At 44.0% G+C, this 72089-nt stretch overlaps 1 protein-coding gene across 1 annotated transcript; it reads right to left on the minus strand.

Moving 5' to 3' along the window:
* Positions 1–8876: 8876 nt before the first annotated feature.
* midn (midnolin) lies at positions 8877–40318 on the minus strand. Its single transcript, XM_070859721.1, has 8 exons — positions 39838–40318; positions 37589–38201; positions 37250–37337; positions 37074–37136; positions 24138–24524; positions 22396–22513; positions 21264–21539; positions 8877–12046 (listed from the first exon to the last, which is right to left on the minus strand). The coding sequence occupies exons 2-8, from the start codon at positions 37798–37800 to the stop codon at positions 11784–11786; spliced, it is 1407 nt and encodes a 468-aa protein (XP_070715822.1). The 5' UTR covers positions 37801–38201; positions 39838–40318; the 3' UTR covers positions 8877–11783.
* Between the last annotated feature and the right edge of the window lie 31771 nt (positions 40319–72089).

Consider the following 72089-nt stretch of genomic DNA (forward strand, 5'->3'; position numbering starts at 1 on the left):
GGGACGTCTCACCCGTGCTAATCGCCGGCACGAGGCCCATTTTTTTTTTTGCGATTTTCCACTCGACCTTACCCCGGCGATGTCAAATGAGCGAGCTGATTTTTCAGCGATCTCACGATTGCCCAAAGTAAGCGGAAGTCAAACGGAAGTCATAGAAAAAAAAAGCTTCCCTAGCAACGCTATTGTGCATATGTGTGGGATTTTTCTTTTGTTGATTTTTTTTGCCGTGTTTGGAGAGGTCATAGGTCATCGGACATGCTCAGAGGCACAGGGAGGGTCAGAGAGCGCAGGAGAAAGAGAAGGAGAGAGGACTGTTCATTTGCTCTGTGAAATATTTGACTTATCTAGAATCTAGTATCTAGCATCTAGTATATAGTATATAGTATCTTAAAGTATCTTAAAGCAATGTCGATGCAGCTAGAATAGGAAAGGGAGAGTGCAAGGAGAAGGGCCAAAGCCTTTAGCGAGGAGGCCAACGAGGCCCTTGTAAATGTAGTGATTAATAGGTGGGAGGACTTGACACGGAGTGGACATGGGAAACCTCCAACCTGAACATATCACAGACGATGGGTGGAGATTGCCGATGTTGTGACATCTGCATCTAATGAGGTGCGGACTGCTGACCAGTGCCACAAGAGATGGAACAACCTGCTGGCAGCAGCCAGAGTAAGTTGCATTTTATATTCTATATTTAAAACATATTTAAAAGTCATATTTAAAATCATACATATGTATTATTTACTTGATGTTTATAAATTGGAATTAGAATCTTCAAAGTCATTTATTTATAATATAAAATAATTAAATTATAAATAAATGTATTCACCCTAACACTAAGTTGAATCTTATAGTATTAAACATTAGTCATATGCCCTGCAATGTTAAGTAACAATTGAACATTTAAATCTGTCAGTCTTAAATGTTTATTGTCAAGTCCAGTAGCTTATGCCGTGCAATGTTATCTTATCATTTACAGAAAAAGATAACTATCAACCGTGCGGAGCAAAAGAGGGCAGGTGGCAGCTCCGCAATATCCACGTGCTAACACAATACGAGGAGCTTGCGGTGGCGTTGGTGGGGCCTGAAAGCCGCTCAGTCATGACCTGTGGTGTGGCCGAGCCCACCCTTCAGTCTCGTGAGTAATGGGAACTGTGCAATGTGTCAAACATTACTAAATAGATACTAAACCTATCGTAATTACGCATGTAATGTTATGCAATTATAATTCAATAATTTTGATGTACTCTTGATCTACAAATGAGGTCATGTTACTCCTGGTGAACCCTTGTGCATATGGGGTTTTGAAAAGTATTGCAATGTTTTGGGTTATTGAAATATTGATATTGATATTGAAATATTGATATATATTGATATGTATTGTTATAAATTGTTTAGAAATTTCATTCATCTTTCTAAGGTCAAGTGTCCATTGAGCCAGGTGATTTAGAGGAGACATCTGCAAATATCGACCCCTCCAACAGTTCACAGGAGGAAGAGACGGAGGAGGAGAATGTTAACACTCAATCCATAACTCAATTTGAGCCGGAGCAAGAGGAGGAGGAGGATGAGATTGTTTTTGTGGGGGTAAACAACCTGCAGCTATCTCAATTGAGATGGAAGAGGCACCGGGACCATGCGGTGTGCAGGTGGCGACGCCAAGGCGCATAATTTTTCAAACACCGACCCCACGGAGGTCTGGTCAGCGGGGTGAGCAATCACCTATCATGGACAGCCAGACTGAGAGCTTATTATCTCTGTGCAGGGAGATGGTTGCGATCGGTTGCGACCTTATCCAAGGTTTCGCGGGATTCTCTGCCAACTGGAGCCAGTTCTCCACGAACTGGAGCCAGTTTCCAGCAACCTGGAGCGAGTTCTGCATGAACTTCTTCAACTGGTTTTCCGAGCAAGCACAGACTGCAAGGGAGGCGTTGGAGGCCATTCGGCAGCAGACAGGGTTCAACCAATGCCCTACGTCATGTGTTGCTGGCCGGACACGGCGCTGCACCCCAAGGTGTCGTGTCTGCTCGTAGCGAGACCCTGAGCACGCAAGTGAGTACGGAGGACACAATTCCTCCTGACTCCAAAGTGGAGCTTCAGGCTTCCGCTTCCGCTCTATCACCTCCACCACGGCAGGAAGTCTTGCCGTCCCACTCTGCACAACATCTTGGTGTTGGTCTGCGTAGACCAAAACGGGTGGATGGGATACGAACACGGGGTGGGACTGGACCTGGATGGAAACGTGGCCGCAGGTAGGGAGGGGAGAGTGCTTCCAAAAGTTTATTCGTTCAGTGTTCACTTGTTCAATTGATCTTGTTTTGTTAATTGTTAATTGTTAAGATTTTGCGTATTTGAGGGAAGGGTGGCTTGGTGCGGGGATGGGGGGCTGGAGGGATAGTTTATTACAGTTTTTTAAAATATTTAAATATTTGTGTGCGTCTTCTCTCTTAGTTACATTAGTTATCATCTGTACAGTTGTTAATCCATATTTGTTTATTCTTTTATTATACAAGTACTTTACTTACACTAAACTTTATATTTAAAATAAGCATAAATTCTGATGATAGGCCAGTGCAGACAAGACAACAAGGAAACTCCACGCAATTGAAATTTTTGATTAACCCTAACTGTAAATCAACATCTGAATGTCCACATTTAGCGAGCGGAACCCCTTTCTGTTACGAAAGACCTCCGCTTTCTTTAAGGGTGCTTTGAGAGCAATGTGCGTACCTTGGTAGCTCCCTATGGCTCAGTGGGTAATACGCCATGTTATCAGCTGCTAAGCCTAACAGAGCAGCAGGTTCGAGTTTTGATTCCTGGTCTGTGCTGATCTATCATCCCGCAGCTGACATTCACTGTCTGAGCTCATGCATGAAGCATGGTCACTTGGGCAACCAGCTGAACCGTTCCCCAGCAGCAGTCAGTGCCTTTGTAGACTAGGAGCAACCATCATCATAGGCAGTCCCTCGGAATCGAGGAAGACTTGCTTCCACTCTAAAAATTAGTCCTTAGGTGGCTGAACAGTCCAATACGAGAACCACAGTCTCTGTCACAGGTGGGACAGACAGTTGTTGAGGGAAGGGGTGGGTGGGGCTGGTTTTCAGCACGCTCTTTCTGCTGTCTGCGCTTGATTTCTGCATACTCTCGGCGATGAGACTCGAGGTGCTCAGCACCCTCCCGGATGCACTTCCTCCACTTAGGGCGATTTTTGGCTAGTGGGGATGTTGCACTTTATCAGGGAGGCTTTGAGGGTGTCCTTGTAACGTTTCCTCTGCCCACCTTTGGCTCGTTTGCCATGAAGGAGTTCCGAGTAGAGCGTTTGCTTTGGAGGCTCGTGTCTGGCATGCGAACAATGTGGCCTGCCCAGCGGAGCTGATCAAGTGTGGTCAGTGCTTCAATGCTGGGGATGTTGGCCTGGTCGAGGAGGCTAACATGGAGCAATGACGACCAACCTTATACCATTTAAACTGCTGTGGATCATGGTGGGTGCACCATCACCCTACAGGTATGTCTGGTTCCTAGAAATCACACATACTCATTCATATTGCATAAACATGAGTATTATTTTGATATGCCCATTGAATTACAGAGAAATTGCAACACGGAAACAAACCATTTGGCACACCCAGTCCACGTTGGTGTTTATCCTTCACCAGAGATTAACTCCATGTGCTACTCTGTTCCTATTATTTCCCTTTTCCTTCATCCACCTATCTAACCTATTTTTAAATGTTGACATGATTTGTGTTTCAATCACTAACTCCAGTAATGCATTCCACAGCCTCACACACTATGTAAAATAGTTTCTCCTGCTCTCTGTCCTAAAGCTCTAAAGTTAATTCTTATATTTATTTCCCCTGGTTCTTAAAGCCCTCAATCACTTCAAATAATTTGCTCTGTCCCATGCCGTCATCATTTTAAACACCTCTATCAAATCACTCCTTAATCTCCTTTGTTCTAATAAAAATAACCACAATTTTTTCAAGTCTTTCGTTGTATTTTTTGTTAACAAGGCAGCATCTTAGTGAATCGCTGCAAAATCTTTCCTGTCGTGTGGAGCCCAAAACTACACACAATGGGCTCAAGTTTCGGCTCGAGTTGCTCCTATTTTTTTGGATGGTTTAGTATGGAGTATCTTAGAAATTGCAATTCTTGGCATTTAGTTTGCTCCAATTCTAGTGAGTTAGAATAGTTTTGTTTTAGAACTGTTTTTTTTTCAAAAGGGGGCGTTACCAGCCACTTATGCCTGTTTTGCAAGTTTAGGCAGCAAAAACTTACTCCAAACTAACTTAGAATGGAGTAAGTGTAGATTTTTGTACGCTCAGAAAAACCTTGCATACGTTTTAGGAATTAGGCGCAGATAGCGAGTGATGGGGGGGGGAAGGGAAGTTAGGAGATTTTACAAAGCATTAAACAGTTCACTTTTACCAATAAAGAGCCGTCATCAATAATAAATGATAAATAAATCAATAAATCAACCAATAAATCAATCAAAAAAAAAAAAAAAATAATAATAAATCAATCAATAAATAAAAAATGAAAAGATTCTACTCACCTACTACAGCACCGGGAGCCCTCCAACAGCCTGCTGAAGAGCCCTTGGGCGGGGCCCGCCCCAGAGGAGATGCCGGTCGGACGGGCCCTGCCACCGACGAGGAGTTCGGGCGGGGCCCGCCTCCAGGAGATGCTGGGCGGGCCCGCCGCGGAAGAGGTAAGGGCAGTCAGGCCACTCGGCCCGGGATAGGGGCGACGTCCCTTCGGCCAGGGATAGGGTCATCGCCCGGAGATAGGGCGCGCTGGGAGGGCCCGGAGCTACTGCGCACACGCGCAGCCTCCACTGCGCACTCGCGCAGCTGCCGGCACTCTTTTTGGTGCAGGGCTGTAGCTCCGCCCCCAGCAGCTCCTGAGTTGGAAACGGGCCGACATCTATCAGAGAATCGCGAGGTAAGCATTCGGCGCAATTTCTGTTCCAAAAATTAGGCGGGCCTCTCCAATGTGCGCCGTTCTAGCGGGGGATCCGAAATTTGAGCCCAATACGCTGACTGTGGGCTTACTAAAGTTTTATACTGATTCTCCATTACATTTGAACTTTTGTATTCTACAACTCTTGCAATAAAGTCCAGTATTCTATTAGCTTCTTCATGGCCTTATCCAGTTGAGGTGCTACTTTTAAAAGTCTCGTGAACCTGAATGCGACAGAGGTTGCGACGGTCTTGGATCCGGCCTGGAGATGACGAAGGTTGAACAGATTCCCACTGGTTCTGTAGTTTAGTTCCACTCCAGCAGGGAGCTTGTTGAGTGTGAGGTGGATCATTGCAGTGAGGAAAATAGAGAAGAGGGTTAGCACGATGACGCAGCCCTGCTTGACACCGGTGCGGACGTGGATTGGGTCTGTGATGGATCCGTTGGTCAGGATCACAGCTTCCATGTCGTTGTGGAGCAGGCGGAGGATGGCGACAAACTTTTGGGGGCAGTCAAAACGGAGGAGGACGCTCCAGATTCCCTCGCGGTTGACAGTGTCAAAGGCCATTGTAAGGTCAAAGGCTGGTGCTGTTCCCTGCATTTTTCTTGCAGTTGTCGCGCCGTAAAGATCATGTCCATTGTACCCCGTAATGGACGAAATCCCACTGTGACTCCAGGAGGAGCTCCTCAGCCGCAGGAAGAAGACGGTTGAGGAGGATTCTAGCGATTACTTTCCCAGTGGCTGATAACAGGGAGGTTCCTCTGTAGTTGCTGCAGTCGGACTTGTCCCCTTTTTTAAAGATGGTCATGATTACTGCATCTGTGAGATCTCTCGGCATGCTCTCCTCCTTCCTGATGAGAGAGATGAGGGCATGCATTCGTGCCTATAGTGCCTCTCCGCCATACTTTAGTGCGTCAGTGGGGATTCCATCCGCTCCCATTGCCTTGTTGTTCTCCAGCGGAAATCGCTGGAGAAATACCACCAACGATGTCTCTGCAAGATCCAGCAAATCCCCTGGGAGGACAGACGCACCAACATTAGCGTCCTCGATCAGGCCAACATCCCCAGCATCGAAGCACTGACCACACTTGACCAGCTCCATTGGGCAGGCCACATTGTTCACATGCCTGACACAAGACTCCCAAAGCAAGCGCTCTACTCGGAACTCCTACACGGCAAGCGAGCCCCAGGTGGGCAGAGGAAACATTTCAAGGACACCCTCAAAGCCTTCTTGATAAAATACAACATCCCCACCGACACCTGGGAGTCCCTCGCCAAAGTCTGCCCTAAGTGGAGGAAGAGCATCCGGGAGGGAGCTGAGCACCTCGAGTCTCGTCACCAGGAGCATACAGAAATCAAGCGCAGGCAGCGGAAGGAGCGCGCAGCAAACCAGACTCCCCCACCCACCCTTTCCTTCAACGACTGTCTGTCCCACCTGTGACAAAGACTGTAATTCCCGCATTGGACTGTTCAGTCACCTAAGAACTCACTTTTAGAGTGGAAGCAAGACTTCCTCGATTTCGAGGGACTGCCTTTGACGATGAACCTAAACGCCCAAATCCCTCTGGTCTTCCACTTCACTCAGCTTTTTCCCATTTATAGTATAATTACTACAGTCTTTATCAAAATGCAACACCTCAAATAAACTGTCCTTGAATTCCATCTTTTACCCATTCCACCATCTTAACAATATCCCCCTTCCAGCTTTCTTTGGTCCTTAAAATTATTTGCTGTGCCTCCTATTTTAGTATCACTGCAAATTTGGACATCAGCCTCACTATCCCTATATCCAAATCATTAATGACCAGAAATAGTCCCAGAACGGAGCCCTGTGGGACACCTCTATCTACTTCCAACCACATTGAGAAACTGACCGTCACTCCTCCTCTCTGTCTGTTCCCTCTAACTTATTTTTAATGCTCCACTTTTTTATGCTCCATAGTTTTTAATCTTTTCCAATCATCTCCTGTGTGGCTCCTTGTCAAAGGTGTTCAGAAAGTCCATATACACCACATCCACTGCATTTCCCTGAGTGAATTCCGGTGCATTGGGCTGGGTGACGAGTGTGAAATGCACTCATTAGGTTTCCAGTCTAGGTACTTTAACTCCCAGACCTCACTTAAACTCTGTCAGTCCACTTCCCATCCGGGAGGGAATAGGGTGCAGGTCGGCTGCCAGTCGGGGACATTTTGGGCAGCCAAAGGCAATCCACCAGCTTCCAGATTAAGGAGCACTCCTCCTCCTGGCCCCTACCAGGCAAGAGTGATTACACTTCAAAAGTACTTCATTGGCTGTGAAGGAGGTGAAAAGAAATGTATAAACACAAACACACCACTGATTACAGACATTACACATTAACAAAGATATAGCAACATAGGCAGCATCAATTTCAATCTTATCTTATTAAACTGATACGTTTTTAATCATTACTTTCCAAGATTGGGATTGTAAAACCAATCATGACCCATAAGTAATCTGGGATCTGGAGCATGGTTGTAATAGTTGACCACTAACATGTCTTGTATATTTTTAAAAGTCACTTACTAGGCAAATTAAGATTGTAGTAGTTACTTAGAAACTGAGAGGCCAGTTGTAACTGCTTGTAATGTTTTGGCTCCAGTACAATGACTGGAGTTCCAGTTGCTTAAGATTGTTTTGCAGTGCTAACAAAGTATAGCAATTGGTGTGAGGCAGATAGATGCCTGCGTGATGCAAAGGGGACAAAATGCCAATGGGTCCACTTTGCTGGTGGAAGTGAGGCGGAGCGCAATGTATGGCCACCATTGAAGGATTCTAACCCCATCCCAAATTGCAGGAATGGGATCATTCGCATATCTAGGATAGGTAGCCAGTGCTTGTAAGGACGTATCAGAGATGTCCACGCACCACTATCCCTGCTAGATGCAGCAGCACCCAGCCTGCCCCAAGGCTCTTCTGCTACTAGATTGTGTTCCCAGCCCCAAAGAGAAACCATCACTGAAAGATCTTCGGTTCCAATGATAGCCATAAATCTAGCAGCATGAGGTGATCAATTCCCTTACTTCTAGCAAGGCCTGGAGCATGAATCTGAAGGGTTTCAAGGATTTAAAGAGTAGAATTCCCAGGAGAGCATGAGATCACCCCAGACACTTCCCCCATTGATGTGGAGAGGTCAGATGGAACATCTGCCCAGGGTTCCCCTATTGGTAAATGATTGGACCAAACTCCAGACGCAATTTGGTTTGCCCCATTTTCCGTTAAGGTGTAGGTGTGTGCCTGGTTAAGTCTGAGAGGTGCAATTGTTCTGCGTTCTTGAGATCAATGGTTTGGTCAGTTAAAGGTCAGCCTGGCATTCTTTTGTTAAGTGTTGGAAGATCACAACATCAAACAGAGATAAATCAAAGCTTAATTATCAGGGCATTTTGTGAAGTGGAAGGTGCTCCTCACTTCAGGTGCAGTCAGCCTTGCCTCCAAGATTGTTTTGCATTTGTTACACAAGTGTGTGAGATCAAGGTACAATAAGTAATGATCACTGCACTTTGGGGGTTATAAAGTAAAGCACCTAGATAATAGACATTAGTTTGTAAATGCATCATCCAGTTTGAAACTGAGCAGGGAGCTCCCAGATTTGTGCTCAGTTATCCATTCGCAGCCAATATAGGGCATAGAATATGTAACCCACATTCTCATTTCCATTTGCCGTCCAATGACTCTTATTGGAAAGTAAGTATGTATATCAGATGAAGAGACTGAGCTCTGATGCAAAACATGATAATACAGTACCAGCCTCCCCAACACTATCTCGGCTCATAATGAAAAAAACTATTTGGATGGCCACGAGGGAGTCAATATCTTCAGGCAGAGGAGAAAAAAAAAAGAGAATAAATGCGCAATACAAAATACACAAAACAAGGAACAAGGCATATGTTTATCACCAACATTTGGTCTTTTATTATTTATACCTGCGGAGTCGTTTTTTTTTCCAATGCTATACAAAAACCTAATACAAGTTTGTACATGTTCAGATTACCACATAACAACCAATTACTGTATGTCCCACAAACCATTGTCAAGTCCTAATGATACATGCATGTAAGTTTATCTACATACCAATACATTATAATTTACTGTTTTCTGCTTCATTCCAATGCTTAGGATGACAGTGCGTCACCCCTCTTGTCTTGCCAAGGGTGTAAGGCAGAGGTAAATGCAAAATCCCAAGTGACAGTAATTGTTTGGTTACATTGAACCAACCCCATCCCAAATGAACTACAAGGCCTGTTCCAAGTCACCATGAAATGTATTGCTTAGATTAATGGAAACTGCTGCAGATTCCATGGAGGAGATTGCATCAACCCTGGCTGTGTTCAAGCTGTGACGTCGTTTTCCCCCTAACTTTCAAATGCACAAATAAATACCTAGTTCACAGTCACCATTTTGGTTTATAAATTAATACAGTCACATTTGTGCTACACCAGCCTAGCTAGAACATTGTATTTTTTTTTTTTAAATTGGCTACAAGAATACAGAATATTTAAATGAGGTGTTCATACATTTAATCCCCACCAACAAATTGGTGAATTAATGCTTCTTTACGTTTTTCTTTTAAAACCAGGATAGGGGCACAACGGATAGCACACAGTACAAAGTCAGTTAAATATATATATGTATATATATAAAAAACCTACAGTAAATACGAGCAGGAAGTTCACAAACAGAAGTGGGATGTTACAAAGTGTGCCTAGTCACAACGGTACAGGACATGACAGGGGTCCAGACGGCACACCTTGATACACCACAATGGCCTTGCAGGGGCTTAGTTGCACAGGTAATGGAGGCACAGCCTAGGACATCTGGATGAAAGAACGGAGTTAGCTTGGCGAAGAGAGTGTTCCGACATTTGTTTTGTACAGTAGCGAGCGTAAACAGGTGACAATTCTATGACAAAGACAGGGAACGTTGGAACAATAGGAAGACGCAGAAAAACAAAGTGGGAGGGGGCAGCACTGGCCTTTCCATAGACTGCAATTAAGAGCATAGGTGGAAGAAGAGGTGGGGGTGGGGGGGGGGGGAATTCTCCCAGCTGATATGCCAGGGACACAGAAGTAGACTTGGGAACAAAAAGGCACTTGTGTTACTGACACTGGTGAGGAAGAGATTGGGTTGTGTAATATTGTGACATCACAGTATTGCAATGGTAGGACCTTGGGTACCTCATGTACTGATTTCAGTTGCAGTCATGGCTACAGTGCCAGATAAGCATGGAACCAATTCTTTCTACACTTTTAGGAACACACCCCACACACTCCGCATCGCGCCTTGTGTTTAGCAATTGCCACATATTTAAAATTCATTTCAAAATGGGCCCCACTAAGGATCACCGAGCTAACCCTCGCAGTTTTGAAGATGTTGGGCTGTTTGGCCACAAACAATATCTTTAAGTACTGAATTTATAAAGAGTATGCAGGCTTATGCAGCAAATTTTGATTTAACCCCATCCCTCCCCCCACCCCAGCCACACACACACACACACACACACACACACACACCAAAATGTAAATGTTATTTTTTTTTTAATTGTTGGGAAACTGCCAATTTCCTCAGAAAATGAAAAATTGTACCATTAGACTAAATAGATAACACTTGTATAGTGTAGAACAAACAAGTACGAAGTTGTGTGCCAACCCCAAGGTCTGCATTATAAGAATTACCTTCGCTCCCAGGCCTAGTTCAATGCCCATTGCCTGAACTGCACGGCACTGAAAGCAGAACCAATATGGCCTCCGTCTACTGGTAAGCCAAGACGTGGTATGCAAAATGCAAGAGATAACTTGAAACGATGGATCTCGCAACTTATCTACAGTCTACACTAGCTAGTACTGTACCACAAGTGTACCTCTAAATGATCTGGCTCAGTTATGTCGGAAAAATGACAACAGAGGCGTTTAATCAGCCTCACCATGTATAGATTTCCACCCCCTCCCACCCCCAAAACAGTAGGGTAAAATGACTGAAAAAAAAAACATCACTTTCCCCAGAACAGTTCTGCTCGTGCCAACAATTTCAACCTTTCCCATGTGACACAGGCCATCATAAATATGATGCAGAGCAAAACCCACTATTCTCGTTTCCAAAATCTACAGCTTCACCAGGGCTGACAGACACCCGTCACCATGGACACATGCAGTCACCATTAGAGAAACCTACTTGAATGAAAGCTACCTGTTGTCACGCTGTTTAAAAATTGTGCAAAATTTCAGTAACTGAATGCTTTTGAGAGTGTCGGTGAACAATGCTACATACAGTATATATATATTTTTTTTTAAAAGACTTCATTTTTATTTTCCTGTCCGATAAAAGCATCGTGCCCCCATTGACCTTCAATGAAGCAAAGGAGACTTTTTGCAATTGCAGCTCTCCTGCTGCTTTCGCGTGAAGAACAGTGCAACCATGGCAACAAGCAGCTTCATTGTGCGGCTTTTTATCACCAAGAGGAAAGGCCTGCTCATGTCCGGACACGCCAAGACTTCTCCGATCTCCGTCATAATTGACCATTTTGTAAGGCAGCCATTTGTTGTTACTGCAGACACACCGACTGCTGTTTGTTAGATCCACTTAAATCATGTGACTTCTTTCCATCTTGAACTACAGACAGCATTCTTTTTTTTGTGGGAATTAAAAGTTTTTCAGATGTACAGTCCTGATTTCAGGAGACCTTGCTTTCTCTCTCTGTCTCTCTAACTTTCGTATACTCCATCTGCAACCTCTGGAAGCTTGCTCAGAGTACATTTGGTCGCTGAAATCAAAAGTGAAGTCCTGCTTTTTACCCCCTCGCCAGGTAGGTCTATGCCACAACAAACTCAGACTTCATGTCAGCTTTGACCTCGGGCTTCCACACAGAGTCCTCAAAGTCCAAGTCTAGGCTGCCGTCACTAGATACGCTGCTGTTGCTATTTGTCCGGCTGGACTTGCGGTTGGGCAGCCACTGGTATGGTGCTCTGGCATCTCGCCGGGCCTTCCTGCGCATCCTCTTCTGCTGCATCAACAGCTGCAGGCGCTCTACTTTGCAGCGGGTCGCACGGTTTTCTGTCTGTCTCAGTCGGTCGCCTACAATGAAAGAAGAAAAAAAAAGGTTAGAGAATTCAAATTTTCACACCGGGATAAAATCGGTCATCTTACTGTATATAAGTGAATGGGGAACTTCTTATCGTACCATTATATTCAAATCGATCAAGACTGGTTTTGTTTCATGGGGTTGATCGAAGAAATGAGGGTCTTTTCGTTGCCCCACTTAACATGCTTCAATCTTAATTGTTGTAAAGTGGATCAGCCTGGCCACTTAGTAATACCGCTACAGGCTGGGGTACGCCTATTAATCTACAATGAAGTTCTAGCGGATAAAGTTGCTGTACTTGATTTTTCAATCATTAGCACATCAACCGTATATTCTGGACCATGACAAAAATCAGTTTGATTTTTTACATTTTGGTCATTGGTTCATAGCCCAGAGTCCTTTGCGAGTTCCTTTCTGAATCTGCTCACCGTTGCCTTTAATTCCTTATTGATTGGGTTGTTTTTCCAATATTGGCCTTTAATCTCAATGGCCTATCATGGGCCTAACTGGCTTGGAATGGGTTAAAAAGCCAGCCTGTAATTGAGGGTGCATTAGTCACCGCAGACCAAGTCGTTTCAAAGCTCCTGCTACACACCACTGAATGGAATTAAATAATGCTAGTACATTAGAGGAGATCAATCCTGCATTAGACGCTATTGGGAATTGTATTGATTAAACATCAGTGCTCGTGCATTCATTCATTACCATAGCAACAGAGAGGTAAAGGTTATCCCTATGGCTCCTATAGATCTTTCTTTGACAGAATACGTAAGCTAATGGAAATTCAAGGAACCAACTAGGACCCCAATGTCTCAACTCTACTTGACGTGTTTTAGTTTGAGTGGAGATGCGAGGTGGAAGGATCCAGAAGCACACCAATAGCCATTTCCAATTGGTTAGAATTTTCCAAGTGTGCAAATGGTGTGCTATGGAAACAATTAGGAAGTCAATTGCATAGTTGGGAATGCAACCTGTCTTCAATTAACTTTGAGGGCAAGGGATAGATTAAGACGCTGATGGCATTTTTGCACTTGGAAAGCCTTTTCTGTTTTACAAACAATGCATTGACCCTTTTTGTGGAATTATTTCCATGCCTCCTCCAATGCCTCAGCTAGTTTATTCAGATTGTTGCTGAACCTTACAGGGCAGGGACACAGGACCATCCCAAGTGTAATTCCCAATCGGTTTTGAGCGCTACAATCGGCGGCCATTCCCGACTAAGAGAAAGGAAGACCAACCAGTGTCCCTGCTCTTGAACAAGACCCAGCGACTGGTTCTGAAAGGCCGCATTTGTGGTTGTTACGCGAGGCCAGAATTGAGCCCAGCTGTGATGCTAACCAATGCTTATTGAACAATCTGCTGAGACATTTCGTCAAGGCTCGCACGTGTACAATAGCCAGTTGAACGAGATGCTGAAAAGAGGGTTATCGTGGAGACACCGAGATGCGTCACTCGCCCACAGTGCGGCCAGTCTTCATGTGAACATGCGGAAATCATGCGCAGACAGCGGAAGGAGCGTGCGGCAAACCAGACTCCCCACCCACCCTTTCCTTCAATCACTGTCTGTCCCACCTGTGACAGAGACTGTAATTCTCATATTGGACTGTACAGCCACCTGAGAACTCATTTTTAGAGTGGAAGCAAGTCTTCCTCGATTTCGAGGGACTGCCTATGATGATGAGCCAAAGACAAAGTAGATTACAATAAATGGATTTTGCTCTTCGAAAGAGATGGCGCAGACCCGATGGGCCGAATGGCCCCCTTCGGTGCTGTACTATTCTGTGATATTGTTCACGCACGGACTGGCTATGACTTTTTGGCCATCCAGCATGCATGAAGTACTGACGACATGATGCCACTTCATAGCATCACTACCACGAAACGCCACGCACATCTACATACCTACGTCACTACAAGGGGCTTGCAAAATCTTTACTGGGCACATGAACTCCAATGGCAATCGGAAAGATCTAGCAACAGGTCTTCCTAAGCAATGTCCTTAAAAAAAAAATCTGCTGCCACCGACTGCTCAAAACGTGCCACCGTGAGGCAGCAGCAAAAGTATATAAAAAGCAGCTGAAGCCCTCGCATTGGAGAGGGGGGAAAAAATTGGCAAAATTCTAACATCACCTACTGTTCAGTCTGCATATTGTCTTGCAAGTCCCTTTTAGTGCTCAGCAAAGTACTCGTTTTAAAACTGTTATTCAAATTTTAACTGCGACAGTTTACCGTAAATGCCAGTTGGGCAGAAAAGGTTTCCAAAGATTAAATTCAAGGAGCTAATGAAAACACTCATTTTCCTTTGTATCGGAGCACATGCTATAAAACAAGCTTTTGTTCCTCCTATTCATGACTGCACTTTAGAATCTCACTAGGCAAGACTTTGTTGAAAGTTTTTTTTAAATAAAGAGGAAGCCATTTCCTGTTGCAAGCTTGGTCTTATTTCTGTTACTATGGCAACTGTCTCATCATCTATTATTTTTATTTCTTGTCCAGTGTTTACAGAAGGCCCAATTTACCTCACCAAATGGGCCATTCTTCATGCATGAGCCAAATGGCAGTGAGTGTTACCACGCTGTTGTCAGAAAAGGAAAGAACTTGCATTTATATAGCACCTGATCACATCCTCAGGATGACCCAAAACACTTTACACTCAGTGGATTATCTTTGTGACGTGCAGTCATTGTTGTTATGGAGGAAAATGCGGCAATAATTTGTGCACAGCAAGATCCAATAAAACAACACATGAGTGACCAGACTATCCAATTTTTCTTTTTGTTGGTGGTGCAAGTTAAGGGAGTAATGTTGGCCAAGACACCAGTGAAGTTCTGTGTGTTTCACGAGATCTCTTACATTCACCGGAGCAGGCAGATGGGCTCTTGGCTTAACCTCCAAAATTCAGTTACTGCGAGTAATGTTATCTTGTGTTGTGTCACTGGACACATAAACCAGGGTCAAATTTCTGGTCTGTACTGTATTGGCTGATCTCAGCCATTGTGAGGATGATGCTTTTTCTGAGCCATTGGGAAAGTTACTACACAGACAGCTTTAAATAAAAAGTGTTCATCAGACAAACATCTAAATAGTGGAGCATCGGACACTAAATCACTACTAAGGTCCCACATAAGAGATTAGTGTGCAACACTAAAGCACATGGTATTGGGGGTAATGTATTAACGTGGAGAGAGAACTGGTTGGCAGACAGTAAGCAGAGAGTAGGGATAAACGGGTCATTCTCAGAATGGCAGGCAGTGACGAGTGGAGTGCCACAGGGCTCAGTGCTGGGACCCCAGCTATTTACAATATACATCAATGATTTAGATGACGGAATTGAGTGCAATATCTCCAAGTTTGCAGATGATACTAAGCTGGGTGGCGGTGTGAGCTGTGAGGAGGATGCTAAGTGGCTGTAGGGTGACTTGGACAGGTTAGGTGAGTGGGCAAATGCATGGCAGATGCAATATAATGTGGATAAATGAGAGATTATCCACTTTAGTGGCAAAAGCATGAAGGCAGAATATTATCTGAATGGCGGCAGATTAGGAAAAGGGGAGGTGCAACGAGACCTGGGTGCCATGGTACATCAGTCATTGAAAGTTGGCATGCAGGTACAGCAGGCAGTGAAGAAGGCAAATGGCATGTTGGCCTTCATAGCTAGGGGATTTGAGTATAGGAGCAGGGAGGTCTTAATGCAGTTGTACAGGGCCTTGATGAGGCCTCACCTGGAATATTGTGTTCAGTTTTGGTCTCCTAATCTGAGGAAGAACATTCTTGCTATTGAGGGAGTGCAGCGAAGGTTCACCAGACTGATTCCCAGGATAGCCGGACTGACGTATGAGGAGACACTGGATCGACTGGGCCTGTATTCACTGGAGTTTAGAAGAATGAGAGGGGATCTCATAGAAACATATAAAACTCTGACGGGATTGGACAGGTTAGATGCAGGAAGAATGTTCCCGATATTGGGGAAGTCTAAAACCAGAGGTCACAGTCTAAGGATAAGGTAAGATAGGTCATATAGGACCGAGATGAGGAGAAATTTATTCACTTAGAGAGTTGTTAACCTGTGGAATTCTCTACCGCAGAGAGTTGTTGATGCCAGTTCATTGGATATATTCAAGAGGGAGTTAGATATGGCCCTGATGGCTAAAGGGATCAAGGGGTATGGTGAGAAAGCAGGAAAGGGGTACTGAGGTGAATGATCAGCCATGATCTTACTGAATGGTGGTGCAGGCTCGAAGGGCCGACTCCTGCACCTATTTTCTATGTACCTTCCATCGGAGGCTACGAGAAGCTGTTTTTATTCTTACTGATACATTATGGCAGTATCTCTACAGTTGCAAACCACTACAGTTGCTGCAGCTCCCTCCATAGCAGAAAGCATCAATTAAACCCAGCACTAGCATTCAGCTGTTGCTAAAAAAAAAAGCGATTTCCTGTTTGGCTGCCGCAGGTTTAAAAATACCTGGCAGCGTCGGGTAGTGCGTAATTGAGCCAACACCTGGCAACGACAAAAAAAAAGACCTCCTACCAATCAAGAATCCAAGGAGGGATGAAATATTCCTCAGTATTGCCCAACAAGCTAGTCAAACTAATCTTCAACTACGATTCATTTTCTGCAGTTGGATGTGTAAAATAAATAGGTCTGGGCTCCGCAGTTAATGCACATGGCCTAATGTGCTTGTTAATGAATATATGAATGGCGGTGGGAAGGGCAAAGGGAAGGAAGTTGTTACCTGCGTTTGTGCATTTATTACACTTTTGTCCTCTGCCAAGTACATTTGTGCTCAAGCAAGAAATAACCAAGGGTTTTCGGTGCGGATTGACAGTTACGTTGTGACTGGTGGAAGCTAACCGCTTTCAACGTTAAAACACAATGGTATTCTTTGGAACAAAAACGTGAGCTGGAAACCACAGGGTATAGCACAGCTAAACCAAACTGTGCTCTCCTACGTCTTCCTGTCCCAACAGCCCTCCTCCTCCTCCCCCCCCACTTCCCCCCCGCCCTCCCCAACCCCCCCCCACCCCCGTCTGCGTAAACCATCACCTTTCTATGCAACTGCTACTGTCTACAGTGTGGGCGGATTGAATGCAAATACCGAGAAGCTATTCCCTGCAGGCTCCCCACATCTGCCAAAAACAAAAGTGAAGAAAACTCTTCATTGTCCCCCCCCCTTCGTTTATAATTCCCATCGAGGCGAGACTTTGGCGCGCACACAGAAAGATTCTCCGCTGGCATGAGAAATGCAAATCAGGGCCTAAATTGGTTGCATTTCAAAATACACGCAACTACCTTTTTGCTGTGCGCATTTTAGGCAAATTATCGAGGCAAGGAACATACATTTTTTTTGTTGCAAAGGAGCTACTTTCTCTTCCTTATTCTATTATTACAGCTTTGCAAATGTGAGCAAAGATAAAGAAGCGTTTGCGCTTTCCAAAAAACTACTATCAGCTCACAACAGTACCCATAGATCTGAGGCATTCAATTGCTTTTGTTAAAGGGTGCTACATTGGTACAGCACCCCCAACTGTGTAAAAATTAAGAAAATGACTAACATGTTAAGAAGGCAACTAGCTTTGGCATAGTATTGAGCTGCACGGTCGAAGACAGTTTAAGGATGCATATTTTTTTCAGTATCTTAAATGTCAGTACAGCCTCAATTCCCACTTCAACCTGGGACTATAGCATGTACACTGCAGAGGTCTGTAGCATGGGCACATTGCTCCTCACCATTACACAGTGTGAATCACTGCCATCTGCTGTGCTCAATTCACACACAGTCTCAAGGTCTATCATCGCAGGCAGTTGCTGCAAATGACCTTTCGTGAGGTGGGAGCTGGGTTCTTTTGTGTTTTTTCATGGGGTTGAAAGGCCCCACTGTTCGTGCAGTTTGCAACTTCTGCTGCCAAGTGCAGCAAGAAAGGTCAGAAAGGATCTCCTGTTATTGGAGCTGATTCATTTACGTGCTGTAAGGGTGTGGACTCCGGCACCATTGTAATCTATTTCAATAACCTTCCTCGCGTCTCCTCAACCGTCCAAAAACTGAGCAAGCACCAAAGGGCTTTTGTTCTGTTGAAGAAAATAGGTTAAAAAAAAGCCATGGCTCATTGTACAGGACACCAACAAGATTGAAAAAAGTGACAGAGAAAAAAAGTTAGATCAGGAAGTAGTTAGGTGACAGACTAAGCTTGGGTAAGAGTTTCTACTAAAGGGTTATTTCTTTTAAAAGGCCAAAGAATGTAGAAATGAAAACTAAGGAAGGTCAAATGTGCCAGAGTTTTGAGGTCATAAGGAATGAGTCAGAGTGAGACATTGTGGAATAGTCTTAAATTCAATATAGCTGGAGCGTAGGGAAGAGGAAGTACATGTTAGAATTCAGAAGGTGCATTGATCACAGCCGTTTTGCTAAAACATAGCAAGACCAGTCAAGTTGCAAAGAGAGAGGAGTTGGAGGCGGGAGAGTGGAGTCCTGTATCAGATGACAAGCTTTTACTTGTAACCAGTCCAAGAGTGCAAGAGATGTCCTGCAAGACATGCCAGCAACGTTCAATTCCTGGACAAACTGGAGCTTCCTAGACAGTGATGAGTTGCTGCCCAGAGGAAAAAATAGTGTTGGGTACAAACGAAAAGACCCAGTTTTCTGGAGGTAGCTTTAGTAACGATGGAAATATTTCCATTTGAGATCAGAGTGGGTGGAGAAGCCAAGAACACTGATTGATGCAGAAGGATTACAGGGGCTGCAATCAAAATTAAGAAATGGTATCATGCAAGCGCCTCCAGCTGTACCATATGCAAACAATTCAGGCAACAATTCAGGCTTAAGACTTAGCATTAATAGAAAGTGGGATGGGGGCGAGCGCGTGACCTTATTTTAGACAGTGGAGAATAACCAATGAATACTCTTTGAGACCAAGAAACAATTAGGCTCAGAATTCTTTCTATAAATACAGAAAAAAAAACTGTGCGGTTGTGACTATGCAGCAACTTTGACTGTAAAAGCGGCATTGTAAAATCTTTGAAGAGGGTTTAAATTATTCATGGCTGTATGTGTTGCAGTCAATGGCCTTTCCTGCAATTTCCTCATTCCGTTCCAAGCTGCTGACCTCTTCTACTACAATGTCAGCTATTTCCACATTTGTCTGAATAGAGTGTGCCTTGTTTGGGTCTTTAAATAGTAAAAAAAATTACAAAAGACTCCATGCTTTCTTACAAAGAGAGAAAAAAAATCCAACTAATTCTCTTTCATAAATTTGTCTGTATTTACTACCCGTGGTATCACACTGAATGATATACTTTCAGCATGAAGTCACCGAGACACATTAAGAGGCCCTCCTCTCGCTTCATGTGACAGATGTTCCAAGAAACCTGATAATTATAGCCGCGCAGCCTAGGAGCCTTCAGAAGCTGCTGAAGCTTGAAAAAAAAAACAGCCCAGGTACAGACAAGCCCGATTTATGGCCAGACTTTAATGTTGCTGCATTCCCGCGATACCCATTCTTGCTAATTCCTCCGGCTCCCAAGCGGCGGTTGCTCTATCTGGTTTGACTTTATCAACAGCTGCTATATCACAAGAAAAGCACATGCGACCACTACCGGCTCGCATTCTCTGCCTAGAGCAGCCTCTGATAAGAATACACTGGAATAAAAACTGCCGAGCCACAGAACACTGAAGTAAATATCCTGCTCCAAAGCGTAACAAAGCAGTGCTCGAGCCAGCATAACATTTAATGTGGCTGTCAGCATTCTGTTCCAACATGTTCCCTCGTCTCATCAGCAATTTTGTTAAACACCCCCCAACCCCACCCCCCCACCCTTTCCCAATCTTCAATGTCAGCTGTGGCTCAGTGGGTAGCACACTCGTCCTCCAAGTCAGAAGGTTGTGGGTTCAAATCCTACTCCAGGCTAACACTCCAGTGCAGTGTTGATTATCTGATCATTATCACATTGCTGTTTGTGGGAGCTTGCTTGTGTGCAAATTGGCTGCCGTGTTTCCCACATTGCAACAATGACTACATTTCAAAAGTACTTCATTAGCTGTAAAGCACTTGGAGAAGTCCGGTGGCCGTGAAAGGCACTATACAAATGCAAGTCTTTCTTTTTTTCTCCTCCCTGAAGCCGATTCATGCTGGGGGATTGTTTCTCCATTATCATCAGCTACTTGCCCTTCACGCACAAGTCTTTGAGAATAGATATTGGGAGCTATTTAACCAGCAGGGCTGATACTTTTCTCAATCTGTAGTTGCACGCACAGACTTCCAGCATTGGGATAGCAGTCAGAAATATATATAGGCAAGGGTTGCGGAGATTACCTAACTGAGCACAGAACAGACTGAAACTCAAATCTCACTTTATATGGTTCAATGAACTATGGGGAGTTATGCACAGCTACTCTAAGGTACGTATATTTGCCACACAATGCATCATATTGCGCAAACTGTATTTTCATTTCTGGCGGAAAATTGTTAAGATTTTGAATATTATATTTGGATTTTTTTTTTTTTAATTCATTTCGCTCCCCAATGGCTCAATGCGTTAAGCCAATGAGTAGTTCCCAGAGAGGTCCCAAGTTCTAAACTGAGCTCAGCTGAGGCAGTGGCGAGAATGCTACACTCTACCTCAGCCCCCCTGGATTAGGAAGGAGGGGGAAAAAAAGACACCGGCCGTTCCCACATGTGACTGCAATCCCTCCAACCCTGCTGGAAATGTGTTTGTAGATTGGCCAATGACAGAATGGGGCTAGCCTGTGACGCCTCCCACAGTGCAATCGCATAACGCTCACTGTTGAGGCTCACACACTGAATAACGGCCATGTGTGCAAAGTACTAGTCGTGCCCGTCAAACCGCAGCTCGACAAGAAGTCGATGCTTTGAGGAGTGGAGGGCAAATGGGAAGGAAGAAAAAAATATTTCAGCATTAAAACAGAAATGGTCACTGTGCTCAGAAGATGCTGTGCGCAAATTGTCTGCCGTGATTCCTTCAAGTACGTAAGTGGTGCTTTGAGACGAGGTCATGAAAGGCGCTCTATAAATGCAAGTTCTTTCAAATTAAAACTTAACGCAAGTATTTCATCGGTTCGCTCCAACCAAACAAATTGAGTTAACTGGCGTGTATAGGAAGATTTAGAGCACAGGGTCCCAGACGTGGCTGGTCAGTCTGCTAAAGTGTGCTGCACACCACCTCGGGTCCCTTGGTATTCCCTGATGACTCACCACTTGACTTGCACATCCTGATCTGGCTCTGGCACTGGACGAGGGAATGCAGCGGTTGCTGCAGCGTGTCTTCGGAGGTAGTTTTGTTTGAGGAAGGCGGCGACGGCGACGGCGTGCTGGGGGCGCACTGTGTCTGGCAACGCAGCTGCGTGAGGGACTGCGGCATCCCCTGGTAGTGACGGGTCGCGCTCAGTAGATCGTTCAGGATCTGCAGGATTGTGGTGATGTCACGGCGGGGCCTTCCGGTGCTGTCCTGGCAGTTTGGATGCAAAGTGCCTGGTTTGAGGGGGTGTGGGGAGGGGGAGGGAGGAAGAAAAGGGACAATTAGGAACCAATACTACAAACAGGGAAGAGTTTCCAGCCGCGAGTTTGCCACAACCCCATCAGAAGGTGAAACCAGAGCTCTTCCTTCAGTTGCTGTAGTGTGACCAATTAAATCACTTTAACTGCCACAAGCACCAGGCACGAAGGCTCTGGAGAATTTGCTCCCAATACTCCATATGGAAAAACACAACAACACAAAGGCCCTTTTTACGACAGGAGAAAAAAAAAACCTGCAAAGCGCCTGATGTAGGAAGAAGGAAATGAAACAAAAATTAAAAAGGTCTAATACCGACAGGAATAGTTAACGCCACAACTGCTCCTTACAGCACACCAAAGTTCTAGTTACTTTTCAAGTTCCTTTTACCGTTTGGCATCTTTAATATATCTTCACAGCTAAAAGAATGAGGTTTATAAAATTATGAGGGGCCTATATAGAGTGGATAGGACGGGCCTATTTCCCCTCGCAGAGGGGTCAAAAACCAATGCAAATAGATTTAAAGTAATTGGTAGTAGGTTTAGAGGGGATTTGGTTTTCACCCGGAGGGTGGTGGGGGTCTGAAACTCACTGCCTGAAAGGGTGGTAGAGGCAGAAACCCTCACCACATCTAAAAACTACTTGTAAGTGCACTTGGAAGTGCCGTAACCTACGGGGCTACGGACCAAGAGCCGGAAAGTGGGATTCGGCTGGATAGCTCTGTCAGCCGGCGCAGACACGATGGGCCAAAATAGCCTCCTTCTATGCTGTAAATGTTTGTGATTTTATGATTTTTAAAAAAAATTTGAACAATAAACATGTACTTTGAATTACCTGAGAAGGTTCCGGAGAAAACCCCAGGGGCATGGTTGACAAAGCTCTCGATGATGGCACCTGGTTTTCGAGACTTGCTTGAAGCAGCTGGATTACTGCTTCTTGTACTGCAGTCACCCTGGAAGAGCAAATGTTCAATGTCACTATAGCTAATAGCAAAAAAATTTGAGAGAACTTCAAAAACATACTCAGAACGCAAATTGATTTTTGTCTTTCAATTTCTCCCCTTTCTGCCCCTTCCCTCACTGTTTTGCAAACCACCGATTACAATTGTATGAACTGTCTGCCGCACTTACAAAACAATACGCTGAAAGTGAATGATCAACTGAAAGTCATTATTTATGGATCAGTCTTAGTAATAAGGAGCAAAGCCGCATGAACCAATTTTCTATTTACAAGCACCAACATCTGTTTGTTCGCCTACCCCTGCATCCTTTTAAGCCAACAGATAGAACTCTTTTTGTGTGTTGCACTATGAGTTACTGATATGCTGTTCCGAATGGAATGCAAAAACAGGAAGCTGGAAGAACACAAGACCTACAGATAAGCTGAGCGATGGTATGTGTCCCTTCTTCCTCCAGAGGGGAACATTTCCTGCCCTGGCTACAATATGGCCAATTGTACTGCTGTACCTAATCTGGCGCCTTCCCCTCTCAAGTTTCGAACGGTCTCAAGTATGCAGTGGCTAATTGGGCCGATTAACAGGGCAGGCCAGCGCTAATGCAAAACTATATATCACCAGTTAAGGCAACACAGTTCGCTCATGGACCCATCGGAGTTGGGCATTAGAGCTAATCAGGGACAGCTCAGCTCGGTAATAAATTATCTTAATTTCAACTCAGTTAATGCTTTTGGCAGGCACAGCATAAGGCAGCTGACTATTCCCAAAAGATATCGCAGCCAAGAACCTGGCCATCAGCAAGAGATATTAATAAAACATTTTGCCATTCCTTTTGCATGTTGAAACAAAGGGAATCCTAGTAGATCGGTTGCTTATATTTTTTTAATCAGGCCCTTAAAGTGCACAAAGTGTATTATTGATCATAACATCAGAGCTGCACAGGTCCCACATATTAATACCAACCATTATTTGCTGCAGAATCGCAAAAGAACCAACAAAAGAAACAAACGCTGCTGTACAGTTCGGAGAGGGGAAGAGAGAAAATAATATTTTTAAGGCACGAGTAACATTGTTGCTGGTTTTCCCCCAGGAACTGTGATTTTATCTGTTGAAGTGACATGTTCCTTTATTAAAAATATAAATAGCCAATTTCCCCGCCCCCTGTACTCAAACTTCCACATCCCCAGTCTCTCCTGAAAGTGCTAATGCATGCTGGGATGCAGTTCCAAAGAGGTCAATCAACCTCTTGATACCTCAGCCATTTGACCATTCATCATGCACGAGTGCCAGCGGCCTATTGACCATAGAGGAGAGCCTGATCCTGCCATCAATGTCCACACACGTGAACTTCCAGCAAGATTTACCGGGCAGCATTGAGGACGGAGAACTGATAGTCATCCTCCTCTCTGGCCTAGGGAAGCTGAAGCTAGTTTCAGCACTTATGACACCATCCCAGCTGAGATAAGCTATTAAATCAAATTTTGGGTGAACTAATATAATTGTTTGAAACAATTGAGATTTGCCTGTGCTGTATATTGTGCAGTATCGCATAGTATCCTTTTAGTTTGACATGTCCTACAAGCAGCATCGAGCCACCGCGGTCCAGGTAAGTTTATCATACCTCAGTGCAAGACGAAGAAGCGATGTTGTGGCTGGCGGTTGACGAACTGGCCCCGTGCGACCTGAACGACCCGGCGGTGACTGAAGGCGGGCGAGCTGTGCTAAAGCAGGTGGTCGCTGCCGCCGGGGCGGGGCTTGCCATTGCCGGCTGGCAAGCCGATATGTGGTTACAGTTTGAGGCTCCAACTGTTTGCCGGTGAAGTCCTTGAGTGTTAGTAAAGCTGGGTGTGGCTGGGCCTCCGCTGCTCTCCCGACTGGCTATCACATGCCGGTGCTGTAGCTGGCTGCCAGCTTGCTGGGCTGCCAACTGGAGCTGAACAAACATCATATGATCTCCAACCCGCAGGGCAAGTGTCAAAGGTGACCGTCCTGACAGAAAGTCATTGACCTGAAAGGAAAAAGAATGAAGCTCGTTCAAAACTTTGATGTTACTGAAGGCATGTTAACCCTTTCAGAGATGAAAATAAATGAATGTTGTCAGCTTAACCTAGAATAGTAGTTCCATCACTTTACTTGCATCAGAAGATCCAAATTTGAATAAACTTAATTGCTCCATGTGGAACTATATGTTTAACCCAATTATTTAGCAGAGTTGGTATTTGTAAATGAAACCGTCGGCACACAACCAAAGCAGATCTCCAACTCTTCTCTGTGCAGATAGTCATATGAAAATTTAAAACTTGTACAAATTCACAACAGAAAAGGCAGGTACACTATGGTATAGTGCCACTGGTGCAACAGCATCAAGCCACTAATACAAGTGGCGGATTAACAAAGGAATCCTACTGTAAAGAGTCTGAGGGCTACTTTAAAGTGGCAAACTTTTACTCAGTTGGTGAAGCAATCAAGGTTCGTTGCAACAAATGCATTATTTTGCATCTGTTTTATGGAAGTCAAAGGATGGCAAGTTAAGCCTTAAATATTTATGCACTCTTTCGACTTTCAATTTCTACCAGAGTTCATGGAAAACTCTAGATCCGGTACACATCTATTTAATATTCTAAGGTGCTCTTCCAGTACTTTATTCCCAGCACTCTGAATCATTTCATCTACATGGTGAAAACACATTTCAAAGCGGAGATGTCCCCACTTACTGACAACACAATTAGCTGCATTTTGTTGGCAGATGTCACTGCTTGCTACCGTTGGACATAATATACAGAAATCTCAACTTGGGAGGACTTTTCAAATTAGCATTCACTGTGGTTACGCGGAAAGCACTTCCGTTGAAACACGTGACCCGTTCTCTGTTCCTCTCCTGAAGGTGGCGACTCAATTCTGGAGTGTAGTTCCATCGGCAACAGTGCCCCGCCATTCTTTTAAGTGTCTTGACAGGCCACTCAACCATAGGGTGAGGCGATCACGACTGAATGAGATCCTGTCCTCAACTGATGGCCACAATGGAACCTTCTCATAGGGGTCACTGGACACTGATCAGCAACATGGTTTTACCCCCTTCCCTGGGACTGCGGAGGTCATTTGCAACAGCCAATCGCCAACCGGGCAGAGATCAACTAACTCGGACTTTGATTGGAAATATATTTTTGGTTGTGAATTAGAGAGGTTGTGTATTTTTTTTAAAGATCAAAGCTGATGAGAGCAAATCTCTACCAACGTCAACTGGTAACAAAGGGTGCTGGGGATCTTTTATCTTCATTTAATTTTCTGCTTGAGGGAAACAGCTACACGGATTTGTGTCCTACAAAGGCTTTGTGTTCTTCAGCTCTCTAATATTCATGACAGTAATTAATTCTGTATACTTTAACGTCAAAATCACCTGCGCGCTGCCTAGCCTATGCAGTCTGTACTCTAGGGAGTCAATAGGCGTACATTGCTGTTTTATACATCTGCGACTCTTGTCTATTTAAATTACCCATTGCCTGGCTGCCGTGAGCTTGCAGCAGCTCAACGCTGCATCACTGAGATGGAGATGATGCGCATGCTACGCTTTTATATCCAGTCGTGTCTCCATTTATTGACACCAGCTGTGTATATTTACATTTCTCGCTTGCGTGTTTGGAATCCTGGTCACGTGCAGTCGAGAACGGACTGCAAAAAAGCGAATGTTGGGGAATGCAAATTGGAAAAGGATGAACGGGCTGTTCTGTGCCTGCTTCAATACAATCTGCACACAGGAGCGTTGAAAAGAACCAACAACCAGTCTCGAGAGAGAATGCCAAATGGCTTTCTGTGCACACAAAGTTTTTGTGGTTCTTCATTGTGACTGTCGCCGTCTCCAAGAGCCCTCAACCCTCCGCTTCCCCCCCCCTCCCCCGCACTAAGCTATAAGTCTTCTATAAATTGCGCAGTGTACAGTACATTCAACAGCTGCAGTCCAGTATGGCCGTAGTTTAAGCTTCAGTAATAACTACCAAGCTGGCAGGGAATCTAAAGAATTCCACCGTCTGATGGCAATTCATCTCCATCTCCCGAGTCCAGGCACCTGATTGTTAGGGAAACCAGATGGCTAAAGATCGGAAATATAATCCGCTTTGCCAGAGCAACCTTTCAACGTCTGTCACAGTCATTCGAGAAAACGAGGGCTATCGCAGGTGCACACTGCCAATCTCCACAGAGGTGAGACAAGATCTCAAAGCAATCTTGTGGCACATTCCTTGCATCTTTTATGGCTGGAGACTGATTGTGAATTGAAGGCCTGTTTTCAAAATTTGGAAATAAAACAATAATCTCTGGAAGACGCTGGTCTGCATCCAAAAACTATTCTGATTTTATTGGAAGGGGCGAAGTTGTAGAAATGGATACTGGAGATTTAATCTTTGTTCAGAAAGATGTCTTCTGAATAGTCGGATAAAACACGACTTCTTGCTCTGATCTTGGCACTCTAATATTTCAGTTTATATTACTTTTGGTTTTGTGTTATTCATCTTTTCTCCACTTATTTTGAATAAAATGGAAGAAATATTTATTTTATGTACTATATCCCTTTGATGGAAAACTGAGTGATGTGGTAAAACAACAATCAAATTAGGCCTAGATATTAATATGGGACTCAATCACTCCAGCATTTGGCAACGCACTTGCTCCGACAATCCTACTCTGATTGCTCATATTACCTTTTCGCAGAAACATGCTAGAACAAGTCATACTATCGCAATGGGGGAGAGAAAATATAGTCTTACGCATCTGTAAGCAGACTGCGTGTGTATATACACACACACACAGACATACATACACACACACGCTGCCATAACCATATATGGCGATGGATTCAGCCTCCTCCTCAATGAACCTGAACAGCCCTGAAGCAGTTCAGCCATTCGCTGATTCTGCTTTTCTTCTGGTCACTGTGATCTCTGCTTCAAGAGTTGAAACCCAACAGTCAATTCAGAATTTGATATATGCAATGCTGTAGGCAATCTTTTTTTTTTAAAAGCACTTTCAGACAGGCCCTACGCACAAGGCTAAGCTAGATTTAGCTCTTAACTAAAATTATATAGTCTTAATTATTACAGTCTATTCTCATTTAGGAACACACACAAGGAGGTTGCATAGAATGCAACAAAAAAAAAAACAAGGTTTAATTTTGTATGATGGGGACTGGCCTGTTTATATACACGCTCGCTAGGCTCTGGGAAATGGACAATTACTTCAATTGTCGATTGTGAAAATTAGGATAGGAGTTGGAAAGCCACAGAATCCATGGAAATTCTATCCTCATACATTTCATCGAACTGCGCAGGTTTTTTTTTACAACTATGGTTCAAGGTTATACAGTTTCGGGAAAGCGATGTTTTTTCCCCCCTTGAATTGTGCAAATTTAACATGACGATTAAGACATCTTTCACATATTTGCACTCCCAAGGTCTTTTATTCCAGGTTTGTAGAGAACCCATCAAAATACACTAGTAATTCAATCATGTGTACACAGAAACAGTAAACTGCCACCTAACCGTAGCCAGCATTCAATAACAGGAAAATGCTGCTTTAAAAAAAAGATCAAAGCAAATTTCAGTCTAGTCAATCCTCCCCTCCTGCTTTCTTTCATGCAGTGCATGTTCAATCTCAGACATATAGTTGTTTTCCAGCACTGAACAAGAGAAATAATTTATCAAAATGTCATTAGTCTGGGCCCAATGACTAAAGCAATTGTTAATTGTGTTTTTTTTTTAAACTGCCCCCCCTTAAATACTGGTTTGTATGGAGCTATTTTTCACTATTGTACAATGAAAATTAATTGTTACTAAATCATAATGATTTTTTTAACAATATATAAAGGCTATCTAATAAGCCTCTCAGCGGAAAAGTTTTACCAATGTCAAAATACATATCTTTTTTGGTGGGTTCCCTTCAAAAATGGAAAAAGCAAAAATATTTTATTCCGTGTGAGACACATTTTCCTTACACATAACCATAGTATTAAATTCACAAAATCAGAGCTACCCGCCCCCAAGCCCCCACCTCCGCCTTTATTGGCTGCTTTCACTGAAGCTGCAAACGCGCGAAGGGTAAAATCGAACATTGCTGAGAATTGAATAAAAGCACTTTGTAATATGGGAAGATCCTAGTTCAGCCCCAGGCTTGTGCTGTTACACAATCCCGGCCTGGGCAGTGGTGGGGCCTCACAATTGGCTTCAGCATTGCAAGCGAGAACAATTATTATACAATGACCCCTGCTGAATATGCATTAGACAGGAAACCCAGATCTGGCTTGGCGGTGGTGCGCCCAACATTGGAATCAGTCAGCGACACTCCAGAGTCCTGGCTCACCGATGAAGAATGGCCAAGGCCATCTGTGGAACCATAACCTAGAGTGATTCAATGCTTTCAGGAAATAAGTGGTAAGTAAGAAAATCAGTAGGAACACTAAAAGGATGGGGTGGGGGCAGAGGAAATGAAGCTAAAATCCCATCTTCTGTGCTGGCTTTAAATTTCAAAAAGCAACATGAAACCGACAACTCAACAAAGTAAGGCAGAGTTGAATGCTCCTTGTGGAATGGGGACTGCTATTTCAAAATGTCAACCCCAGTGACACTGAATGGGTGGTTAAACCCCTGCAGATGAGCTCAGTGAAAGAGTGAGAATTTCAAAGAGGTGGGGGTGGGGGTTAATCTTTACAAGCAGAGTTAGGAGCCTGGGGACAGATTAAGACAGAACACAAAGAGTGCTTGCTTTTATTCTAGTCAACAGATAAAGGTGAAGATTGTCTTCCCCCTCCCCACCCACAAGGTAACCCAACTCTTCCCCAATCCAAATTATTAAACAATGATTTACTCGGTGAAGCGTCAAAGGGGGTTGGCCGAGCAAACTAGGAGTATCTTTAATTTAAAAAGAAATGTATAGAAACTGTATTTGTCAACTGCACAAAAATGAGTCATATTCTGATAAATTATACCCCCAAATTTAGTTTTTGATCAGGTGTTTGCTAAACAAAAGAAAATTAAAACGGTAATGTTAATGGAAGCACTTGTGCCTGGCGTGAGCGCCATCAGGAAGTGTTAAAAGTTTCATTGCACTGAAACAGTTGAAACTGATTCGCCCCCTACTGACGCCCTTGTGCAATGACACTATCACTCTGGAATATCAGAAATAGAAATCACATTAGTCAAACTGAACTGACGTTACACTGATCTCTATCCTCTCGATCCAGAACTGAATGTGTTTGGGCAGCAAGAAAAAACAATTCAAATGTTATCTTGCTGCCGTGCTGGTGCATGGCAGGTACTCATTATTTTAAATGCAGATACATAGGCACCTTTTTTTTTTTAAATCCAAAGGTTATATCTTAACGCACATTACTTGCATGGGACACTCAATACAATCTAGAAATGGCTAAAAAAAAAAAGGTTTGTAGGCATCGCAATCAATGAAAAACAATACCCTTGTTGTGTTTAGAGGTTAACTTTCCTCCCATTTTAGGAACAAAGAGCAAAACTGAAGCCTTCCCTTTCTCCACTGCTAAAATAAGCACTGATTGAAGTGCAAATGTCTCCATTCTCCATTCAGAATATTTAATTCCACTTCTAGGTTTGTGATGAGCTGCAGAACCCAAGTGGCCTGACCTTAACTAAACATGCAGCGTACAAAGATGTGCTACAACCTCATCGCTCATCCAGTCTCTGCAAATCAAATCATAAATCTCATCCCATCTGCTCTATGGAAAGGCCTGTGGAATTTGCAGCTCTCTGCCTCCTTCTCTTTCCTCTCCCCCCCCCCCCCCACCCGCCCCCCTTCCCCCTCCCCCCCCAATCTCTCAGTAGGGGGAAAAGCCTACTTAGAATTCTAAGCATGCTGCTAAACTTAAGTACCCTGGAACGTATTGATTAAGTAATATACCAGAGCTATACAAATCCCAGACCAGTATAATGCAAGCTGATAAGGAACGCAGCCTAACCTCCCCCTGCATCTTTGAAAGCCATCTTGGCTTTTTCAACCTACCAGCTGCCAAAGACTAACTGAAGTCTCTTTGAAATTTAAGATGCAGACTTTGACCCTCCTGTGCCTCTTCTTTTTTTTTTTAAAAAGCCAAGCAGTAACAATACACACACACACAAAAATGCACCACATGTAATTGCAGTCACGTTGCAGCCATTAGCTACCAGGTTAGTTAAGCCAACAATCAGCTTTTAATTGGTCGCAGGCCCACACTAAAGCTTCTTTTCCTTATTCAACCACATAGCCAACAGTGAAAGCTCACAACTGCTGATGGGAGCAAAATCTTTTTTGACAATGGGTTGCCAGCGTAGATCTTTTGTGCTGGGGTCATTCGAACTGTGTGCACATACTTTGCTGAAGATACGCACAATCAGTACCAATATTTCTATTCACTCCAATATCTACTATGGGAGCGACACTGTGCACGAGTAGAAACATTTGTTGTAAAGTAACAAAATGCATTTGCCACAGTAGCCATTAAAACATAAACCTCACATTTAAAACAGATTTTCTGTGTTGCTGCGTTTTCTGTTGAGACCTCCATTGCTGTCCTGGTTTCATCTTATTGTGACTGTGAATTGCCCCAGTAGTAATCAAATTGAAAAAAAAAGCTGAAAAGCATATACTTGCAGTCACAAAGCGACAAGTCTGCTAAACTACAGCCTTTTGAAAATTCACTGCTGACAGATCCATTTATAGAGGCCCCCCACAGTTCACAGAAACTCATTTGCAGCCACTGTATTGCAGCATTCATCTGTATGCAACTGCGCAACACACAAGACTATCTCAACTCGAAATATTAGTGTTTTTTTCTTCAGCGCACTCTTAATTTGCAAACCGTATTATCTTTTTTCAGCGTGCAAAACATTAGCCAACAAGGATGCCATAAAAGTGCCTGCAGTGTAACAAAATACTACAATAAAGAATAATCAAAGCATAATCAAAAAATTTTTTTTTTTTTAAAAAGGAGCTGTTTTCCTACTCTGAATGGAGCAGAAAGCTGCTCTCACTTCAAAATATTTTCTTGGAATTCAAAAACTGAGCCCACTCATTGTTTCCAGCCGCATTAAAATAAAAACCGCAACCACAGGCCAGTGCTAATTGGATCTCGGAGGTGGTCCCCAGCAATCTAATCAGTCACGACTCAACCCACTTCACTCACAAAAGAGGCGCAGTATCAAACTTTCAGGCATCACGACTGCAGATTCTCCATCCGCCTCAGATGTAAACCCATCGGGCATGTAGACTCGCCCCCGCATGAAAACAAAAGAATTTCACATGCACCTCTCTCACAACCATATATAGCTACCTTAAGAGGTCTAAAAATGTATTGCTACAAAAGACTTTCAGCTGCAGGGATACAATGCCACCATTTCAATGGCTCCTGCAAGAGTCTTAAAAAAGAGTGAATGGGCTTTTGGGGGTTTTGCTTGATGTTAATTCAATTAAAATTTATCGCATCCATCGTGCATTAAAATGCATGGTTTACGTGTGCAAGGTGGAGTGAATAAGAACAAAAGACACTCAAAATTTAGCTCCATTCTGTGGAACACACTAATTAGCAATTGAACCAAAGGTAGCGGGTCCAATGACCTAACCTTAAATAGAGGATCAGAAGCAAAATAAGGCTCCTGCATAAAGATTAACAGTGTACGAAAGTAGGTCCACATTTCTGCTGTGCTCTTTCAGTTTGACACAATTTAAACTAGGTCAGGGCTTCAGTGTTCAATTTAAAATCTCCTTTGTATTCAAACATCGTACAAAGAAACATCACTCAGTTTCTGTTGCTGCTTTTCCAACAATGGCCATTTTAGATAAATGAAAATCAGTAGTGTGTGTGTGTGTCTGTGTGTGTGTCTGTGTATTTCTCTTTTAACCTTGTATCCCAGTGAGCAATTTAAAATGCAGCATCTCTTTTTAAATGCCATGATTCAGTGGAGTGCTCTATTTCCTGGCCATCATTAGCTGAAGAAAGAGGAGAACTGCAGCCCACGTACCAGCACAAACTCATTTTTCATTCATACTCTGCCTGCTAAAAATAATCCTCACCGTGGACGCAAAAAGAAGGAAAACAACAAAAAAAAAAATCTCTTACGTTCTTTGAAAAAGCCACAGTGACTGGATATGAAATCATATCCTAGAGTCTTAATTAAATGAATGTAGTGTGCACAATGGATCTTCCTACGAGTAGAAACATTCCTTGATTAAGCTCTATTCTTGGTAATGCCTTAACCTGAACTATTTAAAAGGTAATCATTTCCAACACTAATCACAACATGGTCAACCAGTGCCAGTAATGAGCGTCACACCAAATTTATTGCATGTACAACACCTTGCATTTATATAGCACCTTCAATGTAGCAAAACGTCCCAAGACGATTCACAAGAACATTAAACAAAATTTGACACTGAGCCACATAAGGAGAGATTAGGACAGGAAGCTTAGTCACAAAGGTAGGTGGTCTTAAAGGGGAAGAGAGAGGCAGAGGTTTAGGAAGCGAATTCCTGAGCTCAAGGTCTAGGTAGCTGAAGGCACGGCCGTCAATGGTGGAGCGATGAAAATCGGGGACGCGCAAGAGGCCTAAATGGGAGTACTATGATCTCGGAGGGTTGGAGGAGGTTAGAGAGACAGGGAGGGGCAGTCCCATACAGCTGGCCAATGGAGGAGAGGCTTTGGAGGGTGTGGTCAACCATGTCAAATTCAATATATATATATGGAGCAGCATTATCCATTTTCATTTCTAAAAACAGATATACAATGCCTCAGTATACATACAGCTTGTTATCAGGCAAGGGCGTCAAGGGATATGGAGCTAAGGCGGGTAACTGGAGTTAAGATGATCCAACAGAATGGTGGAGCAGGCTCGAGGGGCTGAATGGCCTACTCCTGTTTCCATGTACATCTTACATGAAAAATTGTCTAGCACCAGAAACAGATTTTCATTTAAAAATAAAACTACTTGAAATTTTTGGTCAAATAATTTGAGAAATTAGAATTTTTTAAAAAATGTAACATTTTAAAAATGAGTTGGTAGCTCAATCAGAAGCACTGATCGTGCTTACAGGCCACCGTAGCTCTGCTCTTTTGTTTATTTACTTGCCTGTCAGAGTTTCCCTTCCTTTTTTTAAATAAAAGCAAACCACTCCCCATAGCCTTAAACTAACACACTTTGTGCTGGTCCTTAGTGTATTGGTCGCTCTGCAGTGGAAGCAGCACCAGGGCAACTATTAGGCTTGTTTGACCAGCTTTCAAAATAAATATTCTCAGCAGAATAGTCTTTCCGGTCAAGTGGAAAACCTGCATTCTACAGGAAGAGAAATAAAACAATAAACAACCGCTGATAATGATGGGTGGGGGGGGGGAGGAAGGGGTTCTGTTTAGTCAGGCAAGAGATCTGCTCACAATGCAGCTTTGCAGGATTGTGGTTTTTTTAAATCAGATTTTAAATTAGAAAAAGCTCCCCAGACCAGCCATGTGCTAAATTTCAAGGACTAGTTTAATGAACTGGACCTTTGCGCTTACAAAATTGCAGATGAACAAGATTATGTGTAATTGGGTACTTAAGTATACTTTCAATGGCTGAGCCATTTATGCTAAACACCGATATTAATACATACTTTAAAATGATGTGCCCCCAGTCAAACGCATTGAAATGTAACTGAATCTGAATGATTGATCACCTAACTTTTTCTTTTGCTCAATTGGGCTGCTCTCATTTGTACTGGATGCCATTTCTTGATTAAGGACACTCAAGTTCCCATTTGATCATGGTGATGTACATGACACATCAAAAAAAAACTGAATTACATTTGTACCGTGAGATTGACATTTTTAGAGACTCCTTTGTCCACTCATCAACTACCTGGATGCGGCTAAGCAGAGACTAATAATCCCCAAAAAGTATCAAATTGTATATAAAGCTGATGGCATTTTAACTATGTACATTAGCAAATTCTGTAACTAGCAATAATACTGGAGCAAGCCAGCATAATCCCTCATAGGAGGTGATTATCTTTCCATTCCGTTTTAAAGAAGATGCACTTGCTATCTTATTCCACATACATGTTTGACAACACAGTGTGTGTTTTGTCAACTGTGACGCAGCTATAACCTACGGTCATTGTTCTGCCTCTGCCATTCTGGATTACGAATTTCCAGGACGTCTGCCCTTCCCTAAGGGAGAGGAGGAGGGGAGAGGAGGCGGAATCATCAAGCTTGTTGCGATGAAGGAATTCTACCCGGAATTTAATGTTCCTTTGACGCAGAGCTCCATGAAATGCAAGAACAAGCAGTGATGCTAGATTGGCTGGCGGAAGTGCAGCCAGTACACATGTAGGAATGTGATTAAACGGGGATCACAATCAGGATGGAATAATAGGGCCCAGTCAAGGTTTATACAAAAAGTAAATCAAGAGGTCACTTCATCCTCGCGGCCCTGGAACAAAGCTACTTTGAGTGGGTATTATTCATGCAATCGTTAAGACCACGTGGTGCAGTTACTGATAACAGTTTGACTACAGGAACCATAGTTCCTCCACCCCCACTCCATCAGCCTGACTTGGCTGATCGATCGCAACAAATACCGGATTTCCAGTTGAAAAATACATACTCCCCAGGAAACCCAAGGCAGTGTGCTTATCTACAGTGCCAGACCATTCTGTTCAGAGTTTCAGGAGGGACGGAGCTCATTGTATTGGTTACATGAACAATGGAACACCAAATATTTTTTAATAATATATATATTATATATAGTGATTTTTCAACAAATACTGCCATGCTCAGAATGATAAAGCTGCTGAATGTGTGTGCTTAATCAGTGCCCTTCATTCACTATGTGTAAAATACACATATGTACATTCAATATTAATAAACTGACTGGCTTTTTTTTTTACATTAACACTATATATGGACGACTGAGTTAATCAGCTAGACCCCCTGGGATCTTCATTACACATATAAATAAAACATTACAATTGATTCACAGGATGTTGGAAAGTCACTGGTGGGTGCCTCAGTGTACACCAATTAAATTCAAACAAGCTCTCGCAGTTTACAAACCTACAACAGGCTCGCAAATGTGTTTCCATGTACACCTACATCTTAGAAAACCCCCCAACATAAAACAGCTGTATTCAAAGAAACGAATGGGCAATAGAGAACGACACCTTTATTTGATCCTCAGTGCCTCACTTTATATGAATTGGTTGCTCAGTTTGAGAATAGACTGCATATTTTTTTTGTACAATGAACTGTGTGAGGTTACGGTTGCTGTCTCTTAACACCTTACTGCGGATCTAGCAGCAGATTTAAACTGATCGTGGGCTTCGCTTGGCCACTTGGGTTTAGATGCGGCCCTTCACCCACCACCGTGAGACAAAGGACCGGCTTAAGCATTCAGATACGGCTCAGACGCTTTCTGCTGCCTGCCAGCGAGTTGTCTGGGTTGGCCTGAAAGTATGCGACTGCACCACGTCACGATTCCCATCAGCATTTGTCCATTTAAACCGTACAGGACTTCAAAGCAAAGCGTCACCCGAGCGAAGCAGGAAGCCTTAAAGGAATAGCACCGCCCCAAAATTAAGCGGTGCATTTAGTCCAGTGTCTGCCCTGGATTATCAAGTTTAAAGGCTGGGTCACGCTTTAAGCAGAATGCTCTGAAAAAAAAAGTTATCTGCAGTTCACTGTCAGAAGCATGAAAAAAAATGTCACATACAATGTGACTAGGCGAATTATTAAGCAGTTCTAGCAAAGTTGGGTTTGTGCCTTTGCAACAAAAAAAGATCAAGGAGGACAATGATGGTAATTAGGATAAAAATGTAGGGAGCCCCTGAATTTAGGAGGTGAAAGGTGAATTCCACGGTTCAGAAAATCTGCTTCAAAAGAGAGGCTTTTCACTCTGGGGTCATGCGACAGTAGGAGGTCTGAATGTCGTCACTGGGGAGGGGGGGGAAAAGAGGAGGAGCTTTGGTCTGAATAATATTCTCTGTGTAGATTAAACACTGAGCTGTCGCCAAGGAACTCCCAAGTGTTGCATGAAACACGCACACCCTGAACACAAAGGGGCAGAGTCTGGGGGCTTTCGGAGTTTGGAGAGGCGTTGCAACAACAAATAACATTAGACCGGTGGAGCCGAATCCGGCAAGATTCATACATTTAAATTAGACATGAAAATCCCCATTGATAATAGAGTCACACTATCTTAACAGTGTAACTGACAACATATAAATTATTCTACAGCAGTATTATCAGAATATGCACGCATAATTTTAATAAATGCATATAGCTTTTTTAAAATGTGGAATTGCATTATAAGGCATGAATCCACTCCATATATAGTCTGGCTCTCAGCTCCAAATTATTACTGCAGCAGGAATACAACTCTGGCACCATGGGAAATTTGCGTTTAATTATTAAACGATTTTTTAAAAAAGTATTATATTCATAACGACATCAATAAAATATCGATAACTATATCATGCGTAACAATCTGCTGGTTATCTATCACCGTGTTGCATTTGCTGAGCTGCAGGCTTTCATTCTTACCTGAGTTTCCGTTAAGCTTTCCAAAGCCTGCATCACTGATTGCTCCGGACGCGAAACTTGAGACTTGAGGAGACAAAAAAAAGGAATTAATTACAGCACAAGTAAAATCTAAAGTGCCACGGTAAAGATTGAATGCATCGATATTCTATACAAACCAGATCAGAGGTCGATCTTACCATGAGTCCAGCCTCAACAGTAGGGACAAGGGTGAGTTTGCTTCCTTCTGTTATACCGTGGTCCTGCAGCTTTCCGGAATTTAAACGCCTAAAAAAGTTTAAAATAAAGCACAGGCTACAATCTATAGCTGAGAAATGCACCTGCATATAATCCTGTAACTGCACAAAAATGGCACAAGCTTCCCAAATGAGTTCAAAAGTACATACGAATGGAAAGTTTAGACCGATTGACTAACAAAGTAATACTGGATTATGAATGACTGCTTGGCGCATAAACCTGTCACAGAAATTCGGACTGGGGTTTCGTAGCCCTGCTCAGAACAAAGGGGTTGTACATACGTTTCTTTGTGCAAGAGGACTAGGCGTTCCTTGGCAACCTTCAAACGCTGCGATAACCTCCGTTTGAGTCCTTCCACTGTCTCGTCTACTGGGACAGAAAGATCATACTGGGCTCCGGTCGTTGTATTGATGACTACACGCATTGAAGGCTCGTTTTGATGGGCCTCGCAAGTTGGGGCTCGGCTGCAGCTCCTGGTGCTTGTATGGTCCATTCGATTACCTTTGATCGGTCGTGAGTCACAAAAGAAAGTCCCTCAGACACTTAAAGGAATCATGCAATTATTATGTGTGCTAAATAGAAGATGGAAAGCCAATCCCGGCGCTCCCCTTTTTGCTGAAAGATTGATGGCCAAAGTGTGCGATGTACAAAAGGTTTGGGTTTCTCCGTGTGAGGGTGTCCTGCTTTTTTGGTCTTCGAAAGATCTCTCAAGACAAGAGGGGTTAAGGAAAGAAAGCACAAGCGATTTTGCCCAGAGCTCTATAAGCCGTGTCTCTCTGTCTCTGTCTCTCTCTCTCTCTCTCTCACACACACACACAGCCCTGCCGACTGCCTACGAGCCTGACTCTGGCTGACTCCGCCGCGATCCCCCGGAGAATAATCCTCACACAGCGTCTGCAACAAAGAAAACACAGCGTCAGCCAATCAGCGGCCGCCCGACGCCTCAACCTTCCCCAAAGTATCCACCTGTTCCCCGGCACCAGCCAATCGGCCGCCACTCCCATTGTGACGTCCCGCTCGCTGCTGGCCGCCCACTCGTCAGTTTCAACCATTCACAAAAGGCTGCGCCGCCCGCCACATGATAGCATGCCCAGTTCCTGCCCCCTCCACCCCCTCCCCACACACACTCTGTACCTGAATTGAAATTCGCAATGAATCGAGTGAAACAAAGGGTCAACCTGATGTTCTGAGGGGTGCAAACGTTTTGTTAAGATTCTTTTTTGAACTCCCCACGAGAGAGAGAGAAAAAAAGCATTTCACAGAACATTTGGGATGCCCATCTTCTCCAGGGTCCACCATCACACAAGGTGATGGTGGGCTGCAAACAGGCTGTTAGAAATCTCGATTTTCGTTTAAATATTTAACCCCCCCCCCCAAACAAAAACACAATAACCACGCATTGTGCTTGAGAATGAATCAAACGTGTTTGTACCAGTCCCCAAAGGAAATAAGCCGATGCATGTATAGCCCAAATGCTTCAGTAATAAAAACTTGAAGCTTGCAATTTTCGTCGACCTTGACAACGTTTGCAAATAGAATTCAAATATATTTTTGCCCCTCGATTAGCTGTACGATTTCACAAATGCACCAAAAACTTAAGAACCGAGCATACTATTTTGCAAACCAAAAATGCATTTGTTCCGCTTATGAGCCGTTTTAGAGAAAACGCTAAATTTAAATCAGACTTTATTTTAATTTAATTTAGCCGACTTAGTTTGGAAGTGCTTTATTTAAATGCTAGCCCACTACTGTAGTTAACCATTAAACAGCCGGAATACTCCCAGTTTGGAGACTCTAGCTTCATGGATAGCCCGACAGTCATTATTAAAGCAACACTATAAACATTCTAGTAATTATTTCTCGTTATCGTATTTATTAGCCAGTACCATAAAGATAATTATGAAAACCTTGACGCCGTTTGCATTCTCGCCGTAGCACTGGGCTGTGGGGCTTGGTATCTGACAGAAATGCCACTAACTCACAGTACACGAGCAACACCGCTACCTTCTGGTGATTTGTGGCACTACTCCGCCGAAATAAACGGCGATGGATTATGTATATTGAAGAACCTTATCAAATGACAATGCTTCAAACTTTCTTACATTTCTTACTGGAAGGAGCAACCATTTGCGGATAGGGAAAAGAGAAAATACGTAGAGTTAGGCCAATAAAATAGGAAAGTCGGGGTCCATTCACACAACAGTTATTGGTACAGTAAGAACAGAGATAACTAGAAGCTATGGAACCAGATCTTTGCAGAACTGTATATTAAAACTCAGTAAAATAGTACATATCACATTAAACAGATCGGCTTTTCTGAATAAAGTTTTTACAGTATCAGTAAAATTAGGACCATTTATTCTCGTGCAATGGAAATGATACACTGCACCATTTTTTGGATTATTGCCGCCAATGTCTGTTTAAGCCTTCACTATTAGCGAATTTGCCAGATTAATGTTTCACGCGACTGTCCTCCGTTTAATCCCAGGTTACGTATTCGCTATGAAGGCTTGTCAATCTAATTGCTTACCAGCTTTAGTTAAATCGCTCTTATTCTTAGTAGTTGCCCTCACTTCAAAAATAGGTTCCTTTAGTTAACGGCACGAATTGTAAATTCCTTTAAAGTCGACGAGATCGATGTCCTCCTGAAGTTGCTGCTTTAAGCCTTTGGCTCAGGGCTGGTCTTGGTATTTAAGGAGATAGACGTGACGCCGACGCCCGGGTGTGGTGGGAGTCTGAAATGCAGGAACTGTCTGGCAGCGATCAGCGGCAAAGGCGGAGCCATAATCCCCCGCTGACATCACCAGCACCAGCAACCATCTCTGAATCACAGTTTTCGAAATGTACTGAGCAAAGAGGTTTTTCTCGGGGGGCAGAGAGAGATAGAGAGAGAGACAGCGCGGATCCTGCGCGGTCAAGCAGGGTCTGGAGCATTTCGGCTTGGCGTTATACCGACGCGGGGGGAGCTGGCGATCAGCCGGCTGGCGGCTGGTGGCGCCTTAGGCACGTTTTGCACTCTCCTGGTGCAAGGCATAGTAACGCGATTACGTGTTAGGAAGTGTCATAACAAACAGTTTCTAATCAGCATCAGTCAGACCTGGGACATTAGTAACGCACTTCTCTGTACAGGGTTTGTGCTGTACACGTCACGATGTATACATTTCCTCCAAAAAAAAACTAAGTCGATTCCAAATAAACAATTGCCTGGTGCTAAAGATATGTTTTCTGCTACAATCTGCCTTTCATATATAAACAGACCTTGCTGCCTCTGTCTGTATCCCAATAATCAAAATACATCCAGTATGCTAAATGGAACGCAGAATTAATCTCACATGTAAATGTTAACGCTCCACGCTACAGTACCGATCAATAGGTTTTTAGCCTTATAGTATAATTACACAAATAAATAGTATTGAACCGTCTCTGATTTGCATAATGTATTCAAGCAAGGAGTTGGGAGCATTTTCGCGCACGCTTGATTGATGCTGTCAAAAACATTAATAATGTGCTTCGGGTCTGGTCAGAATAACTTTCTCCGTGACTCACAGTTACTGTCATTTTAAAGTCAGCACTTTGGGGAAGGAATTAAACGAAGAAGGCGTTCCTGTTACTGGCAGTAATGCATCACACAGGGACATATTTTTCACATTATAATATCGCTGCCCTGTTTATATTGGAGTGCTGTTATTGGATGAAATGCGTAAGCTGTTAACCTGTGGGTTCGTCTATAAAATCTGTACACTGCATTGAGTTTTTTTTTAAGGTAGAAAAGCAGACAGGAGGGGAGGGCTTTAGCCAATGCAGAACCACAGCCCCCTGGTTAACTTTGTGGCTGCTTTGTTAAAACAATGGTGTTTGAACCAAAAGTAGAAAACAGAAACTAAACAAGAAAACGATTTAATTACACATGAGAGATAGTAGTCCAAGGGGCATGTTCCTGGGATTGTCTTTTGGAAAGCCTGGTTAGAATGTTATCCCCGAGATTGTCCGGCTGTGACAGCAGTGTAAACGGCCAGCTAGTCGGCTTGTGTTCTGGCTGAGAACCTGCATTGAAAGGTAGGCTCCTCCTCTTGACGTGCAGGGAACTCCTGTTGGCAGATTGCGACATATTCACAGTTGAGGCCAAACTCCGGCTGCACAAACATGTAACTAGGTACCGAGCACATAGTGCGCCCAACTGACCACCAGCCGGCGGCACCACGCTGACTCACTGCCAGCTGCCTCTGCACTTCCATTGGCATTGAGCCCTCCCTCTCCTCGGTGAGCCACAAGCAGTGACAAATCTGGGAAAAATGCCGTTCCCTCTTGGACAAACTGCCGAACTGGTTCACGAAGGAAGGCACACTGGTATGGGACTTCAGTTCTTGGGAAAGACAAGCTTGGTGAATGTGTTTCTCACCATTTAGAAGCGCTTTGAATTGAGGGCTGTTGGTCAAAGTGTGCATACTTTTTGGGGGGCTCCTGCTGCCACTCAATTCCATGTCCATCCCTCCCATTACTCCTTATTCAAATCACTTTATCATAGAATCATAGAAATTTACAGCACGGAAGGAGGCCATTTCAGCCCATCGTGTCCGCGCCGGCCGACCAAGAGCTATCCAGCCTAAACCCACCTTCCAGCCCTTGGTCCGTAGCCCTGTAGGTTATGGCACTCCAAGAATTTTTTTAATGTGGTGAGGGTACCTGCCTCTACCACTCTTTCAGGCAGTGAGTACCAGGCCCCCACTACCCTCTGGGTGAAGACATTTCCCCTCATAGCTCCTCTGAACCTCCCCCCAATTACTTTAAATCTATGCCCCTGGTTGTTGACCCCTCTGCCAAGGGAAACAGATCCTTCCTACCCACTCTATCCAGGCCCCTCATAATTTTATACACCTCTATCAGGTCACCCCCTCAGTCTCCTCTAGTCTCCTTTAGTTCAGTATACATGCTGTGTGATTGTGACTGTGGCACCTTATTCTTACCTTGCCCCCCTCACCCTCTCCGTGCCCATCACCAGTCAAATATGCCATCTTCCTCCACTTTGGCCCACCTTCATGGCAGCACCCTCAGATGATTGCTGACCTATTTGTCCCAACATAGCCAGGATGTATCCAAAAATAGCTTCCCCTATACCTGTATGGTCATCTCCAATGACCGCCAGGCTTCCATCTTTGGTATCCTCATATTGTTCATCTATTTGCAGGTCCCCTTGCACTCTGCAGCTGTAGAATTTATCCTGGTGGGAACGGATAAAAATCAGGAATGGGAGAGATGGAAGAATCAACCAGAAATAGTCATCCTTGATAGTAAACCTTGTAGCTTATACAGAAGTCCTGTGCTTTTGTTCCTAGTCCCATGAGAAGTCTGTATTTAGAAGTTGATTATATAAGCTAACTGTACCTCTTATGCACCTCTGCTGGTGATTCTTGCACATTTCCTATTGTCAATTCTTACATTTCTCTCGCTCGTGATTGTGTTACTGCTTCTCCTGCACGTAATTCTGCAGTGTCTCTTGCCTTGCTGTTAATCCTGATGATCTTGTTGCTCCTGTGTCCGGAACCTAAGGAGCTGGAGATCCCGCCTCACGTCCCTCCCCCCTTGGCTGCTGCTTGGTTGCTGTATGGCTGGCCTCTGGTGTATGACTGCAGAAGGCTGGCTGCTGCTGAAGCCTGGCTACAAGGCTGGCCGGCTGTTCCAGGTCTCTGTTTCCTGTTCTGCTACTGGGGGCTCCAGTTCCTACTATACTGCATTGGTCTATTCATTTCCTCTCTTCTCCATCAGCTGTTGCAAGTTTATAGGTCAGGAACCCCTTTCTAAACCTGCAGTGGCTCCCGAGCCAAACTCACTGGATGTGTTTGAAAATCATCATCATAGGCAGTCCCTCAAAGCGAGGATGACTTTCTTCCACACCAAAAAGGGATGAGTTCACAGGTGTTTCAATGAAGGACCTAATATTCCAGGTCCCGAACTACAGTTCCTACTATGCTGCGTTGGTCCTATCTATTTCCTATCTATAAGTAAAGGACCTGTGAACACTTGGGGAAATTGGTCCAAGTATGTTGACACAGCTGTAAGTCTTCTTTCTCGGAAAAAAACAGTTCTGGAATGAAGGGTGGAAGATGCCTGTGCATTGATTTTTTTAACATGTGGTGGCCATTGCACACCGGCCACCACATGGGCTTAACAGAGCTAGGTCTTGGTCCAGTGGCAAGGATTAACCAAGATGACTGGAGACCAGCTCTGCTGCACAGACCTAGCACACACACATATCGCAGTGTGGGCTGGCCCATGCTGCCCCTGGGCCCTCGCCTCTTCTGGGCCCCAAACTCACACCTCTCTTAGGCCCCGATCACATCCCTCTACAAACTCTTGCTGCTTCTTCACCCCTCGTGCTGTGCCCGCCCACACTGCAATCAGCGATTTGGCTTCGCAGCCGTCGCTCTCCTGCAGCAACACGCGCTTTAAGCAGCGTGTTTGAAGACCAGTGTCCCTGACTGCCTGTCTTCCTGGAACCAGTGACAGTGCAATCCTTGCAGTGATGTATTTTGTGCATGTGCTTGGCCGAAACTATGACAGCTAATCTGTCCATGTACAATGTACTTTGTAGCTGGTTCCACAGAAACCGGCTATATTACTTGCAGTTAAATATTGAAGATAGGTGTACTTAAGTCCTGAGACCCAGCCTATGATATAAAAGTAGCATGATATGAAAATTGCTGTTCGCACTCTAGTCTTGCTAAGTAAATATGCAAAGCCAATTTAGTTCTAGCCAACTTAGTTCTAGAAACTGGATAAACCTGCTGCAGAATTTACATTCCCTTGGCAAAGAATTTGGTTTAGGTTGGCACAGAAATTGCCTCAAGGTGTTGCAGAATCCATGGGGCCCTGTCTAAATGCTGTCACGTGATGAGATTATTAGTAAACATGGTTCCAAATTTATGTTCCCAATATCTTGTTTTATCTCTCCATCATCTCCCTGAACTCCTTGACTATTGTTGTGCTTTTTCTTCCAATGTCAAGTTGCATATGAGCCAAAGCTTAGTTAACACTTGCAAGACCAAAGTTAATGGGCCGGATTTTGCTGTAATAATAACAGGGAAGCCATCAGCGTTCAACATTATTACTGGATACATCTGACAGCAACTTCCGCACATGCGCACAGTTAAACACGGAAATCCAGAAGTTGCTGTCAGAGATACCCTGCTCCTCCACAGGGTGCACTGTTACAGTCTGCGCCAATAGACTCAGCACTGGAATCACTGTAATAGCGTGAACTTGGAGTACATACCCATTAGTCCTGCACTAAACGTGGCTGGTGTATTTAGGTATAAGTAAGTTATTACGGGTAAGTGATAATTACTGCAGAACAACCTCTCTGGTCCTGAAAAAAATAATTTTACAAGTGTTGAATTTCATTCCCTCAGAAGATAATTAATGCTGCAGATATAAATTAAAATATATTTTTTTAACTTTTTCTGCTTGGCTCGCTTATCTCATGAAAGCTTCTTCCCTGATGAAGCTTTTGGCCATCTATTGCTTCTCTCTTTGGGTCAAACCTCCATTTTAGAAAGCGACTTGCGTTAGTTCACAACATTAAAGGCAAGTTATTGTTAAAAGCATTTTATAGATAAAGTGGGTGAGAGTTAAAGTCAGGATTTTTGGCTCACATACCTTATGGATGGTCTGTGTGGGGCCATTGTAGCCCAGCCAGACCATGATCCAATTTATATATGTCAAACACGGGGTAATGATTCTTCCCCTCCCTACGCTAGGGAGCATTTATAGCACTTCAAGTGCAGCTCCTCCAGATAGCTCGTTCAGTACAGACTAAAGATAAAACCAAGAACTTTTCTGGTTTGTGTAGTTGAGTGTGTAACATTCTGTGTATTTGCACACAAGGTAATTAGGGGTTTTGAATATTAATATTGTCACAATACTGTCACACTGAAGTGTCATGAGGATGCTTTTGACATGATTTATAGTGGTGGTCACATGTTAATAAACATAAAGTTTATCCATACACTTTTCATAGAATGCCGATGCTGTAACACAGATTTTTCAAGATGACAGATGAGACCTCTAAGTGAAACTTCTTCATAAAAATACTTTGGAGTAATTAAAATGTCCAATGTCTTAGGGAGTAAATATACCGCTAACAATAAATGCAGACGACAATTTAAAAAATTCAAATCAAGAAAATCCCTGAATCAATTTCTGAGCTAGTTAGCATTATATAGAGTTAAAAGAGTAAAAGAGGTGGAGTCACTCCGGAGGAAGGCTGGGATCAGGAAAGATAGTCACAAGAGGCAGAAACAGCAGATGGATGATCTTGATTCTGTAGACAAAGAACTTCATAAGTTCCTTGCATGGAGTCAGATGAGATACTTAATTGTAGAGGAGTTGGATCTGTTCCTACTCTCCAAGATGATTTCAGAATAAGATGAGGATTTGGCTAATGGAAAAGAAGGGTTGTTGTGGTCAAGTCATATTTGACAAAAACAACTTGCATTTATATAGGACCTTTAACATAATAAAACACCCCAAGGCACTTCACAGGCGCATTATCAAACAAGATTTGACTCCGAGCCACATAAGGAAATATTAGGTCAAGTGACCAGAAGTCAAATAGATAGGTTTTAAAAAGCATCTTAAAGGAGGAGAGCGAGGTAGAGATATGGAGAGATTTAGAGCGGAAAGTCCAGAGCTTAGGGCCTAGGCAGTTGAAGGCACGGCTGCCAATGATGGAGCAATGAAAATCGAGGACGCGTAAGAGGCCAGAGATCTTGGCAGGGTGTAGGGCTGGAGAAGGTTAAAGAGATAAGGAGGAGCAAGACCATGAATGGATTTGAAAACAAGGATGAGAATTTTAAAATTGAGGCGTTGTCAGACTGGACTACTAGATCAGTTGTTCATTAAGTGCACAAGACTTGATACTTCAGGTTGTTATCGTTGGGAGCAGCAGGGGTGGGGGACTAGCTGTGAACTAATGGGGAGGGGAAGGTGTTACTGCAAGAGGTGAGGCAGCTTTGCAGGCAATTAATGGAGACTTTGATGTCATTAGAGGTGGAAGGGCAGAATCAGGGGAGGTTTGAATGTGAGAGGGCACTACAATAAAATCGACGCAGTAAAAATATTTTTTCTTCTACCGTGTTTTTATTACCACAAGTACTGCTTTAACCATGCAATATAAACAGTTAATATGATTTATTTTTTAACCGATCTGTTCTTAAAGTAGCTTCCTCATTATACAGCAGTTTAGGTACCTTCACTAAGCCAATCAAAAAAGTGATTGAAATAGTTTTACTTAAAAGTTTTATCTCCCACTGGTACAAATAGAATATGTAATGAACAAGTGTGCAAATCCATTTATAGTAGTCAATCTCCTGTGACACTGTACACGGCTGTCAAGAGCAAATGTAGTCTTCAGGTGAAATAGAGTTAGAGGGCAGGGATGCAGACATAATTCAGTTGAACTCAATTTAAAAGTCATATGTTTTGCCCTTGCGTTTAGAAATTGCCATTATAAATTCCAATGCCCATATTCATGCTGGAAACTACATCTATAAACTTATCACACTGTTGTTACATCATCCTGCCACTGTTGGTGCTGTAGCACCTCCATTGATAGGAGGGTGTAACTACAGTGTGGCAGGTTTACACTATAAATGCGGGCATAAGAATTTATAATGGGAAAAGCTGACCGGAAATGCATATAGATGTAAAAATGTTTAATGTATTAATAATTCAATTTCACTGATAGGGTTGGCAGTTTTCAGTTGGTGATGATGATGATGATGATGATGGACAGTCCATTTATTTTGAGCAGGCTTTTGAGTAGGTTTATTTTTAATCGTTAATGTAAAAAGGGCAAGGATCGTTTTCTGTTTGGTTCTCCATTGATCTTTATCACCCAGTATCGTAATGTTTACATTAAAATATCAAAACTGGATTCATGTGAACTATTCCCGGAGAATCAGCAGAGAAATGATGTTCATTGTATCCAGCGAGGGAAGGTTTGCATCGCAATAAATGTTACCCCGTACCTATCGAATGTTGATACCACACACCAGTTGAAATCATTTGCTTTGGTACAATTATTAAACAGTTGATTTCCTAAGCCACACCTAGTCACCCTCTCTCTGGTTTTGGATTTGGTAAATGGTGGCACCCTAGTCACCTCAAAACCTCCTTGATAAAGTGCAACATCCCCACCGACACCTGGCAGTCTCTGGCCAAAGTCCGCTCTAAGTGGAGGAAGTGCATCCGGGAGGGCACTGAGCACCTCGAGTTTCATCACCGAGAGCATGCAGAAATCAAGCGGAAAGAGCCTGCGGTAAACCTGTTCCACCCACCCCTTCCCTCAACCACTATCTGTCCCATCTGTGACAGAGACCGTGGTTCTCGTTGGACTGTTCAGCCACCTAAGGATTCATTTTTAGAGTGGAAGCAAGTCTTCCTCGATTTCGAGGGACAGCCTATGATGATGATGATGATGAGTCACTGCGAAGGATCGCTTACACAATTCACTTCTGTCTTTCTCAATTATGACTTCTGAGGTTTGCCCTCATCAGTGAAATGTAACTTATTACACATTTGCCAATTGCACATCCTCGACTTATATTTTTAATGTATCATCGATTTATAATCCAAACATTCAAAACATTTAATTGCAAAAGATACTGAATGTTGGCATTATAGTAAAATAATATTTACCGTGAAACACTGATTTGTGATACATTTAGAATACTGTCAAGAAAAAGCTTTCAAATCAAGTTTTCTAAAGGATAAAAACAGAAATTGCTGCAAATGCACAGTAGGCCTGGCACCATCTGTAAAGAGAAAAGGCAGGTTAATCTGTCTTTACAGATGCTGATTGACCTGTACATATTTACAGTATTTCCTGCCTTTAACAAGAAAGTACCAGCATTTATATAACAACTTATATATGGCGCACAATATTAAAGTCCTTTTGGCTTTGGAAAGGCTGAAAACTAAATTTCACTTCATTACACTGTTTAAGTGGATTGTAAAGACTTGTCAACCTTTGGAAAGGCTGGAATCATTTTGCTCCCCTATGAATGCACCCACATTTAAATTCTGGCTGCTGCTTTGAATGGCTGATGAATGTGAGAATTTCTCCATCCTTAACACCTCCTCCCCCACCCCCAATATAAGCCGGGAGCACACAATGCATAGGTAATGAGGGCCGACCTTGAGAATTCCTTGTGTGGTTCAGCCAACGGAATGCCAGCGAGCACTGGGAGAAGATTGGCATGATATCTGTGGCCAAAGATGGTGTTACACCACTCAGGTTTTGTAACCTGAGTAGTGCAGTATGACAACTAGAGCCTGAAAAATGCAGCCAGTATTAGTTTTATTGCACACTTGGGCTATATCCAATTGAAACAAAGAAAATCTTTCGCACATTTTGGCGAGCATTCAGACAGGCTACAGACTCTGCTTTGCCGTGTCAAAGGGCAACAGTCTCTACTGTATGCTGCTTTTATTGGGTACTCATGTCACTGACAGGTGACTATGTCTCACTGGCATTAATTAGCATAGATCTATGTTCCAAGACATGACTGCTTTTGAGTTCATTAATTTTAACTGAAGCATTTAATGCGTGCTATATTTAATAGTACATTTTTAAAACATTTATAAAGGGATGGTGTCTTAGCTTGCTGAGGCATTATTTATATCTTAGTAGACACTATCTAAAACCAGAAAGGAGATATCAAGCTGCTAGTCTGTTTCGCTAATCTTTTCTCATTTTAAACCTGCGAATGACTTTGTTAAAATGGTGCAAACATAAGTTTGATGCAAATGTGATACCCAGCATGCTAAAAATAGCACACAGAGGAATTTCAAGCACAGTGTTCATAAATAAATTATTACTACTACGTCAGAATAATATTATTGACCTTCACGTTACAAAAGAGAAAATAAATCAATCTAGAACACGGTAAGTGCTTTATATATCACATTATTTCCCAACCACTATGAAATTCAAAGAGAGGAATTGTTATTTCCAACAAAAATAACTGTTTCCTCATTTTGACATAGAAACACTAGTGGGATTTTATGCATTATATTTTGACTTGTGACATAAAAGTCCATCCAGGAGGTGAGATAGATGAGTATAACAAAATCCACTTGGGCACCTGCAAGAACAAAGGGAAGTCCCAAGTAATTTTTACTACCGTTTTCCCATTTACACAAGTCACCACTGTATTTGTCCTAAAATAGACCTAACCCTAACCCTAAAGATATACTGAAGTAATGATGGTAGTGATATAATGGCCTAGAAATTCAGGCACTACAGGGTCACCTAAGCCACCAATATGGTGAGCAGGAAGTGGGCCGCCCGCCATATTGGTAAAGGCCAAAAAACTGGCATAAATTGCCCAAGGCTGAAACTGGCATTAGAGCCTGAGCACTGGCTGCACTCAGGAAAACCAAGTCTATCTGCAGCCTAAGAGAGGGTCCTTAAAGGGACCGCTGCAGGCCACAACCAACAAGGTAAGTTCTTCAAATATACTTACCTGAATGTGGAGTCGGGAGGAGCAGGACCCCACATACAAAGAACGCAGACCACTGCCGATCACCCTTTTCCCATCCCCCACACATCACCACTGCTATCATCCCCTCTTATCGCCACAATTATACTCCCCCCACCTCAATTCCAGCATCCCCCCTCCCCGATCCCAGACTCTTCCCTCCCCCGATCCCGGTTTCTACCCTCCCTGTTCATGGCCTCTGCCCTCCCCGATCCCGGTCTCTGCCCTGTCTCTTGGTTACCGCTACCATCGTGACCCCATTACCCCATTCCTTTGATCATTTGCCTGTGATGTCAGCAGCGGCCTGATCTTCGATTCCTTTTTCCCGGCAAGCTGCCTGGAGGCACCTGCGACACATTGGATCTTTAAAAAAATCTGATGAATTTGAAGGCCCACTTGATATATTATATATACACTCATCATATGTTTTATGTATATAACACACAAATACACCTTTCAGTTAAGGAATTGTCTAAATTATCATCATATAATGTATATTTAAATTTTTTCTCTTTCTCAACTCTTCTAATTTCTGATATGAATAAACAATATAATTCAGAGGTCATGAAAAACAGGCTACACAGAAAGATACCTTTCAGCTCCTGGGCATTATGGTGTTTTTAGCTGCCAATTGATCAGATTTTTGTCGTGGATATCTCAGGTTCTTCAGTAATTGATTTAGTTTCAGTGCTGAGCACCAATCTGACACTAAAACCATCTACACCCACCAATTCACCGCTGAAACTGATGCATGCCTACTGAAACTGATGCACAACCACTGACCCCAAAATGATCTATGTTACTCTCAGTATCTTGAAGTTCCAATGTGAAACGTATGACCAAAAGGAATGTAAAAAAATAATTATTAAGGTTAATGTGTGGGAAATACAACTTCCATATGTTTGCTGGAACTCATTGCCAAAATAGTGACTGAAATAATGAAAGTATCGATGATACATGCTTTTTAATTTTATTTTTAAACATATTGATAATAAGTTTATTATAAACTCTGGTACCATCATTTTAAGAGGAAAAAAATCAGTCGAGGGAAACAATGTTGAACATAGGAATTGCTAGGCAGTAAAAGGCCATTTAGTTCGCCTTCTACCATCCTGGTAGTCATCATACAATAGGTGTTGAATAATCATAGCAATCAATCTCTATCAAATGGTCCACAACAGACCCAGACATGACGCGAGGAAAACCCCAATGGTGGAGAGCTTTAACGAACCATAGGAACCATAAGAACATAAGGTGTAAGAGGGCAAGATTAAGAGGCCAGAAATCCACTACACAACAACAACGTCCCAAGGGAGTCAAGGGTTATGGGGAGCAGGCAGGGAAGTGGAGTTGAGGTCAAGATCAGATCAGCCATGATTGTATTGAATGGCGGAGCAGGCTCAAGGGGCCAAATGACCTACTCCTGCTTCTATTTCTTATGTTCTTATGTAAGGCGCTTCGCAGGAGTGTTACAAGGCAAAGAAAATTGCCACCAAGCTACATAAGGAGAAATTACGGCAGATGACCAAAAGCTTGGTCAAAGAGGTAGGTTTTAAGGAGTGTTTTAAAGGAGAAAGGAGATGAGCAATATTTGAGAGACATTGAATATTGGCACGTGTTCACTAAAGCAGGCACTAACCCTGCCTTTACAATGCAGCTACCAGTAAAGGGCTGATGGCATTTGTGGACAGAGACAAGAGCAAGAGATGCAATCACACACCTGCTCACATCTTTGTACAGTTGGAGGAGGTTATCAGATGTTTACATATATCTGTTAAATCAAATGCTTGGTTAACTGCTTCCTAGCTTTCTACAGCTGGTGAGCTTTTAAGTAAGCGGCGCTGACAGCACCGCCAACTCTTTGGTTCAATTGGTAAAAGTAGAATGTCGATGTGGGAGGCTCTTCTGAGTTTAAATTATTTATTATATTTAGTTGGAGGGCTTGACACCAGTGGAACTTACATAATAGCCAGTGTAAAGGTAAAGCCATTCAATGCTGCGTCTTGGAAGTTACCTCTTGCTTATCTCAATACTGTCCCACATCATCATCATAGGCAGTCTCTCGAAGCAAGGATGACTTGCTTCCAGGCCAAAAAAGGATGGTTCACAGATGTTTCAATGTAGGACCTAATATTCCAGGTCCTGAACTACATCCTGAAGGGTGAAAGATGCCTGTGCGTGGATTTTTTTATCGTGGGGTGGCCATTGCACACCAGCCACCACACGAGCTTGACAGAGCTAGGCCTTTATCCAGTGGCAAGGGTTATCCAAGGCGATTGGAGATCTGCTCTGCTGCACAGACCTAGTGCGCACACATATCGCAGTGTCCCACAATAGCAGTGTTGCATTGCGTTTTCCAGCACCAGCCCACTGAGAAGACACAGGTGAAAGGTCCAATGTAACAATTATAAAAATTTTTTATTAATTATAAGTGAGGCGCTTTATTTCACTTTCACCCTCTTCAATTTCAACCCCTCTTCTAATAAAGACGAATCATGCCGAGCCCAACATTGTGTCGGCCGTGACTCAGTGAGTAGCACACTCGCCTCTGAGTCAGAAGGTTGTGGGTTCAAGTTCCACTCCAGGAACTTGAGCACATAAATCTAGGCTGACACTCCAGTGCAATGCTGAGGGAAGTGCTGCACTGTCGGAGGTGTTGTATTTCAGATGAGACGTTAAACCGAGGCCGCAACTGCTCTCAGGTGGACGTAAAAGATCCCAGGGCACTATTTCAAAGAAGAGCAGGGGAGTTATCCCAGGTGTCCTGGTCAATATTCATCCCTCAATCAACATAACAAAAAACAGATTATCTGGTCATTATCATATTGCTGTTGTGTGGGAGCTTGCTGTGCGCAAGTTGGCTGCCACATTTTCCACATTACAACAGTGACTACATTCCAAAAGTTGGCTGTAAAGCGCTTTGAGACGTCCGGTGGTCGTGAAAGGCGCCACGTAAATGCAAGTCTTTCTTTCTTTACGTACCTAAACATCAGGACTGGAATTTCCTGGATTGCACTCACGCAGAAATAACGCCGAAATTTACGTCGGTTTCTGTGCTGACCTTGCCGATGGGAACTTAAACTGAAATTTCCGGCAGAGCTGATTTGCCTACGTAAAAGCAAACACAAATGCAGCACCACCAATAGAGATAATAGTGAGTGGGCTACTGCCTTCTGCCATAACGCCTCACTCTTGGAGCCTCTTGTCTCTTCCAACATTATGCGGAAGAGGGATATGCCCATTGGAAAAGCCATTCCAGCAGCTTAATGCTTCTAAACGAGTGGGGGAAGGATCCAAAAAATTTCAGTGCATTGAGGCTGACACCATTTTGGTTCAGTGCAGGTCTGAAGAAGTCCATTGCGTCTTTAAAAATCCCGAACAAAATTGCTATCACTCTCCAGAAATCTCAGTTACGCCAATACCAGGTGGTTTTGGGCTACATTTCCGAGCAAGAATCTACGGCAGTGCATTATTCACGGTAATCCAGGAAACTCGTGCGAGCTGATCTTTTGCGTGGGGGCGAAGTTATGCAAACGAGCGGCAGAGGGTTTGGGCGCAAACGATCGCGGACGTGCGTGTCACGCAATGCTTCGCCGTAAACCCGGGGTCGGTCATTGTTCTCGGAGGAAAAACAGCACAACTTCACTCTTACACCGTAGGTACACTGAAACTGTGCAGGAAATCCCGGCCTGCACTTCAGCTGCAAATGTATGAGCGTACACAGCCAGGTCCCATTCTGTCCACACCAGTTGTGTCTCACATTCACTGTCCAGTAGGAGTCTAGTAATCAGAAATGTTTTCCAGTTGTCGTACCCCTATGACCACTATGACTGAGAGCAGGTAGCTCAGCGCAAGTATTGAATCCAGGGCTTTCCTGGTCTATAGGCCTCAGTACCACACGTGCCATTAGGGGAACTACAAATGTATTGTTTGTTCTTTCTAAGTATCAGATCAGATTAGAGATAGCTATTCGCTATGTTATTGCTGATCAATATCTATAGAGTCAATGGAGGAAGGATGCAGTTTAGAGAACAAACGTTATGAAAATTATCCCACAGTCACGATAAGTCATGAGTCATTTCTTCTGTAAAGTCCCATATATGGATTGGTATGTATTCTATTTTTAACAATTCACATTACAATTATTCTGTACATTCTTGTTCTTTGTTCCATCGTGTTCCCGCCTTGGATTGTTCTAGTTATGACTTGTTGAAGAATGGAAATCTATAAAAACTTAACTGCTTACTTCTAACCTGAGTGGCAGGGAAGACAAGAATGTTCAGACGCTAATATTTTCATTCTGTAATTTGAAGGCCAACAAATCCCTTCAAATAAGTAAGAATTTGACTAAATCCACTCCTTGGTCAAAAGAAAACAAGAGCGAGAACTGAGTCTGTGCAAGGAGGGAGAGGGTTGTAAATACATTTCAGAAATGTGACCGTTCACATTACTACAAACAGGGTCATTTGGAATTTTGCAACTTAATAAAAGGATGGTATTGTGAACAGCTAATTCTTTTAAATCACATGCCCAGTGGCTATTTGACTGTTTATAAAGCGGCATCAGTCATACCACATGTGTGGTTGGAGAAAAACGACATCGTGACTACTCTTTTGAGTATCTTCTGGTGACCGTTTTATTTCCTTGTCCAATGTTTTTATCAAGGCAACAGCTAAAGTTCAGTTCCACAGATAATAGTGGCACTGCAGTATCTCATCCAAGGGACAATTGTTCGTGTGTGCTTCTCCTCAGTGTCACCGCATTGGCAACTGGGAGGTGGCTGCTGCTGTGTTGCAACGGGAACCTCCTGGAACTGAGCTAGTCCTCATCTCGATTTTAAAATTCTCTTGTTTTCAAATCCCTCCATGGCCTCGTCCTTCCCTATCTCTGTAATCTCCTCCATTCCGACAACCCCCGAGATATCTGTGCTCCTCCAATTCTAGTCTCTTGAGCATCCCTGATTTTAATCACTCCACTATTGGCAGCCATGCCTTCGGCTGTCTAGGCCCTAAGCTCTGGAATTCCCTCCCTAAACCTCTCCACCTCTCTATCTCTCTTTCTTCCTTTAAGACACTTCTTAAAACCTATCTCTTTGACAAAACTTTTGGTCACCTGCCCTACTATCTCCTTATGTGGCTCGGTGTCAAACTTTGTTTAGTAACGCTCCTGTGAAGCGCCTTGAGACGTTTTACTATGTTAAAGGCACTATATAAATACACGTCATTGTTGTTGTATCTCATGGCAGCTAAATCCTGAGATGGAATGGCTGCTGGCTGTGTCTCTTGTGCTCTGGCATAGGCAGGTTAGTCCTCTGATCATTCTGTCACATGTGCAGGCCTTGAAGGGGAATACCCACATGCTCTGCTGCGCTGAGAGTTGGCAGCATCATCCTAGCCCATTCTTGCCATGGCACTGGGAACTGGCTCAGCGTGGCCACTGATCTGCGGGCAACCAGAGACGAGATAAGTGTAGCTCTATATAATGCTTGTCTGCAACCCAGCCCTAATCATTTGGAGGAAAAATCTGGCACCCCAGACCTCAATGGCAGGAGTCTACGGGATAAAAAATTGCCCCCCCCGCCTCCACCCAAAATGGGGCACTCCCACCAGTTTCGGTGGCTTTTACCGCAGCTGCGGTTCAGGTCGACTCTTTCGCGAAATTGCGCTCTTTGGTTTTTTTTGCTCTGATCCGGAAGTTGGTCATAACGTGACCGTAAGGTGACTGCACCTGAAGGGCAAAAACACGGTGGTGACAGCAACTGAGGGGTGGAGATTGGGGGGGGGGGGGGTGGAGGAGTGTGGAGTCACCGCCGCGTTGACATCATCACGGCGTCGCGTCACCACAGCTCTCCCCTTCACTTAAAGGGGAGAGCCTCCACGCTTTTAAAACTTCGGATCACTGGGCCAACAGGGAAGGTTTCAGCTGGGCCAGCGGCCTGGCACCCAAGAGGGGTTGCCAAGCTGCATGTTGACGGCCCGGCCGAACCCATGGGCATATTTTTCGGGCCGACCTGGCAGTTGGCCGACAAACAATAAACATGGCGGCAGCGGCAGTGCGCCCTCCCCTTTAAGAGAAGCTGCACCATCGCTGTAGAAGGCCACAGCCTCACTGGACCACCGGGTGAAAGCTTGTTTTGGTGCCGCCTGGCAGATCGAAGATTTTCAGGTGGGAATGTCGCCGTCGGGGGGGAGGGTTAGATCGGTGGTGCGCATGGTGATGATGCGCGTACCACAGGTCAGCCGCAGCGGAGCGGTGGGGCGGGATCGGGGCACCACCAGGGAAACTCGGGAGAGCAATTGGGCAAGCAGCAGCCATTCCACCAAAAGTCGCTGTGTACCAGGCCTTCAGGAAAGGGGCAATTTTAGCCCCTACATAACCATGGAAGAAGCAGACTGCCCTTGGGGCCCCTCTCACGAGAACGTCTGCTGTAGGTGTTCCTGGAGCTGTCACTTACTCTATGGTAGAGAGCAGAGTTACCCACTTGTGCTTTGATGTCCTGCACATGCTGCTAGTGGATTCCTCCAATTTAAACAACATTGCATCACATTTTCTGGGATGGCTCTCAATGCCCACAACAATACTTGGTGCTCTGCAAGTATTGTTCTTCTTGAGAGAGCACGCAAACTCATGGTGCAGACAATACTGTCTCGTTCTTCGTGTCATGAGCAGCTGCTGTTGTTCACTCGTGTGTCACCCAGTGCTTTCCCTTCCGCTCGCGCTCTAATTCCCCCGGCTTGCACGTCTCTGAATGAGTGTTTGGGAAGGATATAACGTGACGTTGTGTGGTGTAAAGTGCTGGGAGGACCGGATGTACTGGAGACCGTGTGCTCTTCCTCAGTCACATCTTGAGCAAACAAAGAGGAAGAGAGATTACAATAGTTTCCTGATGAACAGAATTTGTAGGTCATTTACAGTAGAAAGGCTGACACAATTTCACGATGTGGTTTGCTGTCTGTTAATTTTGACACACAATAGAATGAGAACGGAGAGGAGCAGCCGTTGATTACAAATGCACATCACCTCCGAATTTCCCATCCCTGCCGGACACAATGGTCTCCTTCCTCAATTTGAAGTACTTCTTCCTAATAGGGGATGAGAGGTTAGAGGTTTGGGAGGGGGTGGAGCAACACCTGTTGGAGCTCTTTTTCGAGTATTATGGGCTGTTTTTCCTTGAAAAAGACGACAACAGTGAGAATTACATTTTGCTGCCATGATATGCAGCAAAAGCCAGATATCATCATGGTTCAAGAAGGCGGCTCACCACTATCTTCTCAACGGTAAATAGGGATGGGAAATAAATGCTGGCCTTGCCAGCGGCGCCCACATCCCGGAACGAATAAAGAAAAAAAAAAGCCCATAATGGGCATGATGGCAGGTGCTTTTGACAAGCAATTATATTCCATGTGAGCTTCTTGTTGAGTGAAAACACGTAAGGATATGAGTGAAAAGACGTAAGGATATGAGTGAAAACACGTAAGGATATGAGTGAAGGAACATCAAGGTGAAGGTTGGAGGTGTAAAGGCACTTTAACACAGTGGGAGGATTAGCTTATTATAAATGGCTAACATGCTCAGCACAATGAAAGGTGAGCCTGGCGCTACTTGCATTGCCTGACCTGGTGACGTCACTAAAGCTCTTTCTGTGCGACCTGGTCATGTGTTGGGTGTCAAATTGATGCGGCCTGCCCTGATCATCACCTTTCATTTATCATGCTGCTTGTCTGACAATCAGTCCTGGATGAGCAGAAATGTCCTCCAACTAAATATTGGGCAGACTGAAGCCATTGTCTTCAGTCCCCACCACAAACTCCATTACCTAGCTACTGACTCCATCCCTCTCTTTGGTCACTGTCTGAGGCTGCACCAGACTGTTCGCAGCCTTGGCGTCCTATTTGACCCTGATATGAGTTTCTGACTATATATCCGCTCCATCACCAAGACCATCTACTTTCATCTCTGTACCATCGCCCGTCTACACCCCTGCCTCAGCTCATCTGCTGCTGAAATCCTCATCCCTGCCTCTAGCCTTGACTATTCAATGCTATTCTGGCCAGTCTCCCATCTTCTATCCTTCATAAACTTGAACTCATCCAAATCTCTGTTGGCCATATGCTAACTCGCGCCAAGTCCCGTTAACTCATCGCCCCTGTGCTCTCTGACCTACAATGGTTCCTGGTCCAGCAACGCCTCAATTTTAAAATTCTCATCCTTGTTTTCAAATCCCTCCATGGCCTCGCCCCTCCCTCCGTAATGTCCTCCAGCCCTACAACCCTTCAAGGTCTCTACGTTCCTCCAATTCTGGCCTCTTGCGCATCCCCAATTTTATTCGCTCCACCACTAGTGGCCGTACCTTCAGCTGCCTTGGCCCAAAGCTCTGGAATTCCCTCCCTAAACCTCTCCATTTCTCTATCTCTCTCTCCTCCTTTAAGGTGTTCCTTAAAATCTATCTCTTTGACCAAGTCTTAATATTTCCTTACGTGGCTCAGATCAAAATGCTCATTTCAAATGCCTTGGGACATTTTACTACATTTAAGGTGCTATATAATTGCAATTGTTATTGTTGTTCCATTTTCTCTGGCAGCTCTCTAAGGGGTGCTGTAGCCCTCCATATCGCCATCTCCTGTCTCATTTCCAGCAAAAGCATTTTCACTGCTACACAAGGTAGGATATAGAAAAATAGGGAAGCTTATGACAAATATCAAGGACTCAATACTGCAGAATCTCTAAAGAAACAGAGAAAGTCCAGGGGTGAAATTAAAAAGGATATTAGGAAAGCAAAGAGAGAGCATGAAAAATTCTTGGCAAGTAAAATCAAGGATAACCCAAAGATGTTTTATAAATATATTAAGAGCAAGAGGTTAACTAAAGAAAGGGTAGGGCCTATTAGAGACATGAGGGTAATCTGTGTGTGGAGGCAAAAGATGTGGGTATGGTTCTTAATGAATACTTTGCGTCTGTTTTCACAAAAGAGAGGGGCGATACAAACACTGCTATTGAGGAGAAGGAGTGTGAAATATTAGATGAAATAAACATAGTGAGAGAGGAGTTATTAAGGGGTTTAGTAGCTTTAATAGTGGTGGATAAGTCCCCAGACCCGGATGAAATGTATCCTAGGCTGTTAAGCGAATCAAAAGAGGAAATAGCAGAGGCTTTGACCATCATTTTCCAATCCTCTCTGGCTTCAGGTGTGGTGCAGAGGACTGGAGGACTGCTAATGTGGTACCTTTGTTTAAGAAGGGAGAAAGAGATAGACCAAGTAATTACAGGCCAGTCAGCCTAACCTCAGTAGCAGGAAAATTATTGAAAAAATCCTGAAGGACAGGATAAATCTTCATTTAGAAAGACACGGATTAATCAAGGACAGTCAGCATGGATTTGTTAAGGGAAGGTCATGTCTGACTAACTTGATTGAATTTTTCGAGGAGGTAACCAGGAGGGTCGATGAGGGCAAAGCATATGATGTAGTGTATTTGGATTTTAGCAAAGCTTTTGATAAGGTCCCACATGGCAGACTGGTCACATGGGATCCAGGGCAAAGTGGCAAGTTGGATCCAAAATTAGCTCAGAGGCAAGAATCAAAGGGTAATGGTTGATGGATGTTTTTGTGACTGGAAGGATGTTTCCAGTGGGGTTCCGCAGGGCTCAGTACTAGGTTCCTTGCTTTTTGTGGTATACATCAATGACCTCAACTTGAATATAAGGGGTATGATTAAGAAGAAGAAAACTGTGGACTGCAGGAAGATATCAATCAACTGGTCAAATGGGCAGAACAGTAGCAAATGGAATTTAATCCGGAAAAGTGTGAGGTAATGCATTTGGGAAGGGCTAACAAGGAAAGGGAATACACATTAAATGGTAGGATGCTGAGAAGTGTAGAGGAACAAAGGGACCTTGGAGTGCATGTCCACAGATCCCTGAATGTAGCAGGCCAGGTAGATAAGGTGGTTAAGAAGGCATACGGAATGCTTGCCTATATTAGCCGAGGCATAGAATATAAGAATAAGGGGTTATGCTTGAACTGTATAAAACACTGGTTAGGCTACAGCTGGAGTACTGCATGCAGTTCTGGTCATTGTATTACAGGAAGGCCGTGATTGCACCAGAGAGGGTACAGAGGAGATTTAGATTTACGAGGATATTGCCGGGAGTGGAGAATTTTAGCTATGAGGACAGTTTGGACAGACTGGGTTTGTTTTCCTTGGAACAGAGGAGGCTGAGGGGGGACCTCATTGAGGTGTATAAAATTATGAGGGGCCTGGATAGAGTGGATAAAAAGGGCCTATTTCCCTTGGCAGAGGGGTTAACAACCAGGGGGCATAGATTTAAAGTAATTGGTAGAAGGTTTAGAGGGGATTTGAGGGGAAATTTCTTCATGGAGAGAGTTGTGGGGGTCTGGAACTCACTGCCTGAAAGGGTGGTAGAGGCAGAAACCCTCACCACATTTAAAAAGTACTTGGATGTGCACCTGAAGTGCCGCAATCTACAGGGTTATGGACTTAGAGCTGGAAAGTGGGATTAGGCTGGATAGCCTCTTGTTAGCCGGCACGGACACGATGGGCCAAAATGGTCTCCTTCCGTGCTGTAAACTTCTATGATTCTATGATTCTACATCCGTGAACCTGGGGGCTCTCTACTATTCTGCAGGCCTAAACTTACCTAAACATTGCTGCTGCAAAAGCAACTGCAATGATGCCTGCCCCTTTAAGCTGCTGCAGGCCTTTAAATGCCAACGCTCCCAAACAGAAAGGTTTCCGATGCCTGGAGCTCACCCGGAATATTATAATTAAGCTGACTCCAGAAATTATGGCAGGGTCAGAGTTCATGATGTCAGCCCAAAGGGAAACACACTCTGCCCCATTTCCCCCCTGGGTTTTCACCCAATCTGAAAATCCAGGTTTGAGTGTCAACCAATGGCCACTCGCCAGCTTTTCAATTGGAATAACCGCACATACGCGAAAATTTGAATGGGCCACACAGTCACTTAAAGGGGCCACATACCCCCCCGCCCCCCCCAAAATATTACAGGGAACGTTGTTGTCGACAGGTTTTCACACTGTGGGATGAACTTAATCCCCTTCTCACACGATCCACAGAAATGCTCTTCCAACAAGGGTCACTGAATAACAATTGGAAATGAGAACCACAAGCAAATTTTCCCTTCTCTTCCACAGGTCGAATTGTGTCCAACCTTTGGCAACTTAGGCATAGAGCAGTGATTGAACCTGGGACTTTCCTAGTCTGTGAGGTTCAATATTGCAATACATGGAGCCTTAACCCACAGAGTTATCTGGAAAGGCTGGGGCATGGGCATTCATTTATGAGTTATAGTTTATTTTTTACCTGTTCAAAAAATTCCTCATGGAAATGCCCATGATTAATCTCCATAAAGTTCCTAACCAATTCACTACTGCCTGCGACACTCCAGATTGATACTTCATTGTATATGATACACGCAGTGCTGAGTACATTTGTGTAAAGATTAAGCTCTCTATTCTATAATATTAACTGATGAGCACTATTCTGGTTATTAGTCATTTAAAAGGAAAGTCACTACTGATATGTATAAACTGATCAAAAACTGTTCATGAGTTTTTTGTAGATATACAAGTCACAGAACACGTAATTAAAAAAAGAAAAGAAAGACTTGCATTTATATAGCAGAGTAACTATTTGTACTAACTGCTTTCTGCGCATGCATTTCCAGACTCCCCCCCCCCCCCCGCCTCCCCCCGAGCGAAATTTGTATTAATGGTTTTCTGCGCATGCGTCCTCCCGATGCCCGAAATCGGAACCGGAAGTGGGGCCCCGAACACGTTCATTCCCAAGCCGTGAGCCCCGAGCCTCCAACCGAGCCCCCCGAGCCACTCGCAGCACTGCAAGCCATGAGCCCCGAGCCTCTGTCCGGGCCCCGGCGAGGGGAGGGGGGGGGGGGGGAGGAGAGAGAGTGCCGGTGGCGGCGGGGGGGAGAGAGAGAGCCTGGGGGGAGCGGAGAGAGAGCCACGGGATGAGGGGGGAAGAGAGAGACAGGGGAGGGGAGGAGAGAGACATGGGGGGTGGGGGGGAAGAGAGAAACGGGGTGGGAGGGATCGGAGGGGAGAGTGGAAACTCAGGGAAGACGGATCACGTTCTTCCAGCGCCCTTTACGCCCACACCCGATTTCCTGGAAAGCTCGGTGCGTGTGTTACAAGGGACTTCGTTGGAATGGATGAAATCCAGAAGTCACGACACTGTCTCCATTCACTTCATACCCAATAAACCTGTTAACAATCTGCACACAGTGCCCCATCTATGGTGGGGGCGGGAGGAGTAGGGTCACTTGCGCTGGGGTAAGGGACTTTGGCTGGGGGAGGCAGCACTTTAAAAAAAAATGAAATTGAAAATGTGTTGCTTACCTTTCCTATTCCTCCTTCTTGGCTCCCATCATTCATTCTGGAAGTGGGATATAAAAAAAATTAAAAGGCCGTTTCATTGGCTGAAAATAATTTTTCACGGACATTTTCTTATCCAGTCAAAAATGCAGCACGTAATGATCGACCTAGCTGCATTAGAGCTGGATCGAGACCAATTCTTGAGAGGTGAAAATGTATCAAATACAGAAGGGGTTGTGCCTGTATATTCATTGGCAAACTTTAGAGCTTGACTGTACGGCAGATTAAGTACTTCTAATACTATTTGATATGGAAGGTTACTCATACATTATAGTCCTATCATGTTCAAATGGTAAGCGTTTCTGCTTCATTTCCCTTTGCACCCTTGGTACAAAATTTCGCTTTTCAATGTAACTTTTCTAACAGTATATTAAAATGATCCACTTTTCAATTTCTGATGGCCCACTGTACATGGCTGGCCTACTGGCACATTGCCAACATCCCCTATAAACCAGGCGCTGTGTGACAAGGGCATCATGTGCCTGTCTTTCAGATTAGATGCTAAACCAAGATCCCGTCTTCCCTCTCAGATGGACATAAAAGATCCCATGGCACAATTTTGAAGAAGAGCAGGGGAGTTATCCTGGTGCTCAGGCCAATGTTTCATCATCATAGGCAGTCCCTCGAAACGAGGATGACTTGCTTCCACACCAAAAAGGAATGAGTTCACAGGTGTTTCAATGAAGGACCTAATATTCCAGATCCCGAACTACATCTTGGAGGGTGGAAGATGCCCATGCTTGGATTTTTTTAACGTGCGGTGGCCGTTGCACTCCAGCCACCACACAGGCTTGACAGAGCTAGGTCTTGGTCCAATGGCAAGGATTACCCCAGACGACTGGAGACCAGCTCTGCTGCATGGACCGAGCGCGCACACACATAGCAGTGTGGCCTCTCCTGGGCCCCCGTTACTTCCATCTACAAACTCTTGCCGCTTCTTCCCTCGTTTATCCCTCAATCAACATAACGAAACAGATAATCTCATTTATTTCATTGCTGTTTGTGTGTGCAAACTGCCTGCCACGTTACTTCCTGGGAGTCTCTGGCAAAAGACCTCCCTAAGTGGAGGAAGTGCATCCGGGAGGGCACTGAGCACCTCGAGTCTCATCGCCGAGAGCATGCAGAAATCAAGCGCAGGCAGCAGAAAGAGCCTGCGGCAAACCTGTCCCACCCACCCCTTCCCTCAACGACTATCTGTCCCACCTGTGACAGGGACTGTGGTTCTTGTATTGGACTGTTCAGCCACCTAAGGACTCTTTTTAAGAGTGGAAGCAAGTCTTCCTCGATTCCGAGGGACTGCCTATGATGATGATATGATGATGATATAAAAACTGACTGCAATAGCTTCTATAAATATGTGAAGAGAAAAAGATTAGTAAAGACAAACGTAGGTCCCTTGCAGTCAGATTCAGGTGAATTTATAATGGGGAACAAAGAAATGGCAGATCAATTGAACAAATACTTCGGTTCTGTCTTCACGAAGGAAGATACAAATAATCTTCCGAAGGTACTAGAGCACAGTGGGTCTAATGAGAAGGAGGAACTGAAGGATATCCTTATTAGGCGGGAAATTGTGTTAGGGAAATTGATGGGATTGAAGGCCGATAAATCCCCGAGGCCTGATAGTCTGCATCCCAGAGTACTTAAGGAAGTGGCCCTAGAAATAGTGGATGCATTGGTGATCATTTTCCAACAGTCTATCGACCCTGGATCAGTTCCCATGGACTGGAGGGTATCTAATGTAACACCACTTTTTAAAAAAGGAGGGAGAGAGAAAACCGGTAATTATAGACTGGTTAGCTTGACATCAGTAGTGGGGAAAATGTTGGAATCGATTATGAAGGATGAAATAGCAGCGCATTTGGAAAGCGGTGACAGGATCGGACCAAGTCAGCATGGATTTATGAAAGGGAAATCATGCTTGACGAATCTTCTGGAATTTTTTGAGGATGTAACTCACAGAGTGGACAAGGAAGAACCAGTGGATGTGGTGTATTTGGACTTTCAGAAGGCTTTTGACAAGGTCCCACACAAGAGATTGTTGTGCAAAATCAAAGCACATGGTATTGGGGGTAATATACTGACGTGGATAAGGAACTAGTTGGCAGACAAGAAGCAGAGAGTCGGGATAAACGGGTCCTTTTCAGAATGGCAGGGAGTGACCAGTGTAGTGTCGCAGGGCTCAGTGCTGGGATGTCAGCTCTTTACAATATACATTAACGATTTGGAAGAAGGGATAGAGTGTAATATCTCCAAGTTTGCAGATGACACTAAACTGGGTGGCGATGTGAGCTGTGAGGAGGACGCTAAGAGGCTGCAGGGTGACTTGGACAGGCTAGGTGAATGGGCAAATACATGGCAGATGCAGTATAATGTGGATAAATGTGAGGTTATCCATTTTGGGGGCAAAAACACGAAGGCAGAATATTATCTGAATGGCGGCAGACTAGGAAAAGGGGAGGTGCAATGAGACCTGGGTATCATGGTTCATCAGTCACTGAAAGTGGGCACGCAGGTACAGCAGGCGATAAGGAAGGCAAATGGTATGTTGGCCTTCATAGCTAGGGGATTTGAATATGGAAGCAGGGAGGTCTTACTACAGTTGTACAGGGCCTTAGTAAGGCCCCACCTGGAATATTGTGTTCAGTTTTGGTCTCCTAGTCTGAGGAAGGACGTTCTTGCTATTGAGGGAGTGCAGCGAAGGTTCACCAGACTGATTCCAGGGATGGCTGGGCTGTCATATGAGGAGAGACTGGATCAACTGGGCCTTTATTCACTGGAGTTTAGAAGGATGAGAGGGGATCTCATAGAAACGTATAAGATTCTGACAGGACTGGACAGGTTAGATGCGGGAAGAATGTTCCCGATGTTGGAGAAGTCCAGAACCAGGGGACATAGTCTTAGGATAAGGGGTAAGCCATTTAGGGCTGAGATGAGGAGAAACTTCTTCACTCAAAGAGTTGTTAACCTGTGGAAGTCCCTGCCGCAGAGAGTTGTTGATGCCAGTTCACTGGATATATTCAAGAGTGAGTTAGATATGGCTCTTACAATTAAGGGGATCAAGGGGTATGGAGAGAAAGCAGGAAAGGGGTACTGAAGGAATGATCAGCCATGATCTTATTGAATGGCGGTGCAGGCTTGAAGGGCCAAATGGCCTACTCCTGCACCTATTTTCTATGTTTCTATGTTTCTATGATGATTACAACGGTGACAACACTTCAAAAAATGCTTCATTGGTTGTAAAGCACTTTGGGACGCCCTGAAGCCATGAAAGGCGCTGTATAAATGCAAGTTCTTTCCTTTTTAACCTCTCTCCCTCTGGAAGCTCACAAAGCTATAATGATGCAGTCAAACAGTCATCAATATCAACCTTTCCCTCAACCAGAGCAGTGTAGGAATAATTGTGGCTCCAGCTTGCCTTGCTGCCTAAATGCGGGTGGCGCTGCATTGGGTGCAATTATATATGAAGACGGTGTAGCTTGGTTATAATTCAGTTCCAAGCAAAGCCAAGAAACATGGGCTAACCCATTTAAAAGATATAAACAAAGCCAATTTAATTTGATAGCTAACAGACATCACATTGTGAAAATCCGAAACCATCTGTCCATTGTAGCAATTGGCATGCCTTAATCTCACCTTTTTAGGTTCAGCAATTAACACCACACTGAGGATTTTGCTTGGAGACCTAGGTGATTAATGGGGGAAAGCTACACGATAAAGTGCTGAAAATCACCATAGATCAAGGGGTACACTGGCGCTGGAAATAACCATTTATTAACAAACTCACGTTTTCTGTCACAAAATGAATGTTGGAGAATGATTTACTGATGCTTGGAATCTCAGTTAATAGACTCTGTCTATAAAACAGACCCGCCCCCAAATAAACGATTTTCATAAACAAAGCAAAATATATACAAATGTGATTCAAAAGACATTCTGCACGTTGTACAAATCATGATCACAGCTCAAAGGCACTTTAAGGTATATCATTCCAGGCAGTGTTGGCATCAAACATGGCACTTTGAAGGGATGCTACATTGATACGGATGTACAATGTTAGTGTTGGCACTAATGCATTAATTTCTGTCCACAGCATTGCACTTGAATGAATGCTACATTGATGTTGAGTTACACAGTTTCCAATAAGTTTTGGCACTGATACGCTCATTTCTGTCTAAAACCTTTAGAAGGGGCAACATATACATTGGAGGTATATAGTTTCCTTTTGTTTAGGAGACGCATGAAATATGTGACTATGGGCAGTAGTTTATTAATACCCTCTCTATGTAATCCGTTTCTCCTTCCTGTTAGTGAAACTACCCTGTCAGTTGGCAGTGAAATACCACCAACGATGTCTCCGCAAGATCCTGCAAATCCCCTGGGAGGACAGATGCACCAACGTTAGTGTCCTCGATCAGGCCAACATCCCCAGCACTGACCACACTCGACCAGCTCCATTGGGTGGGCCACATTGTTCGCATGCCTGACATAAGACTTCCAAAGCAAGCGCTCGACTCGGAACTCCTACACGGCAAGCGAGTCCCAGATGGGCAGGGGAAATGTTTCAAGGACACCCTCAAAGCCTCCTTGATAAAGTGCAACATCCCCATTGGCACCTGGGAGTCCCTGGCCAAAGACCGCCCTAAGTGAAGAAAGAGTATCCAGGAGGACGCTGAGCACTGAGAGTCTCGTCACCGAGAGCATACAGTAAGCAAGCGCAGGCAGCAGAAGGTGCGTGCAGCAAACCAGACTCCCCCCCGACCCTTTCCTTCAATGACTGTCTGTCCCATCTGTGACAGAGACTGTAATTCCTGTATTGGATTGTTCAGTCACCTAAGAACTCACTTTTAGAGTGGAAGCAAGTCTTCCTCAATTTCGAGGGACTGCCTATAATGATGATGTTTCACAAACAAGACAGAGAAAGAGGATGGGCACAGTTGGCACAAAAAAAAACAAATGGCTGCTGCTATTTTACTGATTTGCAGCCTCTGAAGTCCTCCTAGTGTTTTGAAAGCAACTGAAGTGAGACCTACACGTATCATGGCTCTTCTTCATATTTGTGAAAAAATGCCCCAATAAGTATATTAAGTGTTCAACAACAACAACTTGTATTTTTATAGTGCCTTTAACGTAGTGAAACGTCCCCAGGCGCTTCACAGGAGTATTATGAGATAAAGATTTGACACCGAGCTGCATAAGGAGAAATTAGGGCAGATGCAAAGAGGTAGGTTTTAAGGAGAGTCTTGAAGGAGGAAAGAGAGGTTGAGAGGCGGCGAAGGTTTAGGCAGGGTGTTCCAGAGCTTGGGGTCTAGGCAACAGAAGGCACGGCCACCAATGGTTGAGCAGTTATAATCAGGAATGCTCAAGAGGGCAGAATTAGAGGAAGCAGAAATCTCGGAGGGGGGCGAGGGGGTGGGGTTGTGAGGCTGGAGGAGATTACAGAGATAGGGAGGGGTCAGATCATGGAGGCATTTGAAAATAAGGATGAGAATTTTGAAATCGAGGCGTTGCTTGACCGGAAGCCAATGTAGGTCAGCGAGCACAGGGGTGATGGATGAATGGGACTTGGTGCGAGTTAGGATACGGACAGCCGAGTTTTGGATCACCTCTAGTTTACGTAGGGTAGAATGTGGGAGGCCAGCCAGAAACCTGAGCATGCACCAACATGCTATGTACTTCCATAGAATTCTAGTGTAAGGGTGACCAACTTGCACCCCAAGTGCTGCACTTAACCCCCAAACCCTGGCAAGCCAAACATCGATGCCCAGGCCATTCAGTCCTATTTGTAATCACATTTCTTATTCACTGGTTTAGCTTGTTTGAATTTTGTGCATCTGGAGATTTGGAATGGGCTTTTTGTAACCACTATTGCCTCATTATAACAGTGACTATACTCCAAAAGAACTTCATTGGATGTAAAGCGCTTGAGACGTCCGGTGGTCATGAAAGGCACTATATAAATGCAAGTCTTTCTTTCATTGGAGGATATATTCTAAATCAAAACACCAGAATCTGTCAGTATCAGCGATGGGAGATCCAACAAGGAACATGGCCTGGGCTCTACACTCTGGAATTCTCTTCCATAAACCTCACCTCCTTACTATCGCTTTCTCCTCTTTTCAGACCAGTATCAATCGATTAGATACAACTCGAAAATAAAAGGGAAACCAACACAGCGGCATTTGAAAATAATATTGGAGCTGGCACCCTGGCTGATTTTCTCCTCCACAAACCAGGGGCACTCCTTTCCTCCTTTAAGACACGCCTTAAAACCTACCTCCAAGGCCAAGCTTTTAGTCATCTCTCCTAATATCTTCTTATGTGCCTCGGTGTTAAATTTTGTTTGATTAACGGTCCTGTCAAGCAGCTTAGGATGTTTCACTACATTAAAAGCTGTTGCTCATATTTGGCTCCCGAAGTTGCATATTACACAACTTATGTAGCCCACAAGGACTAAAGCTTGCACACCTCATACAACTGTAAGTATATTTTTTAATCCTTTTTTCCTATATTTTTTAGAGTGATACCTTCCATTCAGTTGGTACACTAGAAGTAGGGCTTGGATTAGATAGGGTTACATAGGATGTACAGCACAGAAACAGGCCATTCGGCCCAACCAGTCCATGCCGGCGTTTATGCTCCACATGAGCCTCCTGCTGTCTTTCCCCATCTAAATCTATCAGCATAACCCTCTATTCCCTTCTCACTCATAAGCTTGTCTAGCCTCCCCTTAAATACCATTCGCTTCAACCACTCCCTGTGGTAGCGAGTTCCACATTCTCAACACTCTTTGGGTAAAGACATTTCTGCTGAATTCCCTATTGGATTTCTTGGTGACTATCTTACATTAAAGTTAATGTACAAACAGGAAGGCCTGAGGCAGATAGGGAACAGGAAGTTTACTGGTCATCATTTTAATTGCCTCAAATTTGCTTTCAACTTTGCCGTAGGTTAAAAACACAGTGGGTGAGATTAGACGTTGGCAGTACAGAAGAACGTGCTTTAATGTAAAGGAATATCAGGTGGGCTGTAAAACACCTTTTTTAGTGGGTTGTTAAAATTAAAAGCCAGGAGATTTAGCCATAATTTAGATGTCGATTCACGATCGCCCACTTTGCAGTACCTCTGAACTGGAATCTCGACCCATCAGATTTCCTTTTGCAGAGTTCACACACGGGTATTCTAACACAAACTTTCCTCACTCTGCTCCTACTTTAAGGTACAATAAATTCCTTGCTCTAATTTTCCAGGGAAAAAATGCAATCCACCTCCCATTTCAAGGCATCAAGAGTTTATGGTAGAAAAGCAAAATTAAGGATAAATCTCCGGGCTTTTAATTTTAACAACCCACTAAAAAAACGTGAGTTTCATTCAACATAAAGGGGGCGAACTTTCCCCGGAAGTCCCAACCCCAACGCAGAATTGGACCGTACGCCCCTCCGGTGCTCCGTTTCCTTTGAGGAGCACTCCCGGGGTGATAAAGGCCTCCCCTTTAAATAACGCGTTGGCAGCGGATATCCGCCAGCTTCGCGACCCATGAAGCTGGGGTTGACGTCCCCCCTCCCCTAGGCGAAAATGGCATAGCAACCCGTTAGTGCCCCCCCCCAGAGGTGCTAACAGGGCTATAAAAAGGGCGCAATTTCACCCCCAAAGTGTTTTGTTTCATTTGTGCTTACAATTACCGGTCTCTCTTTCAAAACGTCTCCTTTGAGGGAACGAGTCATATATTATGTTAAAAATGTCAATAAAATAGCCTAGAAAGTGAGATTTTTCTCACTGTTACAATCAAATGATAAGGAATGACTTTGAGGCATTGTGAGAGCACCGGGAAATATATCATCTTTTTGTACGCACCGTGTAATGGCAGATAATTGTACTGGGAATTTGCCACTCAAAGGATGTTTGTTTCTTTTATTCATTCAGGGGATGTGGGCATTTATTGCCCATCCGTAATTGCCCTGAGTGGCTTGCAAGGCCTTTTTCAGAGGGCAGTTAAGAGTCAACCAGATTGCTGTATGTCTGGAGTCACATATAGGCCAGACCGGGTAAGGACGGCAGATTTCCTTCCCTAAAGGACATTAGTGAACCAGATGGGTTTTTACGACAATACGGTAGTTACATGGTCGCCATTACTGATACTAGTTTTTTATTCCAGATTTATTAACTGAATTTAAATTCCCCAGCTGCCAGGGTAGGATTAGAACTCATGTCTCCAGATCATTAGTCCAGGCCTCTGGATTACTCGGCCAGTAACAATATCACTGTGTTACATTTCGCTGCATAGTATTTCCAGCATTTCCTTTTTTGAAATTTCAGACCGTGATCACACCTGGGACCTTGTTGGTCTGTATGGCCCCTGTGTCCGACCACACGGTGGATTTACCCACCGCGGCTGAGTTCCATCATAAAGCAGAATGTTTCATCATCAGCTCTGAGTGGGGAAAATTTCAGCCGGTGACTGGTGCTTGACAGTTTGTGGTCGGCTTCAAAACCATTCAAAAGAATTTGGGTGGCTGCAAAGGGGAAATATAGGGTCATTGTGCACGGATGGACTAGGACGAAATGGCCTTCCTTGTCCGTAATTGCCTGTGATTATGCAATGAAAGTGAAGTGTGGTTTTTGGAGGGGTATTTTTTGTGTCTTTTCAAATCATACACACTTATTTTTAGGAAGCAAACGCACTCAGTAAATTTGACAGAATTAAATAGAAAGCGCGTAACTTCCCCTTTAATTCTTCAGAGCTATTGAAAGTAAAAGAATAAAATGGCCATAGTTGTAATATCGTACAAGCAATGAACTCAAATTTCTCACATTACAACAGTGATTAAACTCCAAAAGTACTTAATTGGCTGTAAAGCACTTTGAGACGTCAGGTGGTCATAAAAGGCGCTATATAAATGCAAGTCTTTCTTTCTTTTTTCAAAGGTGTGTATTCATCCAGGTTTTCCCCTCCGTTCTCTCCCCTTCCTCTCTGGACTGCTGCAGGGGAACAGTTCTACAGGTGCCTGCAGCACCGAGGCCATCGAGATTTTGTGTCTGTGTGGACGTGGGACAGGAATAGGAATAGCTGCGATGGCCCCCACGGTCAACTAGGCCACCAAGATTCACTGCTCGGGAATCTTGGGATGAGATACTGGAGAGCCCGTGGAACTGTACCCCAGTATGAGTCACCAAATTCAGGAAAGCAGGTGTAAAGGGGGAGAAGGTGAGGAATGAAAAGAGAATCAAATGGATGTAAAGTCTAAGTACTTTGCACAAGCCGAGAGCTCACAGTAAATTACAGCATTTAAAAGTTACAATTGTAAACATAATTTAAACAACCATATTTGGTCACCCATTCTGCAACAACAGCCTGCCTTTCTTTGTTGCCGAGAAATCAAGGTGAAGGGCCAGGGATTTCAGTGCAGTTAAGATGCCACCAAAGGTGACGTGAGTAAAAGGGAAGGGGATGTAAATCAGGAAGTAGTGGCTAGGTGACGGCAAGCTTGGGGTTTTTAAAAGCCTGAAGTTCTTAGGATGTTGTGCTGTGGGGGGAGGTTTAACCTAATTTGGCAGCAGGTGGCAAAGCAGGATTTAGCAGCAGGGAGGCAAGGCTTGGGCTGGATTTTTCTGGGCCCCACCCGCACAGTGCGGGGGGTGGGGGGGGGGGGAGGGGGCCGGGAGACGGCGGGAAAACCCGGAGGTTCGGGTTTCCTGGCGCGCGGTGAAGTTAACTCCGCACTGTGTGCGTGTGATGGAAAGAGCGGGAGCCCTGCCCGGAAGTCCGCCTGATTGACAAGCTGGCTTCCATTTGTGTGGGAAACTCGGACCAGGAT

The sequence above is a fragment of the Pristiophorus japonicus genome, chromosome 18 (genome assembly GCF_044704955.1).
Source record: "Pristiophorus japonicus isolate sPriJap1 chromosome 18, sPriJap1.hap1, whole genome shotgun sequence".
Lineage (NCBI taxonomy): Eukaryota > Metazoa > Chordata > Chondrichthyes > Pristiophoridae > Pristiophorus > Pristiophorus japonicus.

Excerpts from the sequence above, each read along its gene's own strand:
- midn (XM_070859721.1), bottom strand. The coding sequence starts at position 37,800 with ATGGACCATACAAGCACCAGGAGCTGCAGCCGAGCCCCAACTTGCGAG. Across the intron at positions 37,137-37,249 it reads CTGTTGAGGCTGGACTCATG|TCTCAAGTTTCGCGTCCGGA; the intron begins GTAAGATCGACC and ends TGTCTCCTCAAG. Across the intron at positions 12,047-21,263 it reads CAGGATGTGCAAGTCAAGTG|GCGACCGACTGAGACAGACA; the intron begins GTGAGTCATCAG and ends CTTTCATTGTAG.